The sequence below is a fragment of the Harpia harpyja genome, chromosome Z (assembly GCF_026419915.1).
Source record: "Harpia harpyja isolate bHarHar1 chromosome Z, bHarHar1 primary haplotype, whole genome shotgun sequence".
In the NCBI taxonomy this organism is placed as follows: domain Eukaryota; kingdom Metazoa; phylum Chordata; class Aves; order Accipitriformes; family Accipitridae; genus Harpia; species Harpia harpyja.
In genome coordinates, this window is record NC_068969.1 from 55,549,711 (window position 1) to 55,621,799 (window position 72,089).

At 37.9% G+C, this 72,089-nt stretch overlaps 1 protein-coding gene across 1 annotated transcript; it reads left to right on the forward strand.

The window, feature by feature from the left end:
• Positions 1-23,736: 23,736 nt before the first annotated feature.
• On the forward strand, positions 23,737-57,671 carry SLCO4C1 (solute carrier organic anion transporter family member 4C1). Its single transcript, XM_052778529.1, has 13 exons — positions 23,737-24,043; positions 29,188-29,451; positions 35,922-36,116; positions 38,887-38,983; positions 39,909-40,030; positions 40,935-41,050; positions 41,351-41,495; positions 43,414-43,609; positions 48,401-48,554; positions 51,760-51,947; positions 54,046-54,110; positions 55,980-56,117; positions 57,265-57,671. The coding sequence occupies exons 1-13, from the start codon at positions 23,830-23,832 to the stop codon at positions 57,387-57,389; spliced, it is 2,019 nt and encodes a 672-aa protein (XP_052634489.1). The 5' UTR covers positions 23,737-23,829; the 3' UTR covers positions 57,390-57,671.
• The last annotated feature ends 14,418 nt before the right edge of the window (positions 57,672-72,089 follow it).

The window sequence follows — 72,089 nt, forward strand, 5'->3', positions numbered from 1 at the left end:
GCTAGGTAGAGAATAGCAGATGGCCTGTGGAAAAATCTACTTACCTTGCAGTATGAATCATCACTCCAAGGTTTTCTGCATAGTTGCCTCTTTCAGTAATCAAAACAATGTATGTTCAATGATAGAACTTGCAAAGAAAGAAAGTGAAAAGCATGCCCTTGTGTAGTGGGTTGACCCTGGCTGGATGCCAGGTGCCCACCAAAGCCGCTCTATCACTCCCCCTTCTCAGCTGGACAGGGGGGACAAAATGTAACAAAAGGCTTGTGGGTCAAGATAAGGACAGTTTAATAAAGTGAAAGCCAAGGTCGCGCGCGAAAGCAAAGAAAAACAAATGATGTTATTCTCTACTTCCCATCAGCAGGCGATGTCTAGCCACTTTCTGGGAAGCAGGGCTTCAGTACGCGTAGTGGTTGCTCCGGAAGACAAAAATGCCCCCCTTCCGTCTCCCTTTACTTAGCTTTTATATCTGAGCTGACGTCATATGGTATGGAATATCTGTTTGGTTAGTTTAGGTCAGCTGTCCTGGCTATGTCCCCTCCCGAGATCTTGCCCTGCCCCAGCCTGCCATTGAGGGGGGGCAAAAATGTTGGAGAGACAGCCTTGATGCTGTGCCAGCACTGCTCAGCAGTAGCCAAAACACTGGTTGTTATCAACACCTTTCTAGCTACTGATGCAGAGCACAGTGCTATGAGGGCTGCTATGGGGAGTATTAACTCCATCTCAGCCAGACCCAATACACCTTGTAAAGAAATGTTTCATGTCATACTAAACTATTGCAGAATGATTTTCACAATATACACAATATACAATGTTACATTGTATACAGAACCAGTTAAAGCTTGAATCTCTTTTTTATCTTGTAACACAGGATAAAAAGAGGGATATCTGACAAGAAAAGTAATTGGAAAATGGAATTATCTACCTGAAAGGCTATTTTCTTTTGTGGGTCCCATTTGTATTTTTAAATGAAAAGAGATCTGTGTATTGTTTTCCAAAATACAGATGAAACAGTTCAAGAAATAACGTACCTCACTGAAGTACTGCCAAAAGAGTTCATAAGCCTAAAAACGATTAGTGGTTTCAGAGCTCACTCTGTCAAATAGGGATATTTTCTTCTAAAAATTTTTTTTTTTTAAGAAAAAGACAATGACAAGAGATTCAAAACCACAGACCAGAAACAAAAAAGTTCTTACACTATTCAAACATTATGGCTGACAGAATTATGTACCACATACCATTGTTTTATGGGTAGCATTCATTTATACTTACATACGAAAATGCAATGTAAACTTCTCTGCATGATATTTGTTCATCATCTGGAAGGAATTCTCACAGAGGAGAAGCAGCAAACAACTTCTGATAAAATTCTCCTATCCTGTAAGTGTGGGGTGCACCTTTAAACTTTACCAAAGGAAACTGATGTGTCAGTCTTCTTTCAGTGAAGCTGTTGTTTAGAGGAGGTTAGAGTAAAAACAAGATTAAAAATAGCAAATATCCTCTATGAACAAAAGCAATCTGAGGACACCCTGAGAAAATCTTAGAGGTTTTTAGATAATAACTGAAACCTCCTCCTAAGTGTGGTATACTTAAAAATTAAGCATTAAGTTACACACATCTAAAGGCATTATATTAAACAAAACCCAAACCAAATAAGAATGCTGAATAATGCAGTGGCTTGCTGACATAATTCAGGAAACAATGAATTTTGGACAATGCCAAAACAATGGCATTGTCTCCTGTGAGACAAAAGATATCCCTCAGCAGAAAAGACGATCACATTTGTTCTGCTACTGCAGACAATGAGACTTTATATAGAAGAGCATCATTGTCCTGGTAGTGGTAATCTGTGATAGTACTTCAATAGGAAATCATCCTAGAAATTTTACAACCATGTTCCTCTTTGTCATTCTAACTTTGGAAACGTAGTCTATACTCAATAAACACAGTAGGTAAAATTTGTCACTGAGATCCCTTTCATGTCTTGGTCCACACAGTACCTTGTGTGAAAAGATCAGGCAGTTGGAAGGTCGGAGAGTGGCTGACACAAACTTTTTTACTAGTTTATGAAGAATGTGATTGTTATCAAATGCTAAGATAGTGTTTTTGTAAGTATTATAGTCTATAGCATAAAATAAACAATAAGACACATGAAATTGACAAGGATTATGCACTATAATTGATCATTTCAGTACAAAAAGAAATAGTTAAATGAAAAGCTTTTGCTATTTACATTACCATTTTATGTCATGTTTTCATTTTTACATTTTGAAGCATACGGACAGACTCCACATTAATAGTATCAAAAGGAAAAATAAACAATTCTGAAGAGAAAAAATTTCCCATTAAAGTCAGTAATGAATTGAGGACTACTTAAGTTTTTCTACCAAAACTCTTCTAACAGAAACATGAAGCTGCGATTAAATAATTTTTTGTTGTCATAAATACTCATTTTTGCTAAGGTATTGTTAAATAAATTTTGGCCTAAAAAACAAATTGCCATTGGGGATTTTTCTTTTTTCTTCAGTAAAATCTGAAAAAAAGATTTGCCTAAGTATTTTACATGCATAGAAGTCTAGGTTTAAAAGTTAATTTCACCCCAGCTAAAGCAAAGAGGAAGGATTAACTGCTAAAATCAGTTCCAGAAATGTAATGTGACCTGTTCCTTTTTAAGTCACAAAAAAAAAGTCTTGAAGATATTTGCTTCTTGACAGATTTATCTCTGTTCTTTAAACAGAATCAAGTAATTACTCCAGCTTATTGCAAACATTTTGTCTGGGAAAAATACACAACTTCATGAATTATCTCAGAAATGTACCATTTTGCCCAAAAGATTGCCTCTCTTGTTAAAAAAAAAGACTTTTTTTTTTTCTCTTCACACTTCTGGTTTTGCTACAGAGTCACCATAATCAAAGTAAGTTTCATATCTGGATAATAAGAAAGTATCTTCACAGAGATAGTTTTACAGTGGCTGTAAAAATCGTGGCAAAGATCTGATGAAACTTTTCACAAGAGATGACTAACAGCCAGTTCTCTTTCTCAATGTGCAGGCCGTTACCTTGGTCACTTGTATTAGTTACGGCTTTGCAAGAACTGTGTAGTGAGCTTCTGCCTAAAGTAGTAAGATTCAAACAGCTGGGTGCTATCTGGATCAATACATTCAGCATAAATTTCATCCAAGACCCAATTGGAGTCATGGAGTCTATGGAGAACTTTTATATTTTTCCTTGATGTGGTGTGTTAACCTCATTCAGAAGACAAGAACCCACACAACTACTTGCTCACTCCTCCTTTTGCCCAGTGGGACGGGGTAGGGACTGGGAAGAACAAAAGCAAGAAAACTCATGGATCAAGGTAAAGACAATTTAATAGGTGAAGAAAAGAGAAAGGAAAAAAAAAGAAGTGATGGAAAGGCAATCACTCACCACGTCCCAGAAGCAGACCGATGCTCAGCCAGTCTCTAAGCGATGGACACCTTGGAAGCCAAAACCACCCCTCTCCTTCTTCTGCCTCCAGCTTTCATTGCTGAGCCTGACATAATAGGGTATAGAATACCCCTTTGGCCAGCTGGCATAAGCTCTCCTGGCTGTGTCCCCTCCCAACCTCTTGCCCAGCCCCAGTCTGCTCACTGAGGGTGGCGGGGGCCAGGGGCCGCAGTGTGGGAAAAAGAGAAATCCTTGGCAAGCACTGTTCAGAAACAGCCAAAGCACTGCTGTGTTACCAACTCTGTTTTAACATCAAATCCAAAACACTTGATGTGAATAATCACACAATAAAAGGAGAAGCAAATTCTTCATAATAACATATTTCAAAATGTTGCATGTATCATACAGGTCTGTAATTTATACCTTAGATAATGATGACTCTAACAGCCGCAACAATCTTTTTTTTTTTTTTTAAGAGAAAGGCATCTTTTTCACCATGTATTCCTGTCTGTAGCAGCTACCTGCAAATAATTTTTGTATGCAACAAGACTCATATAAAAATATGAAAAACAACTTGTAGGTATTCTTCCTCAGTAAAGAGGGTGTTGTTTCTACTAATGATTCAGGTAGCTTACCACTGCTTGTCTGGACTGATGTCTCCAAGCACTAGTCTTTGCTAGACAATGCTGAGGAGAAATAGCTGATATATAGAGATGTAGAGTTGAACAACATTAACCCAAGAGTATCAAAATAACCATCCAAGTGTCCTTATTAGGCCTTTAACAAATTTAATAAGAATGTATTTAATAAGAATTACAAGAGGGAGCCTTGTAAAATCCTGAAGGTGTAACTGCCTACTAATACTCTGTCAGTGTTCTCAGAAAAGGAGCATATTCTCTCAGGATTAGCTAATGGACTAAAATATCATGATCACTACTAAATAGCTGGTAGATAGGTATACAAGAATGTGATACAAGACTTTAATTCCTTACACAGAGCAAGGCACCCAGGCAGGAAACAAGTCTAGTAGAGTAAATGTGAGACTTGAGATCTCTAGCCTGACTTCATCACATTTTCCTCATATGAATAAAGTGGAAGAATTAAAGTAGATAGGCAGCTGGGAAAGGTGTTTAGAAAATGAGGTAGTTTCTCTGCTTGTGATACCACTGCTGCTGTATACTGACTTTTACAAGGCAGAAGGTCAGTTCCCTAACTTTAAGGAAGCTCAAACCACAATGTACACAGACTTTGCCAATATTAGAATATTTGCATTGTCTAAACACACAGCTTAGAATTTATTTCAAGCATTAATGGCTGTGTCTTTATAATGCAACCAAGTTCTGAAGGAATGAGTAATTCCTAGTGCTCGCAGTTATTGAGTTACTCTCTCAAAGAATTGATTTCTTACAACAGAGTATCCTCAGCAGCCTGTTCAGTAGCATGCCCATCATTTTGTACTTGGTGATTCACTGCTCTCTCTAATAGTATCTTAAAGTTTGAAAAATTGTTGTTCAAATGTAAAACTAAAAATATTTATTTCTTTGTGAGTCATCAAGATTAGGTTTTCTTCCTTTACAAGAAGATTGCAAGGCATATACTCTGAAATGTTCACCTTAGTATTCTTCTAAAAATGACCCTGGTTTGGGGTCAGACTTTCAGATAGAAAATGGTAAATCAGTGGTATCTGTGTGACACTCCTTTCTTTCTGCTTCTATTTGCAGGAGTTAATTCATATAAAAGGAAGAGCAGAGTTAATCTGAGTGTACATATAAATATAATGGATTCTGTATTTCTCACTTCAGTTCTAAAATTATGAAAGCCATGGTAACAACAGATATTCCTTTATTCATCCAACAATTAGTATTCATAGCAATTCAACTTTCATTGTTCTCTAAGAATCAGATATAATGTCTTAAATATAAAGCTAGTATTTACAATGTGTTTTTCTTGGTACATTTTTAATTGGCTCACCAATATTTAAACTATGATATTTGCTAACTTCCGAGATCCCAAATACAGAGGTATGGGACACAAGCAGAATTCTTGTTATCTCTTTAACCAAACTATTCCAGCATTTTGTTTTTAGCATGTTACCAAATTGTATATACACTTAGTCATGTGAGGACTGAGAAAAATGCACAGGGATTGTCTTACAATCTTCACATACTAATTACAAAATTTACTCATGTCCTACTTTTTTAAAGTTAGAAGCAATATATCCAATTTATCTACTTAAATAATATAAATTTTATTAAAAAAAAAGTTAATTACATGTTGCAGCAGCTGGGTTTCCAGAGGAACAGCCAAGGCCTGGAATGTGACTTCATCATTAATGTAGTCATTTGTTCAAATCAACATGCAAAAAATTTGAGGATACACTAAGCAACCCATTTTTTGTAGAATAGTGCAATGTATTCTTAATTAAATTTATGTCTTGCTTGAAGTATAAGGACATAAAGACTAAGGACGGGGGTATAATATAGATCAGAACAAATAAACAGAAAAGAAAAACATAAAAGCAGACCTCCAGTTTGGTGGGGAAGAGAAGAATCAAGTAGAGCTATTCAGATAAAGGTGACAGGCTAACTGGTAGGTCAGAAAATGATCTTGTCAACAACATTTCCTAAGGACTACAGTCAATGGACCCATGAATGTGAGAAAGGACAGGAGATGAATTAACAATACTTTCCTCGCAGTTTTGGATGAAAGTGAGAATAACCAGAGAACTTGTAATGGGAGCAGAGAGGAGTTTAGAGAAAAGATGGGGAATATGCTTTTGTCCACACTATGTGGACATAGAGGAGGAGGTGTTAGAGAGGCAAAATGAAGTGCAGGAATATAGTTTCTTAGTTTTGGAGTGAAAACCTGTTTTAAGTGCAACCAATTTAGCAATACATCTTTTATAGTTTCTTTTTATCTGAAAAGTAACTTGTCCTACAGTAAACTAAATGGCTTCAGTTCTAACCCTGCTAGGAACAAGGAGCAGTTTATGATGTCAATAAAGCTTACTTAATGAATCATTGCTTAACAAAACATTAATATCTTATTTTGCTAAAAGATTTGTAAGAAAAAGTAACAGTAGTTGGGTGGAAGACTTCAGATTGTGAAATTTGGGAAACTTTTATAACATCTAGTATTTAGTTTCTCCATTTTCATCTTTTTCCTCACTTGCTACTGAAATCACTGAGGATAGAAATTCTGTTTGTGAATGGAAACTCCATTATACTCACAAAATGAGTTTCCATCCATGCAAATGCCAACATAAAAAAGTAAGGTTTCCCTTGCTACTAGGCCATTTGAAATCAGCTGTCTGGTCTCACTGCTATTTTAATGTTCTAGTTCTTGTGCAATTACTAAATTTCTGAAAACAGAAAATAGAGAGGCCCACATACAAACCTGAATTTAACTCCAGTTCAGTTCAGTGGAGGAGCTCATGCTTCCACAAATCAGTAAAAATCCAAGACAGGCACAACAAAGATGGAGCAGACACAAAACTTGGATTTTTACTTTCCCGTAACAATGGTCTTCAAAAAGCCTTAAGTAATCATAAGTGACTTACTTCTCTTGAAAAGAGCTATGTATTATTACTCTTTATACCAGCTGCCAATGTCCTGAGGGCACTGCCAGCCCTGACTGTCCCTGCTTGGTTTCCCTGGGACTCCCCTCACCTGCCCACAGCCCAGGACCCCATCTCAGCCCCCTGGGGCCATCAGCCCCTGCTCCCGTGATGCCACAGCAAGGACCTTCTCCAGCTCCCCACAGCCCTGCCCTGCCCGTCTGTGGCCCTTGCCAAGCTGGGCTCTACTGCAGCTGTCCGTATCCCCAGTGAGATGCCTGATGCCCAGGGCTGGGGCTGCCCAGGGCTGGGGCTGCCCATGGTGGCCCCTGCTCCTGACTGGGGTGGTGGGATGGGCCCTGGCTGCCAGGCCCTGCCTGGTATTATCCTCAACTCCTGTCCCATGGGAACCACTGGCCCTTGCTAGGCCCTGGCATGGAGGAAGAATTATAGGAGGAGGAAGGAGGAAGAGGCTGCAGGTGAGCCCAGACGCTGTGGATGAGTTACCCTCTGCTGCTGGCAGAGACTTGGCAGATCTTTTCTTCCCACGGCCATTGCACCTGTCCCATGTTGCCCCATTCTCTCCCTGGAACCGTTTCCATCAATAAATTAATTTCAAAATCCAAGCAGCAGCAAAAAAGGAAAAAAAAGCAGAAGAAAGCAGTAGTAGAAGAGAAAATGGTTTTGTCAAGTGCTGTGCTTTGTTTTAATAAACAAATTTGGGAACATGCCCAAAGTTCTCATGCCCTTTTTTTTACTTTTAATTATGGCATTATTATGTGTTGCACAGTTGTTCTTTGTGGTTTTTAAAAAACACCCTTATTAGAAACTGCCAGTTAATTAATCACTTTTTGTGTACCCTTGCAAAATATACAATAGTAGCAAAGTAGCCCCTGTCAATTGAAACAATAACAATAATAAATGCGAAATGTCAAATGAAACAAATTGTCAAATGAAACAGTGGCAATAATAAATGTAAAATATTTCTTACAGCTGTACAGTTTGTATCAAACTCCTGAACAAAACCTTCTAGAAGCTTCATTTGCATACGGTGACAGAAAGGCATGTATTTTAATAAATCTGTTGCCTAGGGACTGAGGAGAAAATTATTGCTGGTCTCACTATAACACCCGTCCTGGGAACTTCCAGACTGAACAGGAACCTTCCCCAAAGATGGTATTTCTATTAGTTAGATTCTGTTAAGTAAACATAATGCCTAAAGCACACTGGGAAACGAGCACATGAGCTCTAATTACTGTGCTTTAGCATCCAGGAAGAAATTATTTCAGAAACTTAGTCAAACTCAGACTTCCACATGTTTCTCCAGAACCTTATCTTTGCTAATGATGAATTCTTGGTGATACAGTCTGCGTGTGTTTTTTGATCTCAGATTATTAGTAACTTAAACTCACTAACAAATGACTAGCATCGAGTCCAGCAACAACATTTCATTCTAAAGTAATACATTAAATATGTAAATTATACACCTATACTGTTTCTTGTGTCAAATTTGAGTCAGCTTATTGTCTTGACAATGCCATCGGCCAGAGGATACAAATGAAGACAGTGCTATTGAGATACTCTGTTTACCCTAGCTTTACTATGGCTTACTGCCTTTAAATCTTCAGGTAATTGTTTTAACTGGGCACCAACGTAATAACTTATTTCTAAAACAGTTTTCCAAGTAGTGGTATTGATCTTTTGCTATTTACATTCTCCACTTCTGGCTGCTACCCAAGTAGCTCTTGTGAAATTGCACTGGCTAAGTTGGAACAAAACTACTCAGACTTACCTCCAGTTTTAAGCCAACTGAAACCCAAAGAGATTTCTGAGAACAGGCATGGAATATCGAAACAGGAGAAAATTACTTCCTTGTGGCTAAAAATTTGGCTAAGCCAAGTCTGGTATAAAGGAAGAAATTAAGTTAAATGCAGCACTATTCGTAATTTGGGAAATTCAAAGACACTCGCAGGAATAGCATTTAAAAACCACTGTTGAAGATTTCATAGAATGTGTAATGACTGTTTTTTAGTATTGGTGTAAAACCCCTAATTTTTATTCAAGTAATAACAGCATGTATATTTTCCAATGTTTTACTGACTTTAGTGCTTGTACACACTTAAAAAGAGAATCCAATAAAAATAATACAATCAATGTTTCTGTCAGTGTTCGCAAGTGTTAACAAGATCCAGCTCAAAACTTTTCTGCAGCAAAACTCCAAAGAGTACAGAGCCAGGAAACTGGCAGACCAGCGATGGGAAGCCTTGAAAAGTCAGGCCACTAGGAAGGTGAGGGACATGATGGCATGTCTGCTGATGATGGGAAAATATGGTGCTCCTGCAACAGTTGCCACCCCTGACACTTCAGCTGCTCTCTTGGCAGAAAGAACTGCAGCCAGCCTGCCTTTTGAGAGCTTTTCATTAATAAAGGAGTCATCAGAAATTTGCTGATTAACTCTTCTTTTCCTGTGTCTACAATTGTATCAGTTAATGTAAAAAGCTTTCCAGGTTTATTGTATTTTCAGAGATAAAGAGAAAAATTCTGCCAAAGTCTGGAAGAAGAAGTGGGAGGTAGGAGAGGCTAGAGAGAGATGGAAGAGGTATAAGGAACTTCCCCAACAGCCTACCTCCCCAGCTGTCCCTGGCTGATTTATCACTGGTCTAAGCTCCTCTTAGAGGGGCATGCAATGACAGCTAAAGAACTGGTCTCTGCTTTTCCATATCTGCTAGCACAAACACAGCTTTTGAAATATTCATGCAATAGTCAGTGCAATAGATTATTGCTGGTAATGGCCCATGCCTGGGCAAACAAATGGGCTAGTTTGGTGTGTATAAATGATTGTAAAATAAACGGCAGCAGGGGTGACTCAGAGTCTCATAGCTTCTTCTCTGTGTTTCCAGTAACAAGTCAGGAAAATCACCCTCTTCTAGAACTATCACTGGGACTGGACGCCTCCTTTTAGCTTCAGCATGCATTCTGTCATAGAAGCACAGTTAGCCCTAAGAATGAAATGTTACCAGAAAGAGACAATGCTAGAAAGTCATAGTTAGAAGAAAAACATTCTTTCTTGCCAGTGAATTCCTTTGTGTTTCTTGCTAATGAGTTACTCTGTGTTCTCCCAAAATGCAGCTGAGGACCTGGTAGTTTCTGTTGAACAATATGAATATAGGAATTTCACAGGTATTCTGTTATGCAAGAGGTTTCAGTCACACTATTGATTTCACAGTGCAACATAATTCCAGAAATAATCTCTTTAAAAGTGGCATTCTTCCAGTTAGTTGAAATATACCCCCCCCCCCCCCCCAAATAAAACTACACCAAAACAACCCTCAAACTTTTAGCATTAAGGTAAGACACCATTAGGACAGCAAAATATATGACTGATTTTATTGTAGGCACCAAGTGTAAAACATAATAATAAAGAAATTGCCATAATACAGACTATCACAGTGTCCAGCAGACCCTGATGTTCCAAAGAGGAGCTGCAATACTTGCTGAAGCTGGTGGCACAAACATTATTGGAACTTCTAGCCATCATGCAGATAGCTTTAAATTATCGGCATTTTGGCATTTCATTCATTTCTCAACAATATTTACTTAGTCTAAAAACATAAACGTCAAAGCTGAGAAAGAATAAATTTCATTCCTTTATGTCCAAACAAAATTCATTTGTTACATGGATGAGAATACAATATGCAGTTCTCTCTTTACTTATATGACTCCAGATACATAAAATTGCTCACGTCCATTGCTTGTTACATTCCTTTTCTTTATTGAAGACTAAAGGTATGTTCTAATACCATTAACAGCAATTTTTTGAGTTTTTTTAACCTGAGTTCCAATACCAAACTCCTGACTGACCAATAAGCAAAGAACGACACTCTTTGTCCTCCCCCAGTGACTTGATAGAGCAACATGCTCAAGCTTCTCTTTGGCCTGTGCCTTAGAACTGAACCTCCCAAACTGCTCTGTCACTGGCAGGTGATAGACAACCTACCCTTGCTTGCTGTCCCTTCTTGTTGTCACAGGTTTTACGAAGTGGTGGTGAAGTTGCCTTCTCTAGAGACATGCACTGAAAAGGCCAGTTTCTCCTGTCGGTCACGTCACTCATATTTCTGGGGCACAGGCAAGTTCTTAACACACTGCTGCAAGTTTAACAGGGCAATTGCTTTACAGCTGGCTGAAGCACATATAATGATCTAAGCCCTACTGACTCATAGCAAAGCCTAGAGCTGATGCCTGTGCTTTCAATTTATGTTGAAATCACCAGGTAATGACCACAGCTATAATTGAGTGGATTATTCACCTTTAGCCATAAGGCGTTCTTAGGCCTTTAAAAGCTAGAAATTAGATTCAAATAATAGGCAGTTGAAAGATATTTTATGCATTGAACTCCTCCTTTTTGTAAGAAATTTTTGTAAGACAAACTTGCACTTTCAATTTTGCTATTGAAAACAAATATTGTTAAATAAACAAGATGGGAAAAAGAGAAACATAGATTCTAAAGTATTTGTTTTATGAAATAAGTAAACATTTTCCTAAATATATTATTAAGAAAAATTTTGTGGTCTAAGTCAACTAAACTGGCTAATCAAGTGCTAGCTTGCAAGCAGATGAAAACCAAAGCAGTAGGAGCAAGCTAGGTATTTCCAGAGTGTACCAATGTCTGTGAATACAAAGCTAAACAAAATAGCAGAGAAATAAAACAATTATTTCAAAATCTGATTCATCCTATCACACAGAATGTGGAAAGTATAATAAACCCCTGCAAAAGATTGTGTTGGGTTTTTTTGTTTGTTTGTTTGTTTTTTTCCGATGTTAGCAGTCCAATTTAGAGCCCTCTCCCTGAACTTTGAAGCATCAGGAAGGCAAAGTGAAATTCCAGTTAACTTTGTACACTTGAGACCTCACGCGGCCACTGTTGTCTCAGAATCAGTGTGTTTCTTTAGTTCTTTCACTTTATGTGAGTCACATTTTTATACCAGCCCTTCTATCTCAAATAGCCAGACATACAACAGTTGTATAAGTTGAAATAGGAACTTAGAAAATTCTCCAGCTATTATCTATTTTAGACAGGTAGAAAACTGGCACCTTGAGACATGCCACTAATTTATATTTCCTAAAATGTTATATGCTTAATATTAACATGAATCTAATTTTAATTTTATTTTTTGAACAAAAATGGGATTAACAAAAAATAGCAGACTGCTTTTTCACACTTCCAAGTGATTTTTAAATATCAGAATTGTGAAGTGATAGCCAGGTATTTAATTAATTAAAGATAAAAGCTTGTTGCTTCAACATTTGAATTGAACTTAGTACTTACAACATGGAGTCCAAACTTACTGTTACAGAAATTCTTGGAAAAGTTCTCATTTGGATATGTAGATTTGAAATAAAGCTGCTTTTATAATTTTTCTTTTCTCAAAGGAGAAATTAAATAAAAATGAATTAAAGTGAGTTTGAAACATTACACAGGAAAAAGTTACGTGAATTATGTCAATATCATACATTTATAAAAAAAGTAAAGTATTTAACAGGTAAAGGTGGCTGGACCTGTCTTCACATTCATCTCAACATGAAGGATGAATTGAGAAAGTTAACAGTAGTACAAGCATGGGATGGGATATGAATAACCCATTCCTTTTTTTCTCTCCCCTTCTCCTTCCTCATCCCCTCCACATATTTGCAGCAGACATGTGTCCTACAGATTTGACTGATCAGATAGTTTCTGAAGGTCAAAGCCAGAATTTTGGAATGCTTAATCTGGTTTTGAAAGACAGCCTGAGTCTCTGTGGAGTAACATTGCCATACAGGGTGATGCATGGGTTAACACTGCCTTCCACTTTTATTCAGACTAGATGCTAGTAGTAAACCCATCGGGTGGCTGGTTGGGTAGAAGTTTATTTTTCATAACTACTGCTGTATTTAGTTCTTACTTTCTCGTGAACATTTTAAACATTCACTGCATTGCTGGTTTTAGTGCTGTGGATTTAGCTTAGTGTTCATGGCTAAATCAATTAAATGTGATGTAAGACTACAATTTTCATATTGCCATGTAACTTATGAACTGGGCGGACTGTATTTATAAACTGAATTTTAAAAGACCTCCTATGTAACACAGCTTACAGTAATGCTGCCCCTGAAAAATAAATGCCATAATGAGTTTCATAAAAATATCCAGCACCTTTTTTTTTTTTATCCCATGAAAATATTTAGATAATGAACCTGTTCTAAGGTAAATAATTTATATTAATTTTAATATTTTCATATTCTTTTATATTTTGTAATGTTTTATACTTTTTTTTTTTTTATTAAATTTTTACGTATTTTACCTGGCTTAAACTAATAAATCCTGAAAATTACCAAATTTTTAGGACTATCTTACTTTCCTGTTTCCAGATAAGGAATTTATTCCTCACATTATCTGCTACTAGAGGCACACAGGTATTTTATTAATATCAATGGATATTGTCCCTTTACATCCTCTGAAAAGTATTTCCTAAGCAGTTTCACCTACATTTAGGGAAGAATATTGCAGTCATTGAGAGTTTGTACATTCTTGATGGTGAATACACATTGTAGTGTTCCTGCTCACAGAGGTGTCCCATTGATGCCAAGGTGATTATCAGAGTGGATAAAGTGTATGAAATGGGTATAGTCAAAGGAAAAAAACCCTTGCTCAATGATGTAAATGTCAGGATAACCTTCAATAGTGTCAGGCTTTCATTCTGATTAGATTCTTATATCAGGCTTTTAAAATAACTCCAGTCAGTGGGATACCTGCTTCTGGCATACTTGAACTGAAATTCAGCATTTGTAATTCTACCCTAAAAGCCCTCTTGAAAACTTCCTTCTCTCCTCTTCTGGACTTAAACTTCTCTTTTGGGTTTTACACATTTAAAGATGTATTTCAAATGCACAGTTATATCATAGTTATGCTCTGGTTTTCCTATGCTTTTAAATACTTTTCCCAGAAACACGTGCATTAAGGTATATACATAGTTCCCCAAGGGAACACATCTCTCAGCAGGATTTGATTTAAAATTATTTGCTTGTGAAGAGTTAGATAATTGTTTAGTGAAAAATGTACGGTGTCATACCAGTTCCAAATGTCAGCTGGGGCATGTGTTAGTGTAACTTGTTGTAATTGTGACAGCTAACATCGGTAGCAAAAATAATGGAATCATACCAAGAACAAGTTAAGATGGCACCAGATTTGCCAGAAAATTCCTGATATGTTGTCTCTATAAAGTAGTTTGACCTGCTATATTTAAACAAGATCAGTTTGTTTTCTTCCCCTTCCGCCCAGGTTGTGACATCTATCTCTTGGATTACTTGCCAGTCTTCATTTATTTAGAATGCTTTCCATTCTGTTTAATTCCTCCTTAAAGTTTCCCTCAGATGACTAGCACTCTTCCAAAGAGAATACTCTAAGTGGAATCAGTCTGTCACTTTCTCCTTGCTAGTAATCTAGTATTCTGAAGTATTTTTAAAGTCAGAATGAATTTTAACAACTACTTAAACATTCTGCATCTGCATGGGTGTGAGCTGCATGCTTGGAACAACTGAAAGACTATCTAAGGTTCAATTAAGACTGCTAATAGCTTATAGTTAGAGGTAAAATAATAGGACATTGAAACAGACACAGTTAAAAAATTGTGTCCCCCCAGCTGTTTGTCATTTCCATTTATGCAATGGTGTGAAACAAAAGAAGAAAACCACATTATAGGAACTAAAGAAATAACAGGTGGGAGAGATGCACATCTGGTGCTATTTAATATGATGTAGTCCAAGAAAATTTGAACAAATACTCATGAGTTATTTCTTAATCAGATCACTCAGGGTCTCCAGTGCACCAACCTCTTTCCTCCCTTCTGTCTCTCCTTCGGGTTTCCCTGCCTGTGCTCATGCCAGCTCAGACATGGTGCAGACATGCTGCCGTGGATCAGGCCTCTGGAAGCAGAGCTGCATGAGCAGGAGCTGGGGGAAGCCTCGTGGGGGGCTGCCCCTGCTGCCCCTGGGAGCTGCATTAAGCCCAGGTCCCCATGCCTGCTTTGCTGTTGCCCTCAGTGCCCGGCTCCCCAGCCCTTGCACAGCAGCAAGTGCTGCTGCTCCCTGACAAGACCAATCATGAACGTACTTCCATCGTGTTCACGAGTCTAACAGTGACGTATCTATATTGTCTCCAAGCCTCGGCCACTGCTCGCTGTCTTGCCCTCTGTAGCAGCTTCTATTATCTTCCCTACTCTTTTTCTTACAACAGTCCCTCAGCCAGGTTACAAAAGTCCATCCTGTGTTTCTGATGCCAAACAGAAAGCACTAGGGATGTTCTCTCAGTTTTAAGACACCCACAGTTACCCCTGAGAGTTTGTCTTTCTTCTGGTGATTCACCCTAAGGCATCTCAGGTCTGAGGGCTGGCAGGTCACTAACAGGCCCTGACCAGCCTCATGGGGGATCTCCACCCACACCCCTCCCTGTCCATGGGGCTGGGGCTCCAGGGGAGGGTGCAGCAGGAGGCTGCCGGGGCTGATGAGGCCCCTGCCCTGCTGCTGGCCATGTTGTCACCCTTCACTCCTGCCTCCCTGTCCATTATGCAGCCACTGGCCCTTGCTGCTCCCTGACCTTAGGTTAAGAGTTATGCTATCTGGTCTTTCAAACAACTGTTACCCTTTAACAGTCCTATCATCTAGTGCCACTGATTCCTTCAAGAGTTTCTGCTGGTCTGAACACAATTTCAGCTCCCTGAGGCCTCCTGAGGTTTCACAACCTCAATATGTCAGTGCTGATGTCTCTACCTGGAGAATTCAGACTTTTTATGAGTGCACCAGAAACAGACTGCTAGCTCATTCCTCAGCTGATCCTCACCTGTTGAGAGGTACTGACTAGTAGTAGTTAGGTTAATAGCCTGTCTTGTTCTCCTCGATGTCCCTTTACAATACCCTTTTCTGAGTTGCATAGGTGAAAAGAGCACAGCAGCCTTCTAGCCCAGTAACATGGCTGCCATTGCTTGTAACAAGCCACAGGCTTTGTGTCTAGCTGATGAGACAGGCCTTGGGACTTGTCAGGGACTATGTCACTTCACTTGGCCTGCCTGGAGACTCAGGATGCTAATGGCTTGCTACACTCTCCCCCACAACCCAAACTGAAGCCATCAACCTTGAGACCCAGAGGGGTTATGGAAGTGTGAATGTAACACCAAAGAAAGGCGTGGACACTAGAAGTTTGTGCATGTCATTTTAACTGCATACAACTTGAACTATAAACGTTAAAACCACAGTAATTGGAATAACAATAATTCCTTGATTAGACTGATAATATAGTGTGGGGTTTTTTGCCCAGAACAAGATTGAACTTAACAAACTGTTGGAAATTCAAGCAAGCTACTCTAACTTGGATCCCATAAACTGGTGAAAGCATGCAGTGTCCCTAGATTTGTCAAAATCTTCCCATGCATTGCTGTTGGTGGTATCTCTGCAGCCACTTCTGATGGGTATGCTATACCCTCTCCTGTTGTATTTAGTGATTTACTAATGGCTGGAAATCCTCTGATCCTTTTTCACCCTGTTGCTCTTCTGTCACTGTGGTTTGGCTGTTAAATAGATTTAGTGTAAGGGTTTTTTGTTTTTTTTTTAATTTTATGCTGAATGCAGCCCTTTCTTTCTGCAAGGCTTCTTTAACATTATTTACTTTAATAACTCAGTGTATGATGTAAAAATATGAATGTGATTTAGCTGATGAAAAGCCATCAGTTTGGCTTACTTCTGTTTTCTCAAGAGCTTCAGCTTCCCTACCAGGAAGGTCTTCTTCAGTAAAATAGGGAATGATGACCAGGATATTTTATTTACGTGCCCCAAAACAGAAATCTTCTTGTTCCATTACATTACTCACTACAAAAGTCCCAACAAAAATCTAGTGCAAAACTAAACTGTACATGAAGCAACTTTTAAAAATGGGTAGATACAATCCCTCAATCAGAAATTAAGAAATGGAAATGTATTATTAAGGTTTCTCCTGAACAGCTCCTATTTCATCATTCTATGTATAAACTAAAATGTAATTTCAATTATTGTGCTATGGACTTCTAAAATGATCATTTTCTCTATAACTTCTCCTTAAAAATAAGCCATTTGATGAAGATCAACATTTCTTTTCAGTTCATCAACTTAAAAGGACATCAAAGGAGTTCATCAACTTAACAATTTTCATAAACAAATTCTCTAGTTTGTAATACATTTTACTACTTTCCAGCTTTTATATTCACATATATAATTACAATGACTAAGCACATCAGCTGAAAAAGAACCTGTCCAAGAATCACTCACAGAAACATTATTTTTGGCCAGGAGGATAATAGTTAGTGAATGAAATCAGACTTAAATCTTCTAAACAAATAGAAGCTTTATATATTTAGAAAGAGGGAAAATCCTTGAAAAACCCTGGGCAAGTTTATGCTGCATCAATAAAAACATGGAGCAGAATTGTGTAACTTCAGCTTTATTACACTTACTGGTAAAAATTTCGTGGAAAAGACTAGAACAGTTTGAAATATTTGACATTAAGATACTTCCAAAAATCAAAGCAAGACATTCAGGATTTATATATTTATCTGAATATATACCCAAAATCTAGACAGAAATATCTAGCTGATAAGAAGCCTTGTTCATGCACTGTGTGGCTATAATTTGCAAAACTGCTACAAAACAAATATAATCTTGATTCCTTGAATTGCAAAGAATGTCATATCAATTGATCCATCCCTTAAAACACAAGGGATTTTCCAAAACTGGAAACATCCTTTTCTCAGAAAAATCTGAGTTTCCTGAGAAAATTCAGGTACCTCTTCTGTCACTTTTTAGGACAGGAGACATCAAGTATTGCAATAAAACTACCCAAATCTAAAAATCATATGATTTTGTCACCCATTTTTTAAACTTTAACTACACAGACTGTATAGCTTTAATATTGATTGGACTTCTTTTGCAGTAGCATCTCTAACATACTAGCAAGTTTCTTTCTGTGCACATTTCTTTTGGGGATTTTTTTAAAAGCCCAAATGGAGAGACTTGATATACTCTCTTTCTAGATGCACATTCAGAGCAGTGTTCTCTGTTAGTAAAAAGGCAAAGTCAACAGTAATTAAAACTGTGACACAAGAGAATTATATCATCCCACCCCCAAAATGGCACTTTTTTTCTGCTGCTGAAATCTTTTTTGTGACAGATCACAGAATCACAGAGCGGTAGAGGTTGGCAGGGACCTCTGGAAGTCACCTGGTCTAACTGCCTGCCCAAGCACTGCCTACAGCCAGGTGCCCAAGACTATATCCAGGCGGCTTTTGAATATGTCCAAGGATGGAGACTCCACAACCTCTCTGGGCAACCTGTCCCAGTGCTCAGTCATCCTCACAGTGAAAAAGTGTTTCCTGATGTTCTGATGGCACCTCCTGTGTTTCAAGTTTTTGTCCATTGCTTCTGGTCCTGTCACTGGGCACCACTGAAAAGAGCCTGGCTCTGTCTTCTCTGCATCCTCCCTTCAGGTATTTATAGACATTGATGAGATCCCCCTCCCCAGAGCCTGCTCTTCTTGTGGGCTGAACAGTCCCAACTCTCTCAGCCTTTCCTCATAGGAGAGACGCTTAGTCCCTTGACCATTGTAGTGGTCCTTTGCTGAACTCTCCATTAGCTCCATTTATCTCTTGTTCTGGGTAGAACTGGACACACTACTCCAGGTGTGGCCTCACTAGTGCTGAGCAGAAGCATTTAAGAGAGAAATTTTGTAGATTTACCTGTTCCTGCTCTGTATATGCAGAATTTACTTTACATCATAAATCATTACTAACTGCCTGTCACTAGAGGTCAGGTCAGCTAACGAAACAAACTACGAGGCAGATAAAATTTCATTTGTTTTTGTTCAAACTGGGAACCAGGCAGAAAGAAAACAGAGGAGACTACCCAGTTCTAGAAAACACTGAAACCAGTGTTTCTGAAAAGAAATGAATTAATTAGTTCTCCTCTATTCATCTACTCATTAGATTCCAAGGGTAGAAAACAATCAGTGGAACTTACTATATGAAAAATCAATGACTGTGGTAAGGGATTTGGTTCGGTTAGAAGTAAACGATTATGGCATTGAGATAAAAACAGGAGGTGCCTTGAGTTTTCACATTGAGGGATATTCATTAGACAGCTTAACAAATGATGGGAATAACTGTAGGAATTAATTGTAGGGTACCAGTTGAACCCCTTTACTATCACTAACCAAGTAAACAAACCTGCATACACTTAAATATATTTCACTGCAGGATAAGTTGGTTGGACTTCCCATGGATGAAAATAGCACAAAAGTAAGAATAGAAGATCCATTACTAATGTCTTAATAAAGATAATAACTCAAGAAAATGTGTCCTTTGTCATATACTCAAACCAGGGACAAGGTTGATGTTGCTTCTTTGGGCCTATACTGGTAGCAGATTAAGAGCTACATTACCTTAATTAACATACATACAAGAATCTAAACAAGCAGAGAGGTTAATGCTGTGTTGGCAGAAGTACATGACTGCCCTGAGGCACAATGTAATTTAGAGATACCTTAAGCTAGTTCACATCCTACAGCAGAAGACTACACAGCTGTAGGTTTGCTTTGTTCACTTTCAAAAGAATAAATGTGTTCTAAACCAAACAAAACCAGATCATTTTTGCATAAATAAATAGAAAACTACCCACAATCAAAATGCTGATTTTACATTGTTTCCAGAACAAACACATCATCAGGACTTAAATGGAATTAAGATTTTACTAGAAATATGAAATAATGAAGATAGTAAAGAGAAAAGATAACTAACGTATTGAATTCCTGGTTCTGTAAGCCAAACAAGGAAGCTAACTGCTACTCTATTATGACTCTCTCTGGGTCCTAATATTTCCCAATCCACATGCCTCTTCAAAACAGGAAATATACTTGGTAGAGGTGTTAATTGCATCTTTAAATACCATAAAGTAGATAAGAATTCAAGACCCAAGGCTTTTTTTCACTGGAAAAAAAAAGCAGACACAAAGGAAGATTCTTCACTAAAAAAGGTAGCACAGTTTTTTCACAACTTCCTTTGAGAGAATTCTGACCTAGGCCAAATAACAGAGAATGATGTGGAGAGAGCTACCGTAGTAGAGATAAAATACTGAAAAGCTGCCCAGAAAATGTGTTGTAAGGATCCCAGGTAATCTATGTTGCATCTTATTTTATAGCTGGTAGAGTCAAAGCGAGTATTTTACTGACAAAATGTTGTGCCATGTTTCTGGGAGATAATCTTAGAAGGTGAAAGTGGGTCTGTGCACGAGCTGGTCTTTTAAATGAGAGGGGATGGCTTCAAGATGCTTGAAAAAAAATGTTTTAAGAATGCATTTTTTGCCTTATCTGCCTTCTCTGATGGCAAAAACTCACTTTCACAATTCAGAGAATGGCAGTTCTCAGACTTTTTAAAAGGCAACTCTATTTCTTAAATCCACAGGTCTTACCTAGCATTCCTATGGTAGGTTTATGTCTGATCAAAAATGTGACACGCCACGATACCACGCAACTACAACTTGTGAGAGTGCAGAAGCTGTAGCTGATCAAACAGAACACTGTGAAGTTAGAAGGCAGTGACATTTTATAAACCTTGCACAAATTTAGCAATTTTTTTCTTTAAAATACTTGTTTATCTCTCTGCAAGGCATTCCAATATGAATTTTATGATATTCTTTTGAGTTACCCATCAGTTTTTTCCTAGAATGTAGTTTCCCATTCCCACTTCACAGGAACTTTGGATCAGAAAAAGACCTCCTAGTTAATCAGTTCTCGTGTCCTTATCCTAATTATAATTTGATCAAGCTCCATCTAAAGATTTAGAATTCACTAAATCCATTACAAGTTTGTTCCAAAACTCTCCTCTACTGAAGATTAAAAGCCTTCTAACTTTTAAGAGAAAATTAGTTATGGTCATTTTGCTCATTTGTTCTAAAATTTTCTGTTGCGTTTTGTCTTTCTCTGTACAGTTGCTTATTATTTCATGGAGCACTTCACTTTGCTAGACTGAACAAGCCTGTTCAGCAATACACACATAAATTGTAAGTCGTATTTGCCTTTTCCATGAGCAAACTCCATCTAGTCCAACAGATTATTCACCTCACAATCTCTTACCATTTTTATCTGAGCACTTTATATAGATACTTTCCTAGAAATCAGTTGTATTTTGCCATTTTCACGTGGGTTGTATACCCAGTCTTGAATGTCAGGAATTGAAACTTCTTTAATAGCTTTCGGTAATGTCTCATATTAAAGCAGTTTATAAAAGCTGGTTGGATCTACTGCATTTCTCTGTAAATTGCTTGTTGAGGAACAACAGTATCACTCAGGCAACATAACCAGTGCAAAAATACATCATATTTTATTCCCTCTCTCTCTCCCTGTCCCTGTGGCTTTCTCCTAAAATCTGTACTCTACTAGCATGGTATAAACTCTTGAGAGTTCAATCCTATTTAATTCCCTGAATTATTTGATTCCCTATTTAATTCCCAGACTAGGCCTAGACTGGATGCTACAATGCTACCCTCCCCAATTTTCTTAGAAATATTGTTGGTTTCAGCTGAACACACTGTTTTTCATAGCAAGCTCCACTCACTTCTCTTTTTCCCTTCCCTTTTGTCACCTTCCTGTGATGATAAAACCAAAACCATCAGTTGGGAGGGTGACAACTAGATGAAGATAACAACAAACTTAGCTGACCTGGCAGATCAAGGGAGGTTTTTATGTCTCATTAGCGATATAAGAATTTAGCAATTTCATGGATTATTCTTACTACTCTAGCATGTAGGCACTCTAGCGAAGATCAGGATATTATTTCAAATGATGTCCTACTTTATTTTAATTAGGGGGAAGAAAAGAAAAATCAATAAAATGCAAACAAATACAAGCAAAAGAATTTACTAATATGCTATTCCTGAAACAAGTTAGTGCGCCAGCTGCTTTAGGGACATCCTTAGACCTCTCAGGAGGCTGTTAACTGGGATATATCTTGATAACCAGCTGAGGAAAAACCATTCCAGACTACAGCCTGAAATGATAATAACCTAATTTCAGTGTTTGGGGGTCATCAGCGTCCAGCAGAGGAACGCTTCACTGGGTAGCAGCTATCTGAGCTCCTGCAGGCTCAGGAAGGTCACTGCTGGATGTGGGGCTGGGGCAGCACCTGGGAGGGACCCCAAGGTGGCTGAGGGGGAGGGGGGGGAAGGCCCAACTGCCAGGGAAGCCCGTGGCCCTCCAGCTCCAGCCACCACCCACTGCCTCTGCAAGCTGTAGCAGCAGCAGGGGCAGCTGATTTCTCATTTGCAATTTATCTATACAAATATATAGACACATTTTCTCTTTTAACCTACAGGTTTTCTTTTTGCAGAAGGTCATCTCCATGTAGTTTCTGTGCTGCTAATGAATACTTGAAAACGTGTGCTTCTCTCTGAAGAGCTGTGACACCAGGGGAAGAGAGAATGGTTGGGAAATTCAGGAGGATGCCCTAGCTTTCAGTGTGAAACCAAAGCCACTGGTGACGTCTCCAGTTTCAGCCTTATTTCACTTGTCTCTAAAATGTGTTGAACTCTTGAAAGGAGAAGGACTCTTCAGGACAAACCTGTACTGCCCAAAGATTAACACCAGTGGTGACAGTTGATTGATCCCTGGACTCCTTCCCAGTTGTTCTTGTGCAGATGAGTAAAATAATTCCCACTACATGCAAACAAACTTGCTACTTCCTCGTACACTTGACAAATTCTCATGGTTGATGCCTGCAACTGAATTAACTTGTTCAATGACTGGAAGCTCCTGCAGGTGGAAACTTTCTGTGGTACAGTAGGGGAATAATATTTCCAAAGGGTGACATTTGCAAATGTCCAGGTTTCTTTTTTATTTTTTTTTTTTTTTGTTGGAGATGGGTTTCCACATCCCAGCAGGTCATGTGCCAACTCACTTGCCTAAAGTGGGAAAGTACCGTATCTGGAAAAACATTGCTTTCACTTTTTCCAACACTTAAAAGAACATTTTCACTTTTTCTGGTTTCTTGGAAGAAACTTCCTGAGGACTTTTTTCAGGTGCTTGATTTTTTCATCTCTTTTTTTTGGGGGGCGAAAGCTGCTGCTAGATAAAACTGATGTGCCGCGCTCGCTGCCGCTGCTGGGTAAGCTGCCACTCGCAGCCGCTGACCTCCGCCGCCTCACCGCCCCACGCCGGCGGCGTGCCGTCCTGCCTCGCGGGCGGAGGCCGCCACGGCACGCTCCCACCAGACCCTCCGCGGACGGTCAAAGCAGGACTCGGTGTGGGCGCCTGAACTTGAAACGAAACGCAACCCAGCCCACTCCGCACCCCGGGCCGATCTGCCGACGTTCACCTTAATCGCGTTATAACGTTAGGTGGCTCCCGGTGCGTGGATCTTCCTGCAGGGGCTGCCCCGGCTGGCAGAGAGACGCGGGCCAGGGCCCGGCGGGGCTGGAGGCCGTGTCACCGAGCGGCCCTAGCGGCGGGTGCGGGGCGAGGGGGAGCGGCGAGGCACCGGCAGCGGGCACTGCAGCCCCCTCCCCGGCGCGGGCTCAGCGGTGACCCCACCGACGCAGGGGTCTCGCCGGGCGGCGGGAACCGCGGGACACGGTCCCCAGCAGCCCGGGCAGGGCGGGGTCGGGTCGGGTCGGGGCGGGCCGCCCTCCTCAGAAGGAGGGGGAAAGGGCCGCCACCTGCCCCCGTCGGGGCCGGCCCGTTCTCGGGTATTTAGAGGAGCGTTGCGCCTGCTGTCGCTTGCAGCCGGTCGTGGGCAGCGGCTTCGTAGCGCTATGAAGGGTGACGGTATCGAGAACCCGGTGTTTGAGCCACCCAGCCCCGACCTCCGCCGCCAGCGCCAGGCGAGCCCCGCCGGGGCAGATGCCGGCGTCCCTGAGGCTGAGGAGGGGCCCTGCGGGTGGGGCCGCTGCGCACCTAAGGCTCTGCAGCTCTGCAACAATCCTGAGGGCTACCTGGCTGCCTACAGCCTCCTGGCTATCTTCCAAGGTAACCTGTCCCCGCCACCTTGTCCGGAGCCGCAGGCCTGCTGCACCCCTCTCCACCTTCCCTGTGGGACCTGGCCCCTGCAGGCCTTCTGCTGCCCTGGGCACATCTTGCTTTCCATCCTGGAGCTGCAGGGGAGGCCAAGTGGGAGCCTAGGCTTGGGAAGGCAGGGGAAGTAGCGGTGGTGATTTGGGTGGTGGGGAAGGGGAGGCAGGGTTCCTCCAGCTGCCTGAGTCTGGTGCTGGTGCTGAAAAGTGACAGTAGTGGCTTCGCTAGGGGAAGAAAGTACCGTAGTGCCCTGGATAGGGAAGCTGCTCATACAGTATTACTCTCTGTACTTCACTCTGTTCCTCCTTTTCTTCTTTTCCTACCTACCTTTTTGACCACTGCTGAGTCCACGGTCCCATCTGCTCTGTGCTTCATGCTCTTGTCCAGACTGCGTCCCCATTGCTCACAGGGAAATTAGTGCTCCATATGTGCCTCACAGGTTGAGACATATAACCCAGGGAATAAAACACATGATATAAACCAATAGAAAAACTTTAGTGCCCTAGCATGTACTTTGTCACCTGCCCGACAATTAAGAAAGTACCTTGGTGTGGTTGGGTGGGACTTTGGGTAATTAAGATGGCTTTAAAAAAAATCTGGTTTTGTTCTGTGGATCCCAGTGCAGTCATCTTTCTAACACTTACCTAACGGCTTAACTTAACCTTGGGGGAAACCTGAAGTTTAGCTTGCTCTTAATTTCTGTTGTTCAGCTTCACATATTCTTGTCCATATTTTTGGTTTTCTGTAACAAGATGTGTTAGGATCTTGGCAAGCCTTAGGCTTAGAAAGTGGTAATAATGGCTGAGGGGGAGAGGAAGCATTAGTGTATCAAATGTACAAACTTGAGGTTTGTAAAGCTTAGATATTCTTCCGTCAAATGGAGGTATTGGATTAATGTTCAGAACCCTTCAACTTTATTGGACTAGCTAGAAAAGAAAACTTGTTTCCTGAAAAATTGAGACTTTAAAGCTCATCCTTTTTGCTCATAAAGAATGAGACTGCTGTAGAGGTGTGGGGGGACATGGAGAAGAGATTCAGTGCTAGAAGAGCAGGCAGACTATGCCAAAGACAGGTGGAATATGGATGGCTGTGTTCATGCCTGGAACCACACTGAGGTAACTGAGGTGGTCTGAGCAGAACTGAGTAGGAGGTTCTGCTTAAAACCTAGAAGGATCTGACTGCTACTTGTGTTGCTTGGAAAATCCTTAGAAGAACCAGTGTCTTTCAATATGTGTTTCCATGAACTCTTTCTGATTTCAAGGTGTTTAGAATCTGATCTTTTCTTAACATACACATGTTGTGTTAGAAAAGTATCTAGAGAGTTTTGGGCAGAGCCTGTTGTTCCTTGTATTTGAAAGGCTGTGCTACAGCTGGTAGGACCAGGAGGTGATTACTGTTGCAGTTGTCCTGCTGTTAGCTCAGATTTCTTTTCTCTAACATAGTAAAAGAAAGGGAGGAGTGGAAGAACTTCTTACATGGTAGATTTCAGTGGCAGCTGACTACTAGAAGACTTTTAGATCATGCAAACTAGACAGAATGTCTTGAATATTTCCAGCACTTCTACATTTGCTGTAGCAATATTTCTTAAAATCCAGTTTGCTGTGCTGATCTGATTGTCTGCTCAGCTGAACAATGAATTCAGTATCATTTAAATTTTATCTCTTATTAGTAGTGTCGATACATTCCCAGTCATAAAAAGGTCTTGTATTTTCTCTGTCCCCTCAGGGTGCTATGGGTGTTGGTTATGCCACTTATTCAGGTCGTAGTCCTGTGGTACCTATCTAATCTAGTTCAGATTTAGGACCTTAATGTACAGAAACTTCTGATGCTCATTTTGGAAGCTGATGTAGGCATGACTATTATAGACCTTGTGGCATTCTTAATGATGTGTTATCTGGATTTTCTGAACAAGTATCTTTCCTTTGGCTAGATTGTAGAAAGGAAATCTGGCACTGTAGACTCAAGTTGCAACTCTTTTTGAGAAGCAGAAAAAACACAAATCACTTTCAGGCAAGAAATTCAGTGCTGCATGTGAAACTTTGGGAAAATATTTAGGTCTTGCAGCTTCAGAGTTTAGATAAAAGCACACAAAACAACACTGGGATTTTGAAGTTACATGAGCTACTACTCTACTCTAGCTTTGGGTTCAATTACTTAATTCACCCTCCAAATTACAGGAAACCATCACTGAGGAAGATAAAATATATCTATAAAACCTGATAATGCTAATGTACATCTAGAAAAGGTTATTTTCTAATATGCCAAAGAACAATGCAATAGTACTTAACACACTTTTAATGTATGTAAGTTGTTATACTAGACTTTTTACACAATGAGTGAACATAGTAGGTAGTTATCTGCAGTGACCTGGTACATGCGTGTAGATTTTTGTGTGTGTGTGTGTAACTGAAGTCATGTATTTATTAGATTATTTTCTAGCTGCCCTAGGAAAGAGGTTATTGTTACCATTAGCACCTGATGTGCTGTAATTCAGCTCCTCAGAAGATTCCAGGTGAAACTTAACTCTTCATTTCTGGCTGTTTCTGTTTCAAGTACATGTGAAACCTGTACTTCCAGAGTAGAAAACACTTCTTTGTGTAGAACATAGTTACATGACTAATACCTGCTTTCTGTATGGCACTTAGAGTTGCATAAATGTATGATTGCATCTTGTAATACAAACCCGAGATATGCTGCAGCTCATAGCTGTAGTAGCAAACAAGGTAGAAGTTATCTCACTATTTTGAGTGCAGGAAGGGCTGTTTCTAACTCATGTCTAATAATTTTATTAAACAAACCAACAGAACCACTGTTTGAGACTGGTCCAGACTAATTTGTCTGAAAAATTTGGATAGCGCTAATATTTTATACCCTGATCAGATTTGTTACAGGAAAGATTTTTAAATTATTTTTGTAGTGTTTTTTTTTCTTTTTTGATTGGGTGTCTGCAAACCACTGCTTTAAAGCCACCATACTTATAACAACTGTAAAGCATGTTTTTTCTGTTAAAGGGATGAAGAAAAAATACTCTTGTTTTTTCTTAGAGCAAATGAAGTTGGTTTATGATTAATCTGGATTTTGTGGGTCAGTACACACTGTACCTAAACTCCTAACAGATGTGGCAGGACAATAAGGTTTTGGATGAGAATAGTTAAAAAATAATTTCTATACTACTATTGTAGTGTTGTGATGTCCTTGTAGAATTTGTTTTTCACATTAAGTTAGTACCAGCCAGGTTCCATGTTTCCTGAAGAGATTTTAGTGATTAATCGCTAGATGATGGCATTGAGAAGTTATACTGCCATTCATCACGTTTACATTTTTACAGATGAAATCTAATTAGCCAATAAAATTAACTGCAAGGTTTTATGTCTTTTAGGATGTAAATTAAGGGTGGCAGCTTAAACTACAGGTAAAAGACAATGTCTTCTAGTTCTGTAACCAACTTACTATGTAGCACACCTACTTCATGTGAATGTTTTAAGGGCTTAGTAAATGTTTGAAGTGCTGGCAAATGGGAAGAACTTGTTTGTTCATTCCTTCACGCTAGTATTGTTCTTTGGTCAATGCTCCTTAAGAAGAAAAGAAAGCTGCCAAATGTATAAACAATGGCAGTGGAGGAACACCTGAATACTTCTGTTAATCCCATATGAATTTAAGTGTGGTGGTCAGACTGACAGGTGAAATTGTCATCCTTGATAAAGAGGCTGTAGCGGAGTATTAGAAAATTAAGACTGTGCAAAGAGCTGCCTCCTTATAGAAAGCTGAAGTGTTTAGTTATGGTGGGAATTGCACTGGTAAGAAAACAGCTGGTTGATCACACCTTAGAGTAATTTTTTTTAGTATGTAGAGCACTTAAGCAGACCTGTTGAAGTTCAGCCTGTGTAGTTGCACTTCTGGGTGGTGCAGTGCCTGTTGAAAACTAACTTAAATCTGTTGCTGTTCCCAGTCATCTGTCCTTCTGTTCTGGTCTTGGAATGACAGTAGAGAATCAAAGAGGAAGGATAACTGTAGGGCCTGTGTTACGGGAGATGCTCATCTGTCATCTGTGAGGTTACAGAACTTTTATTTGCAACTGTGACTCCAAGACTTCCTAACTTTTTTCCAGGGTATGTATTTTATTACAGGCCCAGTTTAATTAGACTACCATGAAGTTTTCTGACACTGTGGTGAAGTACAGCTATTCATCTCACTTGTAACAGAATCCTGTTTTGGGACTGTTAAAAGTAAACTCCTCTAAGTTTTAACTACTTGGTGTTTCACGTACAAACAGAATGTGAGGCAGGGTGGGAGATTCAAGTTAGTATCTACAAACAACACTTTTGTAAAAATGGACAGTGTGCATAAGCATGCACTGGCAGTTGCAGCTTACTTGCTTCTACTTTTGGATCAGTTTTTTGGAATTTACCTGTGCTGAAGTAGAGCAGCTTGTGCAAGGCCTTTTTTCGAGGTTGCCTGATAGTTCTGCTTCAAGGAACCTCAAGATTCAGAGGGCAAACTTTTTCCTCAGTTAATCACCTCAGTTGCTCTGAAAGAGCTGCAAAGTATTTTTAAGTAACTTTACACTTTTTTGTATTACAGGGGAAGGATGTCTGTTCAAAAGCCTTCTTGTATCTTCCCTTCGTGATGGCAGGGAGGAAATTATGTTTGTTTGAAAGCTATATCCTGAACTTGCTTCAGTTGTAGCTTGTATTCTAATGCAAGTCAGTCTTGACTAATTTCCTTTTAATTTGTACAGTATCTTATGACACTGTAATGTATTCTGTTTTAAGTCTGTCTGTGCTTTGAACTGAATCTGGAACATTAATATGTGAACAGAGTTTGAGGCATGGTATTTTGCTGGCTTAATACTTAAGTGTTGAATCTTTAATGCCCACAGGAGAGAAAAAAATTGAATAGGTCCTGTGCAGTTTGGCTGGCTTAAGTTGGCAATGTATCAATCCACTATACACCTTGATTTTAAAGCTAATAAATACCTTAAAATGTAACTTTGTAAATATATTAATTTTAACCCTTCCATCACACAATGGTGGGTTTACCCTTGGAACTCTATCAAATTAATGTATCTTTGACTAATTATCTCCTTTTTTTTTTTGTAGGTATTGTGGTAAATGGCCTGATTAACATTAGTATTTCAACAATTGAGAAGCGTTACGAATTGAACAGTTCCCTCACTGGCTTAATCTCTGCAAGCTATGACATTGCTTTTTGTGTATTGTCACTGTTTGTATCTTTCTTTGGAGAAAGAGGGCACAAACCACAATGGCTTGCTTTCTCAGCATTTATGCTAGGATTGGGCTCACTTATATTTTCCTTACCGCACTTCAGTAGTGGAAAATACCACTATGGAGCTAAACTTGAAGGTAAGCTTATCCTTACATTTTGAAAATTATTTAAAAAAAAAAAAATCTCTGTAGCAGCTTGGTGCAACTCTTAATTTGGTACAACATAGTTAATCTCTGTCAAAGTCCTAAAAATAGAGTATTATCTCTAACGCTGAAAACAGAATGTTTCTGTGAAATCTGTAACTTCAAGAGCTGTCTCTTCACAGCAAACTTTCTTTTTCAGAAGAGATCTGAGTGTCAATGTCAGTTCTTGCTTATAAGCAACAATTGAATAAAATGCTTTTTTGACTTGCATTGATGAATGCAATTAAAATTCACTTTGAGTAAAAAATGATCTGGCGTTTCTTTGTGAATAGGAATCCAAGTTAGGTCAGTGATGTAGAATAAATGTTAAAGGAAAGCTGTTAGATTTACCATCTTCTTGTTGAAAGGTGACTACATGTTGTAGTTCTTCTGGGTTTTGAACTATTAAAGGCATCTTGAGTAATTCATTAACAAGTTTCACTAAGTTCTAAAATATTGATTAAAACTTGTGGGTTTCAAAACAAAGAGGGAACAAGCAGTACTGACCTATAGTGAACAAAGCAGTATTGAAATAGTGGGAGCAGCCAGTTCTCAGATCTTGCATATCTTTTCTCATAAAACAAGACTTTTAAGTGCAATGTGCTTAGTACCAACTATTTGCATCTCAACTTAGTGGCACACCTGTAACTAATAAAGAAACATTCAGGTATGTTTAAAGCAGGATGACTTAATCTTTTAGGATTGTCTTAATTGTTATTGCAGTGTTTAATCAGATTTATACGTTCACTGACTAAGCATATTAGAGTGCTCACTAAAAAAATCAGTAGGTATTAAGCAATCTGATGGAAAGTTCTCAGTCTTCAGGTTGTTGATTCTCAAATTAGGTTTTTAAGTGTTAATCATCTCACACACTTTGAGCTGTCCTGACATCGACCATTAGTTAGATAACTTTGGTAAGCTATTGTTCCCCATCTAATAAATGAGGATCTGAGGCAGAAGTTAATTGAACTTTTAACTGAACAAGGCCTAAAGGAAAAACTCTTCAGGGCTGGAGGCTGTGAGCAGATGATTGCTTGTTACCCCTTAGTAGAGGGGCAACAGCTTACTTGCTCCTGGCTCTATGTACAGTCCCATTTCTCTACAATTTCAGTTTCAGTATTACCCTCTCTACTTCACTAGTATGGAAGGGAAGCTGAATTTAACACAAAAAAGTTCCAATCTGATCGGAGGTTTGGTTTTGGGTTTTTTTGTGTGTGGTTGTTTTTTTTTTATTGAAACAAGATACTGACAGGGTGGGAATGTGAAGGGAGATGGCCAACTATTGCAACTGATCTCTCCCTCTGCTACCAATTTTGGTTGAAATCTCAAAGAATCTGTTTCATCAAACATCTGCCACTTCATCTGCCATTAAAGATACTGTAGGTGTTGATATCTTATTAGGGGTCATGGAACATGCACTTGCTTCTCTATGGCACTGTAAGCTGACTGCATTCATACTGTTTTTACTGCTGTAATGTAGGTAGCTATGCCACAGCTGTGGTGAGCAGAGTTAAGGACTTAAGCTGACTTAAACAAAATACTATCTAAGATAAATGATTACAGAGTGCAGGGAATGTCTGCACCATGACAGACTTGATGTAAATGTGCAGGTGCTGTGCAACGGCATCCTTTAACAGTTAAATAAACCACAGTATGTGATTTTATAGACTATCTGGTTTAGCTAGTTCTGATGTTGATGAAGAATCTTAGCAATACATTTAGTTGCAGAATTTAATAGCATCACACCCCCAAAACCTTCCTTGTTGCTTATTTGTTTGGATGAGTAGTTTACAGAGATTTTAATGTATTGGGAGTAAACTCTTTTATTTGATGCTTTATATTAAAATCTACCACCTAATTTATTTTTGAACAGTTCTAACTTGAAACTGGTTACTTGATTATTTATGTTCATCTGTTATATGTAAGTACGGTGAGTTTCACCTGCATGATAACTTCAAAGTATAGTTCCGTGCAATATTCAATATGGCTGCTGGGTTGGTTAATTAATAGATCTAGTCTGGAATACAAAATACATCTAGCCTCCAGTATAAGGCTTAGAGACTTCCTGGAACTTACTGTTTTACCTTGAGATATTAATTTACTTTTATTCTGAGTATATATATAGTCTACTCTACAAAACTATTCAACTGGAAATATTTATCATAATAACACTCTTTAGAAATAGTTTAATCCATTTCATATTCGAAGAGTAGATAACCAATGGTCTACCTACTTACAAAAATTTTTAGCCACAGCAGACATGTCTTGTCTAATCTCCAGAAAGACTTCAGACTCAAATTTGTAACCCAGATGTAACCCGCTATTTGTTCTGATAACTTTTTTAGGTTACGTGGGGTCGCCGGTGTCTCAGTTGTCTCTTATATTTGTAGTCAGGAGCTCCATCTAGTGGTTTGTCTGTAATGAAACCATTCTGTATTTGATTACCCGTAGGCAGTGCAGAGGACTGTAAAAACTGCAGATGCTATAAGCAATGTACTTTTAAACTTTGTCTCGGATCTTATTGAAACATGTCTACATTTGTAAAAGACGTCTGTCACAGCAAATGTGAAATGTAGATCTTCACCTGACACAGGGAAGATAACTTTATTGTGAAGACAGTCAAGTATCGGAACAGGTTACTCGGAAAGACTGTGCAGTCTGTATCTTTGGGGGGTTTCAAGACCCTGCTGAGTAAAGTCCTGAGCAATTTGGACTGCATTCAGTTTTGACACCATTTGGTTTAGGAGGTTGGACTACATGACTCCCTGATGCCTCTACCAACCTGAATTATTCCATGAGTCTCTTCAGTAACAGGATGTGAATGATATCTTTGGAAAAAAGAAGTATCTTTGTTTAATAACAAGTCTTAGCCATTTGAGTTGAAATGTATGTGGTGTGATTTGAGAAGAGGGAGAATGACTTGAACACCTTTCTTAAGTTCTCTGTTCTACTGGAAACTCAGGTGGTGGATAAGTCATTTAGGGTCTGAGAGTTAGTGAGTCCTCTCAGAAGGGCGTTAGTTGATCTTCCTTCCCAGAACATGCCAAGGACAATTAAAGAGTGAAGAAGACTGGGACATTTGAGTACTAATGGCAACAGAATATGTGTGATGCCAGCTTCTAATCTGACTGTTTTGTCTTGCACAATCAGTATGTCTGTGGTTTTTCTGTTGCTTCTGCTCTCTGATTAGCCAAATAATGGATAGTGCTGCTGTTCTCTACACTGCTTGGTCTATTTCTCTATATCACTTAGATGTTACATAATACTGTAACATCTGCCTTTAGAAACTAAGAAGTTAGTCTTCATTCAGCATGTTCATTGAAGCTTTGAGTGACTTTCCCATTCAAGACTTAAAGGGGAGACAGATTTTTAAGTTTAAAAAGAAGTAGAAACCAAGCTGTTCTTTATTTCTCACTCCTTACAATTATCTTTAAAGTATTCCCCGCCCCCCTCAAAAGACAAAACCTGCCCACACCTACTAGCTGCAGTTTAAGATGTGAGTAAAACTAGTCTTGACCTGTCTTTCTTCTAATTAATGTAATTGCTAAAGCATCTCACAGTTGGTTCCACCTTCTTGGCTAGTATGTTGCATTAAATATTTGGGAATATTTTGGCCTTTACCTAACTTGGATTCAGGTAGATGTGTTAGATTAAAGTATGCAAGAAAGTTTTTAATAACCAACTCTGTTGGATGGTGTTGCCTTTAATGCAGTTTTGCTTTTTAAAATGCAAGTCTAATCCACTGACTTTTAGAAGGGAAAACAAGTTTAATGAGAAAAGGTAGTTAAAAAATGGTCAGTCACCCATCTTAAACTCTCCCAGAGCTTGTCTTATCTCAGGTTAGACTTTCTTGATAATTTAAAAGCCAGTGCCTTCTCTTTCCACCGTTCTTACAGCAGCAGCAAACAGGCGTGTGGATCTAATCCAGGTTAGATTTAACCTGTTTCACTTTACCCATCTGCTTAAACCTTGGACTGACACAAGAAGGGGATGACATAAATTGCTAAGGAAGAGAAAGTAAACTGTTGTTTAGCAGTTCTGACTCATGCTGGTTTAAACTAATCTCATAGTTTTGTGGTAAACTGTCTGCTTTTAAAAATGTTTCTTGGAAACATTAAATATGGTCCATGACTCCACTCAGCAAGTGCATGTGTATTTGCTGACTTCAAAAAAAACAAAACCAAAAAGGTCATATCTCGTGCAAATAAAAGGATTATAATTGTATTAAAGTTCATATTGATGGTTCTCTTAATTTTGTAGTTAGACCTGATTATGTGGTTCTGAAAACAAACTGGTGTGATAAACTTCTCTCATCTCAACATCAGGATAAATTTCCTAGGGCATATAAATTGAAGAGCTAGAAAACTGAAGGAGAGAGGCTATAATCAATTAGTTACACAATGGCATAGGCTTTTAGATTGACAGGAAGTGAGACATTGGGGGAGGGGATGTGGATTCATGAAGAACCACAGTCTGTTAGAGTTTGATTGCCATTACTATATGTAATCTGCTTATTTCATGAAGCTATTTCTAGATATCAAATTAGGCTACACTTTTGTCATTTAACATCTTTCATGGCATTTTCTTGCTCTGCATTACTTGTTTTCTGATGTGTATATTTTAACAAGGTACTATTATTTGTGTACTACAATAAAATAACTAGTTAATGCTGTTTTAGACTTGCTCAAAGGTAGTAGAGGCTAACATAACTGCAGGTATATTGTATATACGTGCTGTACATGAATATGTGTATGCTAACAAGACACTGTAAGATACGGTGTCCTTCTGTAGTTGGTTTTAGATGCTGTGCATGTAAATAGTACAAAGTTAACCTGATTCAAGACTTAATCTCCTGCAGAAAAGAGAAGTATTGCTAAAGAAAGCAGATTGAAAAGAAATAGAATATATACTCTAAAAACTTTTATTATGAATCAATACCCTGAAAATTAGTGTTCCCCATGTGGCTTCAGTATAGCATTAAAATGAGGATTGTTCCTAAGTGGAAAGGAAGGAAAATTTTAATGGCTCCTCCTGAAGTGAGGTTTTCCCGTCACTCTACACTGGCCAGTTTCTGTGCAACACCACTGAATCACCTGTTGTGTGCTACATGATTGCATCATGACTATGGTGCTGTTCCTTCTGGAGGCAGGCATGATAAAGCCCATGGATGACTTTATAACATCAGTGTAGACAGTTCTCTTTAAATATCTGCTGTGTGGCAAGCACTTCCTTGTATTTTATGTCCTGTGAGCCCAAAGTGTGGACAAGCTTGCCCTTTGTTTGCTTAAGTAAAAAGTGTTCTCAAATATAAAAGGACCTGAGAAAAATGATGTAATAATGTTGTAGCAAAGTATTGAGAACTAGTCAGTCTACTCATCTGATCTGAAGGGTGTTTTCATATATTTGCTCAGTATAGCTTGTTTCCACCAAACTGATGGGTTTATCCTCTTTCTTAGGGTTGTACGCTCTCTGTGGAAAAACCTGGAAAGAACCATGCTCTTCTTTTTGATCTTGTAACTTGCTACTGTGTGCTACTAAAAGTGCAATGATAGCAAGAGGAAGGAGAAGAGAAAACATACTCCCTGTCTTCACTTCCTCTTTTCTCTTCCCTCCTCATGGTGCCAAACATTACAGGAGCAGATGCAACCTTAGGCTGTTCTACCTCTGCTTCCCTCTTTGTGTGTGTGTGTGTACAAGTACAGAGGCTTTACATTAACTTCTCATTCTGGAGATATGGCTGTTTGTGCTCTATGAGAGATAGTGGTGTGGGGTTTTAAGTTGTGGCGTTTTTTTTTTTTTTTTTTTTAGGGAAACCCTTCTCAAAACAGTGTGTGAGAAGGGAGGATTACCTTTGCTTGCCACTGATGACTGCACTTTCCTCTCCAGCAGTCCAGCTTTCCTCAGGTTGTTCAGGCTGCTCTTCCACTTAAGAGTGGAAGTTGTTGTTAGTGCTCCTCAGAATCATTATAAGGTACAAGAATAAAATGAAATGTCTGTTACCTAAGAGTACTCATTAACCTGTTGAATGACCATTTGGCAGTTTTGTGGTTGGTTTTTTTTTGTTGTTGTTTTGTGGGGTTTTTTTGTGGTTGTGGTTTTGTTTTGTTTTGGTTTGGTTTTTTTTCATACATCTTGTTAATAAGGCTTTCAGCAAGCCAAAATGTTTTAATAAGGCTATTTCATCCACCTTTCCTCCCTGGTAATGAAACAAAAACCAAGCCATGATAGTATTTCTTTTGAGGGGTATGATACAGAAGGTTAGGGCACTGTCATATAGGGTATTTAGGAGGCCTGAAAATTAAAATGGGAGCCTGGTACTAACAACACTTCATATGCAGTTTAGCTTTCAGTACAGGTTTTTCTTCAGTTGGACTGTGATGAACTTGGTAACAGAATTTTAAAGTCTTTCTGTCTCTGTCTTTCAGACACATGTCAAATTCCAGGAACAAGCTCTGCTAACTTCACTTGCAGTGCCAGCGCAAAGTCTTCACTTCCCAACTATCTGTATGTCTTTATCCTGGGGCAGCTGCTGCTGGGAGTTGGAGGAACTCCACTATATACTTTGGGGACAGCTTTTATTGATGACAGTGTCCCAAAACACAAGTCTTCCCTTTATATAGGTAACTTTTAAAACTGTTTATAACACATTGTCTGGATAGATTAGACTGCAATGCCTTCCAAATGCTTTTATGAATTCCTCTTATTAAATCAGTCTTGTCATTGTTTACTTATGTGCATAAAGTGTTTCTGTATCAGTTACTGTGCAAGTTAGGTATTAGTCTGCTCTAAGTGTCAAGTCTTTTCAATAGTTATTTTGCAGAGCATGGTAAGGCTACTTTGTGCACCTCTCCTGCTGTTTTTTCATGTCAGTAACTGAAAGTGATTAAATGGTTAATGTAGTCTGCCTGTTATCAACAGAATAAGTTGTAGCAAAAATTTGCTTTGTAGTGTCACAGGTGTTGAAGACTACCCTATATCAGGTCAGTAGCCAGACCTTACTGTATCCTTCAACAGTTTTATTTACTTACATTCTAACAGTATGCAATCCCCTCAGTGCAGGGACACTCCTATGCATTATGTGATCAGTGCAGTTCTTCAGCCACATTCAAATTTGGCACTTCAGAAGGAAATACTGGAAGTATCTTTTCTTAATTGAAAGCAAAAGGATTGCCTAGAATCATGGAGAATGTGTTTGTTTTACTGTGGAGCTGTTTAAAAGCTAAGGAATACTAATTCTTAACAGTGGTTTTTAATCTTTCCAGTCAGCAGTCTCTGGGTTATGTGCATTTTTACTGCCAAGGTCGTTGCAGTCTAAGTGTGTTTTCTATGGGCATGAAGATGTTTTGCTATTTTCCCCATTTTAGGTGTAAGCTGATAAAAGTATGTTAGCTATGCTGGTAACTCTCAGGGGGAATTCAAAGCATCTTAGATTCATTGACTGTTTTCCAGACTAATTCAATATTTTAGGGGGCAAAATTGAAATCATCATCTATTTGCATACAATTCTTGCTTAATTGTTTCAGGCAAGCCATTCTGCTTGATGCCAACAAATAGAATAGTTGCATATGTTAAATCTTAAATAACAAAGACAGCTTTTATTTTTGCTGTTTCTTTATATTGAGAGAGGAGATTGTTACACTTTTCTGAGGCCAGTGAAATAAATAGAGCAGAATTAGGGCTGTCTGCATTATTAGAGGGTCAAGAAGTGGCCTGAAAACTCAGGAGAATTGTGTCAGTGTTCATACTTAAAACATAACAGACCAATACAATAAATTAATGCTTATGCAATCTTCAGAAAAGTGCTGAGTTCAGAAGAACAGTGTATACTGCCTAATGTAACAAAACTAGAACAAAAGTGAGTGGACAGGTAGCTACATTAAGCCTTAATTCTTTTCCTTGCTTTTATGCAATGTATTGAGGATTTTAAATATATTGTGTTGCTTTGCCTAATGTAAGAAGGCTTGTGCAGGGCAGCAAAAAACCCCTCAAACCCTAAAACTTTCTCTTAGTGTCTGTAAATAGCTGCTAGCATCTTGGACTATAAGATTGCAACTCATAAGTTGGTAGTTTCTTTCTCTTCTGATACTGGGTACATTTTCATGAGGACTGTGCTCTTGTTGAACTGAGGCACCTACATCTAAAGCCAGTGAAAATTTAAGTAATTCCAAATAGTAATTTAAACTGAATGGTCTGTTGGAGGAAATACGCACCTTCTAAGCTAGGTTTGAAGTTCTGTAGGATGAATGTGGACTTAACTCAGAAAGATCTTATGAGCATGTCATTATTTCCAATATGCAGGAAAACCTGCAATATGTCAACTCAGTATTTGTTTTGACTTACTGATACTTCAGTGTCCCCTTCTGTGTCCCTTGCCCGTCCTGCACCACTCCCAATGACCCCCTCATTCTTTCTTGCTGTTTAAACAGAGCAAAATAATACTAAATACTCAGGATCCAGGCACTTTGGAAACAAATGAGAAATCCAAATTCTTCAACCTGGGCAAAAGCATAGAATATCAGCAGTAAAGATGCATGTCTTACCAATTAGACAGATCTAGTTACTATCAGTTGCAAGCCTTAATCTGCAGAGAGTGTTCCTGCCAGCAGTGCTAAAGTGCCACAGAAATCTGGATGGTAGGCCAGGGAGACTATTGTGACGTCGAGAAAATCTTGTCCTAAGGCCAAAAAAATGGATAGACCTAAGAGTGCTCTTTAGTAGGATATGATTACACCTATAACTTTTTGTTTGGGGTTGTGTGTTTCTTTGTGTGTGGGTTTTTTGTTTTTTTTTTTGTTTTTTTTTTGTTGTTGTGTCTTTTTTTTTTTTTTTTTAAGAACTGTCAGGAGCTGTTAAAAGCCCTGGCTTTATATTTTAAGGATCATATCAATAAACTGAAGCACATATGATTGAGTTCTAAATGAACTCAAGTGGCAGATATTACTCCAGTCAAAAGTTTTAATGGAACCCTGGCTTCTGGTCTTGGCAGATCTGAAAACCATCTTAAGACTCAAAATAAAAATATAAATAAGTAGGTTCTTAAAGGTTGTGGGCATGTACTGTTAAAAACTGATGCTCATAACAACCTCACATAAGAAATTTTCATAAGCTAGCTTGTGATTGTAGGCACAAGATACACAAAATAATAATGCATAAAGATGCTGTCAGTGAAGTGTCTTTTGCTGAACTGAGTTGCAGCTTTTAATGAGAACTTCAAATTTTCCTGTTGAGGGACAAGTATGAATTTTGTCTTCTACATGTAGTTGAAGTAATGACAGTGAAAGAACAGGCTGAATTACAGAAAGCATTTGGTCTGTAGTTGATTTAGGAATTTTTTTTTTCCAAAGAAAGCTTTAAAAATGTATGGTGAACTTGATGTATTTTCTCTTCTAGGAATTGGCTATGCCATGTCACTGCTGGGTCCTGCTATTGGCTATGTCTTAGGAGGGCAGCTACTTAATGTTTATATTGATATCCAGATCCCAGAAAGGCAAGATATAACTTAGTCTCTTGCTTTCTATTTTCTTTTCCTAATAATTCTTATTAAAAATGATCAGCTTTCCTCCATATGAGGAGGAGAAAGAGTTTTTGTCTGGAAAATACTGTATTTTCTACAGCTTCTTTAACTTGGTAACAAATTGTATTCACAAGGGCTTCTAGCAAATGAGTTACTTCTCACAGTGAATAGTCACTCCATTGTGTGTGAAAGTTTCTCTGTAGTGCAAATACTTAGTTCTAGCTTTTTGAGATATTAGCTATTTTAAAGCTGATTAACATAAAATGCTTTGTCTTTTGATTAGTCGCCCATTTAGGGTTAGATTGCAACTATTGATTTCTTGTGCAACAAATTTCCCTAAGGTGGGATATGAGGGGTAGGATACTGCTGCTTACCTCCTGTGGAAGAGCTTGCTAGAAAATCTACCGGTTGAATAATAGTCCACTATTCAAAAAATAATGCTATAAATTGTACTACTGTCCAAGCCAACAACTTAATTTACACTTTTATTTCCTGTGTTTTAGGGACTTCGGATCAATGCAATGGCATTCTGAACTTCTGTATTGGCTTTCATATAACTCATTGATTATGAAGATTTTTTTCTAAAAACAGCTTTTTCAGTATCTTTATAATGCTACAGGATCTTGAAATCAGGGCCAAATAGTGGCCTTTAAATCAGAATGAATTTCACTAATGAGTTGAAAGCTATGTTTGGTAGAATGCAATATTATTACAATAGAGCTGATGAATGTGCTTTAAACAAGCAAATGATAAATTCAGTACATGTAGAAAACAAGAAAATGACAATATTCAAAGGCTTTCTGTTAAATCAGCATTAAAAAAAAACCAACCTGACATCTGAAACTGCTGATTTGAATTTATGAATGGTAAATCTGCTTTTTCCAAATTATTCTTCCAGTACAAAGATAGATCAAGATGACCCACGTTGGCTTGGCGCATGGTGGATAGCATTTCTTGCATGCTTTTTTGCAGTTTGGCTCCTTATAATACCATTTACATGCTTTCCGAAACAACTACCAGGTAAATGTTTAAAGATAATGGGCTACTTTGGAAGAGACATTTGTTTATACTTAAGGGGGTTGTAGACTGCTGGACGGAGTGAGTGATTTGTCTTTGATACTGTTTCTCAGTTAACTGTCTTTGGCTAAAACCTGATGACAAATACTTTGTTTCCAATATGCAGCCTTTAAAACAAGGTGAATGGGCTAGAGGATTGATCTTGAGTACATAATGGTGTACAGTAGGACTGGAAACAAGTAGGCATGGAAACTGATCCTCAAAGTTTGGAAGATGCTTGCAGCTAAGCACCCAGGAGTGTATTTAAAGCTGCTATGTTACCCTCCAAGAATCATAAGGAAATTCCATTAACTCATGCATTGTTGTCTTTGACTGTATTGCTTTATTGTTCTGAGTGGAATAATAAAGCATGAATCAAAGTATCCCAGAGCAGTCTTCTGAAAAGAATAGTTTTAATAGTATCTGCCTGAACAGAAATTATATCTAGGAGTCCCTTGGAAGAGCATCTAAAGGAATTTACTATGCTTATGTGGAAAGAGAAATGATGGAGGAAAAGGAACAATGAAGTAGGGAACTGGGGAGAATGTGAGGATGATTTAAAAAAACCCCAGGAAATGGAATGGGCTTCAGGATAGTCTGAAATTCTTAGGATATCCTTGATAATATCTTCTTACAGCCAAGGCCTTCCAATGGAAGCATGATGCTTTCAGCCAAATTCTTCTTTTCACAGCAATACCTTATTGATCTTTTTATGGATCTGTACCAATAAAATATTCAAGACAACTTACAATGTCTGAGCTCGTTTTCCCAAGGAAAGGAAACACTTACTTTGATGCTTTTTCTGACTTTAAGTCTAAGAGCACAGGTATTCAGTATTTCCATTGTCAATAAATATGCCCATTTATAGGAACAGCAAAAATACAGGCTGAAAAAATCTCTGAAACTCATAATGATGGAAGTGAGGTGCTTGTTGAGACCAAGAATATTGGAAAAAGTTTTAAAGACTTTCCCGTGGCTCTTCTGGTAAGAAAATCTTGAATTTGCTAAAACTGATGTATTCTGAGAAATTGAATTCTTTTTCAGGTAATACATAAGTGTTTAGAAAGGCAATTGCTTCTTTATCATGTTGCGATAGGGAAGTCTCCAGTGCTACTGATAATTTAATATATGTTCATTTTGTTGATGCTTAAGATTGTAAAAGGAAGAAAAGCTTATTAGTGAAGTTCCGTATGAGAGTATCTGCTTACAAATACAGTGACTTCTAGTTTATATGGTACTACAATGAAATAATTTCCTGAGTGTTATGCTAATTTCCCCCCGTAGATACTGTTGAAGAATCCAGTGCTTATGAGTCTAATCATAGCCAGTTCTTCAGAAGCTTTAGTTGCCACTGGCTTTGCCACATTTCTACCAAAGTTTATAGAAAATCAGTTTGGAAAGACATCAAGTTTTTCAGCAACTCTTGGAGGTAATGTGGCTTTTCATTTTTAAATCTTAAATATATTGTGCTGGACATGTCAACATTATAGGTGGAAGCTTATATAGGCATCTTGTGTTTGAGATATTTGTGAATATACTTACATGAAATGCAGTTTTCACAGCAGAAACAGTCTTTTTATATTATTCTTGCCTGCCCTATGAAAACCTTAGTACTTAAATCATTATGGGTGCAAATCTACTCATAGTCTGTAGGTTCAGAAGACTTGATACTCATATTCAAAGTAGAATGAGAATTCTGTGTGCTGCTGAAATTGTAATTTATTCCTTTCTTGTTCTTGGTGAAAAACATTTAATTTTTCTTCATTTAAAATTGGCTGAAGGAGCATTAAGCCTTAGGACCTCCTAAAGGAAGAACATGAACGGCAGCTGGAAAAAAAAGCAGTGCTTACTACAAGGGGTTGACTTGGCCTTTCCCTTCTTCAATTCCACCATAACGTTATAGTGAGCTTGCAATAAAATGACTAATAAGGATATATTATGAAACTGTTGTGTAACTGCTTCTCTAGTTGGCTTACTGCTATTGTGTAACTGCTTCTATAGTTGGCTTACTGTCACTGATACACAGAAGTAATAGGTAGAACAGGGGAAGGCTAAGAAAAGCTGAGTATTGGAGCAATAAATAGAAAAATCTGATGGAAGAGCTGCACTAGGTAGGGTCATGTGATTAACAGGTAGGCCAACAGATGCTTGCAATATGGCAGACTTTGTATTTCTGGAACATGTCTTGCTAAATTACTTCAGCTGTATAGTGCTGCAATATAAGCATATGCTAGTTGAAGTGCTCTTTCTCCAGCAGAAATACCTTTGGGAGAGACTTTCTGAATGACTTACTCCTCTGGGTAATACTAGATAGTACTATCACTATTCAGACATTGTTGCTTCAAAACAAAGCATTTGCAAGTTTTATGCAGAAATACATTGGAATACATGCTCAATTGTTGAACAGTAATCAGCAGTGAAGTAGAAAACTGAATGTTCCTTTTTTGTCTGTAGACTTTGTCTGAATTTCTTTTAATTTGAGTTGGAAAATATTGAAACTGTTAATTAAATCTACAGCTTTAAAGAAATGCCTACACTAACGTTGAAAGTTGGCTGTACTTGAACTAATGTTGAGCTAGCTAATCTAAGTGTTGCCAATGTCCATGTTAACTATTTAAACTACCTTTGACTGTGGCCGTCTGTGGCCTGTGCAGTTCTGCCACTGTACATGAACTGTCTTTAAAATTAGCTGTCTTGGGTCAGTGCAAGTTACACTGATTTCTGTGTTGTATTGTAGATTAGCAATATAAAAATGCTCAGTTATGTTTCTGGAGTCCTAATAGTGCAAAGACGATACAACATTATGGACTCTATGGACCATGACAGCAAAAGTGACCCACTGATATAGACTTTTAAAAATCTTTCTGTAAATACCTTACTGTATCTTGTGCTGTCTCTTTATAATAGTGCTTATGTTCTGTTATTAAAAAGTTCATAACACAAATGTATAACAAAGAACATGGACATGTGGAAAAAACATGGAAGCAATGAAAGAGCATTTTCTATTTTCATGAAGTGGCCTACTGGTGTTCAGAGATTCCTGCCTAGTACGTAGTACTCTTAAGTAATCTGGCTTTGCTGTGTTGAACTTGGGTTTTGGACAACTATAAATTACCTTGCCAAATTTAAATTCTGCAAAGGCTAAAGAGATTGTAAGGGTAGAATAAATTACTCATGCCAACAGATTCTGGTAGGATGTTTTGAAAATGACATCCCATGGACTGCATCTTAAGATACAGGTAACTGTTGTGATTTTTTTTTTTCTTAACATTAAATTGCACTCTAAATTGCTTCACTAATTATATCTTGCATTTTTGTGTAATTGCTGGTGTCTTGTTTTCCTCTAGGGCTTGTATTAATTCCAGCAGCAGCACTAGGCCAAATCATAAGTGGCATCTTGGTTTCCAAGTGCAAAATGGATTGCAAAAGCATAATCAAGTTCATGATAGGCACTTGTTCAGTGGCCCTAATATTAAACACAGTGTTTTTATTTGCTAAATGTGGGAACGAACCTTTCGCAGGTGTCTCTGAAACATATAATGGGTAAATATATTTTAATGCACTCTTGGGTTTGGTGTTAATGTTTAAAATAAGTAAGCTACATCACAGAATACAAAGCCTTTAAAAATGTCATATTTTGCCTTGATGTGTGAAACTGAAATGTTTTATGGAACTCTAAAACCCTGTTCTTGGAATCTTTATGTAATAGACGATTAAGAAAATGTAATGATACATTGCCTGCAAAATGTTCTGAGCAGCCTGGTCCTGTTCAACAAAAAATTCCTAGCTGTAGGTGTAGTAGCCATAGTATTGACTACACCTAATTTTGTATCTCTGTAGAAGTAGTGTGTCTTTTGAATCTTGTTTTATTAACCAACTCTTGACAATCTGGGCAGTTTGTTCCCGGAGGGAGTCTGCTCTGTGCAACAATTTTATGAGACACCACTGAGGTGAACTGCAACTTAAACTGCAAACTTTTTCTCTAGAAAAATGAAGCCATTATTGTAGCATCAGGTTCTAGCACATCTAGCCTCCATTTACAAAGGAGGCTTTAATTTTTTTCCTGGTAAATTGGCTGATAGAAGTAGGAGTTTAATGCAAAGAGAGCGTAGCTCAGTGACCCAAGTTGAATAATAAAATGGGTGGAGTTACATGGTTAACCAAAACATAATTCAAATTATATTTGTCTAACATGTATAAGAAAGGCTTCTCTAAACAATATGTACTTTTCTTTCCCTTAAACAACACAATTCCCATTCCTAATGAGAATGCAGTCTATCACTCGTTTTTAGATATTTGTAGTACTTGTATTAGAAATTCTGTGATGAATGTTCTTCCTGTTGCTGTAAAAAAAGCTTACTCTGGAAACCAATATGGCAGCAGGAAGAAAGACAGAAAAGTGAAAATAAAAATGAGGCAAGATTAAATATGTGCAAGGATAAGCATTCTTTAGAGAATGGATTTCTAGGTCCACTTTTAAAACTTCAGCATTGAATGTATGTGATCAAATCACCACCATAGGCACTATGTTGTATAAAATGCCCAGTCACACCTTATTAAGGAATTAACTTTAAGATTATAATGTTTCAATTCTCATAGTTTTAAATAGTACACATCTTTGTAGCATGAGCATTGTTTAAAAGCAGGAGGAAGGCAGCTAGCTGTGCCAAAACAGTGCTTTCAAGTGGTTGGTTACTCTAGCATGAATTGACAGAGCCAGAGGCAACTCCAGCTGTTTGAGGGTCTGCCAAAGAGGCAGATGCTGCTGTGCGAAATAACTGTAGGAGGCTGGTAGCTAGGGACTGCTAGCTGCCATTTGAAAAAATCATAAGCATGAGCAGCGTGCTGTGCAACTGGGTGAATAACTTGCCAATAATTTTTTGTTGTGTTCCCAAGTCCCCCGTTTTAGAAAAGAGTTAGGTGCTACTATCTTGTACAAAAGCAGAGTCTGTAAGTTATGCTCCAATGCATAAAAAGACATTTGAATCTAAATAGTTTGGGGAAGACGATCTTTGCACTTCACTGACACAATAGCATGAAGTGCACCATGAAAATGCAGAAGATAGGTTGGGGAAGAAATTGGTTTTGTAGCCTCTAATGCACGTGCAAGTTGGTAATACTTCTAGGAAAAAATGATAAACATCTAATCAACAGTTAGGCTTATATGGTTTCTTCACTTGGTATTTGCCATGCTTTTTGACTGTCTTAGAATGAGCATACAACAAATAGAAGAACGCAGGAAAATCACATCTTACTCATGGAGGCAACTAAGTGCACAAATATTAGAATGTGAAAGCTACTAATTTTCCTAGGTCCTTTAAGGGTATCATTGACGTAAACATAACTGACAAATATTAGAAAATTTTCCCCCAAATGCAAAAGAGTGACATGAAAGACTACACAGATATTTTTTCAGGCCTCATTTAGGTAAATGTGAAAACAGTAAAATAGATAACCCCAGGTGAACGGAACAGAAATTCAGAGGGCTTGGAGGCAGTACTGACTGAAGGCAGTCAGGCTTCCAGTTCTCTAACAGAGTAGAAATTTAATGCCATGATACCTTAACCATTCATTTGTATTTCCTTTTCCAGAAGGCATACAAAATGAATAAACCAAATTTCATACACTTGGTGACTGGGAAAGAAAAAAATAAATTCTTAAAGCCCAAGTTACGACTCATTCTGCTTCTATCCTTACAACTTGCTTTATCAATTGACAGTATATTCAAAGGCCAATGTTGACATTTAACACTTAAAACATGGCTTTGCTTCAGTGTCTGAAAAAATGCTAGCTGTAAGATTACTGTGGACACCTCAGAACTGTGGAAACTAGAATGCAGAATTTGGTTGTGAAAAGTTTCTGGTTACATATTGAGCAAAAGGATCTATATGTAGCAGTTGAATACTGAAGAGGTTGTATAGAAAATAGTATATGCAGCTACCCATATTTCTATACCAGGTCCTATGATAATGAGCAGCTGACAAAAGGTACAGCTGAATTGATTTTCATCCTAAGTTAAATACAGTTAACTTGTATTTAATAGTTTTATGTAACTTCAGCAGTTATGTAGTTCAACTGTTGCTGAAGACCTCTTATCTACAGTAATTTGGAGTTAACCAATCCTGAAATAACTCTCTCCACTCAGTATCCATTATAAAAAAATGGTTCAGTTTTATGTAATTCACTGTTACATGTTGGACTGTAGTTTGTTGGACATGTGACCTGCATCAGAATAATTAGTGGCACTAATATAGTGCCAGTTCTGAAACTACTTTCCATGAAGGAATAAGCAACTAAAATATGTAGTAGTAGCTTTAACAAATTTATAAGTTTGTGGAAGAATAGCCAAGTGTCTGAATCCTGCTTGTGCTGCTGAGCAAATGCTTCTGAAAGAATAAATTATGAGAATGCTATGACAGTTGACTTGGAAATTGATGCAGATTCATTTTTTGTGGAGATTTTTAAGAAATCCTTCATGGCAAGCATTCTCTTTCTGTTGAAAAATACCCTGGAGGTGGTGGGGTGGGGAAAGCTTTTGGAAGCTTAGTACCAGAACCACATGAGTACAGGATCACTTCTGAGATCATATATTAATGAACAAATTATACTGTCTATAGTAACAGTTTATTACTAAATCAGCCTATAAGCAGAACTAAAGTGGTTTACTTTGTCTAGTAAACACTTCAAAGAATTGTTTTTGCCAAATTCTTTTGTCCAGTATTTTCTTGAAATCTTGAAGTTACAAAAATGCAGTGACTATTTCTCTAGTTATGTTCATTCCCACATGGCTCTGGGTCTCCTTGTTTTGCTTTGCTGTGAAAGAATACCCAACCTATAGAGCTTTTAAAGACCATTTAATGGCCTCGTCTGCTAGACTTCTTTAGAAAAGTGATGTTAGAAAAGAAGTTCCATGTCATGAGAACCTATGTACACTAAAGTGTATTCTTCTGTATTTTAGTATTTTTCTCTGACCATGCATAACTAAAGGTTCAGTCCCTCTTTGTGGGTCAGGGAAAAGAGACATTATCTGCACATATAAACAGGACAAATGTTGCCACTGAATTGATTAAATACTTCTAGGCTTGACATGCCTCATAGGCTAACAAGGCACTGTATGAACAAACCTGTCATTAGTGAATTTGCTTATGGTGCACTGTAGTGCTTTAAGCCAGAGAAAACTAACTTTGATTCCTCTATGTATGAACAATGAACTAATGTAACCTAGTAGGGTTCAACTGTATTACAACCAAATGAGGTATATAGGTAGTTATGATGTCCCTAATATTCCATGTGCAGTTTGAATTCTATGTAAGTAATGAGCTTAATTCCTAGATAAATGATTTCTCCTCTTAGTGTTTGTGACCATCTTAAATTTTCTTGAAGAAACCTTCCTTTTAGGTAATGAATCTGGAACTTTCAGTTTACAGTACAATATTTAATCTACTGGCAGTGTCAGTATCCTGGTTTCAGCTGGCTGAACTCTTAACCAGTGAAGCTTCTTTACTTATTAATGCACTACTAGTCGAAAATCAAATGGTGTTTTTATTCTTTGCATGTATATCTTAAGAAGGTCCCCCCAGATCCCAAACTGATTTTTCATACTAATAATATAGTGGGATTACTTCAAATACAACCATACTATGGCCTATACTGGAAGTAAATGCCTAAATTGAGAGTAGTTGTAGTAAGCAAGTGTTAAATTAAACTCCGCTCTTCATTAGTTATTCCCTAAGCAGCCAGACAAAATCTTCAAGGTCCTTTTCGGTGTGATAAGACTTTGTTTGTATGTCATGGCACTCTGCATTTAGCACATGCAGTCATCTTGGTGCTGGAACAATCTAGATGTCTGCATAGCAGTGTTAAAAATAGTAAAAATGCACTGGGTTTGCAACTGGACTTGAATCCAAAAGAGGGAAAAAAGCTTGAAATATGATCAGTAGAATAAACAATGCCAAATACTGTTTTTAATTTTGTTGCATTTTTTCTTAAAACTGTAAATTGAACAAATTCAAATGTGTGTGTGGGAGGAAGGAGATGGTATAAGATAAGAATTGGGTTGAGACACAGAATTTTGTCATCTGTTTTGTGAATGGAAATTGGAGGAATAATCTATGGAAGAAATAATAGCAGAAAAATAACTATGTACAGAATAAATGGGAATTCCCTCTAGAGTTTTAACTGCTAGGAACATGGCTTATTTTTAAACAATTAAGTGAATAACTCACCTGAATTGAATATTTTGAGATTTATCATCTTATAAATACTGCATTACTTATTTACATATCTGCTGTTTTTAAATTACTTTATTAAAAGCCTATTAACTTTACCTTTCAGAACAGGCACGCTGTATAACTTAACAGCACCGTGCAATGCTAACTGCAGATGTTTGCGCTCTATATACTACCCAGTTTGTGGCAGAGATGAAGTCCAGTACTTTTCTCCCTGTTTTGCAGGATGTGCATCACATCTTTTTAACAACAAGAAAAAGGTACTTTATGCTGCAAAGATAGCTGTCATGGTCTGTTCTGGTTTCCTGCAAAATGCATTCTATATTGAAAACATTCTTCCCTTAGTATGGCTGGAAATCACAGTATTTCTGAGTCTAAGTGGTAGTTACTACAAGAAAAATTGGTGTGGATTGTAAACATGTGTCTAAGTAGCATGAATGTTGGTATGTGTCAGAGTCCAATACTCTGACCAGGTGCTTTTAGATATTCCACTTGTGGAGGGTGTAATGTTTAATATCAAATTTACTTACTTCATGACAGTTGATGTTACACAGGATTTCTGATTTAGCAGAGTGATAGAAACTATACTGAAAACACAAATTTAAGTTACACTTAGCAAAATATAGCAACTGCAATACACAGTTCAGTCACAATACCAGTGTGATTCCCATTACTGGTCTCTATAATGTGCTCACCATTACAACGCTGGGCCTCCCCAGTTGTTGGGAAGGTGTACGTGGGTTTAAGACAGCTCAAGTCCATTGCTGTCTTTGAAATTCTTCTGCTAGTTATCTGGCTTTTTATACTCAGTTGGGCTGAGCCACACTCCCCCCACGCTGGTCTGGCTAACTTAGGGAGAATTTCACACTCCATTAATGAACTGAGGGAGAAACATTTACATCACCAGTTGATCCACTCAACTGACATAGCTGCTGCTTTTCTGCATGGTTTTCTTTGCAACAGCTGTGGTCACTCACAGCCTGCATTGTTCTGTGAGCTTCATGGGCACATCACCCTTTTCCATATCTTCTGAGCCTTCTTCAATTGTAAGTGTTTATTGGTCAGTCACAGTGTGTTTCTCACTTGTGCAGTGTCATGTTGCAAATGTTACTTCTACTAAATGTTTTAATGCTGAAAATACATTAAACCTGAATGTGCTTTAAATAGAATTGGTAATCAGAAAACTAGAAATCGGCAACTGACTTGACATTAAACTGCAGTTCTTATCTAGAACTTTAAGCACAATGTAATGTTTATTGTATGCATGGCAATCTGCTTCTGTGAGTTTCCAAACCTGGAATGTCAGTTGCTCCTGATGTAGGAATGGTAAGCCATGAAAGTGGCTGTGACGTGCGGAAACAGACTCCACAATCAGTGCGATTGTAAAGTAGGTATGTTTATTCAGCGCTGGGCAGCATGGGGGGTAGTCCCACCAAAGTTGTGCGCGCCTGACGCGGCAACTTACTTCAAATTTAAACAGTCAAGTGTTACATATACATAAGATTTCCCAATACACCTATACATATGCATGACCTATCCCCGCTTCATATTAAAATTAGTCCCAAGAAGTCATTTCCCTAAGTCCCTCCTAACTGAGCCTGCGCAATGCCTCCCTGTGGTGGTCGTAAACGTGAAGGCTGTATGTCTTCCTCGCGATGAACTCTTTACCTCTTGCTTCTGCACAGGCACAGTCGTCCTCTGGCTTCTGTTCAAACTGTGTGGCCGATCTTGGCTAGTTCTTGGGGTCGACTCCTGCTTCTCATCAGGAACTATCTCTTGCTTCAGTTGGTTACAACAACATATACATTAATCATTGTCCCTCATCCCTTTGAACTATGTCTATTGCCATTGAAACTTTATTATAAGTTAGATAATCATTAAACAGCTCCTACCCAAATCCATTCTTTACCATAATCATTAAAACCCTTACCTATATCTAAAATAAGTAACCATGCTGATATATTTCTCCTAAAATTTCTAGCCCCCCATCTCAGCTGGTTTATTATCAAGCCTTACCAGTACTGAGACTTTCTGTGCTTGTCTCTACTAGTGCAAGAAACTCTTGAGCAGGGATATAGGAGGAGTGTAGCAAGATCCTAAAGGTAGGCAAGCTGAACCAGGGGGTGCCTCTGGGGACTTTTTATATCAGAATAAGACAATGGTAAATGAGAGGAGTTATTATCTAGAAGAAAATGTAGGGGACTGACTACTTCTTGCTGTGAAAACCTCACACTTCACTGACTTTTTTTTTTCTTTGAAAATGAACTTGGGTGGATTTAAATAAAGAGCATAAAACTATTCCATTTGTTCAGCTGCTTACAAAAGCAGTCCAACATTGCTTCTGTTCTTTCCTACTTAAGTCTCACCTCTCTTCCTTTAAGTACAGCCCAGTGTAAAAACCAGCCTGTTTATAGCCAAGGCTTTCAAGCTAGGTGATCTGGGACTTGCCAGCATCTCTGAAGAACGTAAACTGTTGTGGTTTCCAGTTTGTTCTGCTACTGTTGTAACTGGATATGTATTACCTAAGCTTGAAGAATAAGGCTTGAGGAAATAATGGCACAAGTAGATGTGAATCTAAAGAATGAACCCAGTTCAAATAAGTTTCTAGTAGCGAAGACAAAGTTCTTTGGAGTGTAGCTTTTGAATTGTACAGACATAATCAGAAGTTTTTGATTAATAAACTAGGTAACAGTTAACATTAGCTTATTTCACTATTGGAAAAATTACTTTTGAGAACTATGTAAGATATCTTCTGTTGTAAGGGAACTGCAGCTTTTGGTGACCTATTGTTCAGGAGTTACACTTTGCAGATGAAACCAGTCTCATATGGGTAAAGAGAAAAGGGACAATACCACCCTTCGTCCAACCTTTGACACCCTCCATGGTGTTTATAATGTTTTCAAAGAGGTGATTTGTTTGAAAATTATATATAGATATAGATATAAAAAATTTTGAAAATATATCAATATAAAAAAATCTTGGTTTGAACACTGTAACTTGCCTGTTCTTAATTTTATACAGTAACTGGTGTTATCTTCATTGATTTGTAGTAAGATTTGAGTGCAAAAGTTAGCATTTCAAGGCTTACTCTGTCAATGTTTTTGTATAATATTATGTACTGCATGTGGTCATGCCTCTAACTCTAAAATCTACTTTAGTTTTAAGTTTTTTATGCTTGTACCTAACTTGCTCCACATGAAATGGAGATTATCACTGTCTTTTTAGATCACAAAACCAAAAATAACTTTTGCTCACATGAGTTGGATCCGTCAAGTTCTGCTGAACCAATTTTAAAAATGAGGGTTACAGTGTCATATGATCATCAGGAAATGGACTGTTTCCCGTACTGTAAAGTCAGGGTTTATTCTTGTATTCAGTGTGATGCAGAACCAATGAACATCCACCATATTAGTATCACTTAGTGTAATTCTTGGAGCTAAATTTTGTTTTATAAATTATTCGTAGACGTACCACAACTGTTCCTGTATTGGGAAACCAGAAAGAGAAAATGGTTCAGAAGACTTTCTCTATGAAGCTGTCCCTGGGAAATGTCCAACACAATGCAAATTTTTACCTTTATTCCTGACCTTCTTCTTTTTTGCTGTTGTTTTTACATTTATGGCTGTTACTCCAACAACTGTGGCCATTCTCAGGTATGTTTTTTGGGCTGAGGAGTAGGTAGCATTCCTGTGAAAACTCAGATCAGTGAAGTAATCTAATTTGTTTTGCTTTCAAATGTGGACTTAAACCAATGTGCAAAGGATTTCCTGTTGTAGTACTTTGTGTAGTAAACAGGCAGTACTTGACTGCCTTCTGCTTCATACCACTGTTCACTACCTCTGTAATTACAGTTGGTTAGTAGATACTGTTTGAATCTATTAAAAAAAAAGAAAAAAGAAAGAAAATCTTTCCTACTTGTAGCAAAATCCCTCTTTTATGGGAGCACTTCTGACTGTTTTAGTCAAAGCAAAAAGGAATAAATGTGCCAGATGATTGGATGAAGAAAATATTCAACTAGCCTGTGTATCAGTAATGTCAGGATTTCAAGTTGTACCAATAAAAGAACAAAATAGCAATCAGTCTCGTATTCTTAGCCTTTGATTCCTGTCTCAGTTCAGAATTCTGACTTGCAAAATTGTAGACTGCCAAGAGCTGTAGACCACTTTTCATATGATATTGGTGTTGTATGTATAGTAGTCATTAATATACAATGTGACAGCACGTATGTGGCTGTTAACCAGTGGTTTGACTGTCTTTCAAATTGCTGAAACTCGTATGCATGAAAGCTAGATACATTTTTTTTTTTTAATATGTTGTCCTCATTCTGAAAGTAGACCTGTTTCACTGTATGTTGAAATCTGACTTGTACCTCTAATACTTCTAGAGGAAAAATGTTCATGATGCACAGGCATACATACACTATACACACGATGCTTTGGGATGATGTGGTTAGATGCTCTTTTTCCAACTTTCTGGGCAGGGGTTTGGGGAGCAGAGTGATACACTGCAGCAGTGCTTTGTAGTAGCCTCCTGTTCAGGGTTTGTGTAAACCTGGAATTAACAGCTTGTCATATTAGTGTGAGGGCAGAATAATGTGAAGTGCTGCATTATCCTCAAAACTGAGCTGACGTAGTTTTGTTTAGATAAATCTAAGCAATAGCATTAGGAATTTTGAATCATTGTACACTTCAACTGAAATGGTGAAACAGTTTTTATGGAAGAGAGGACCGTAGAGCAGTTTAAATGTGTAAAAACCTAATTTAAATAGCTAAATGTGCGGTAAGTTACTACAGTATATTCTGATATCTTTTCAGTGGGCCTATTCTTTGCAACTTCAAGTGTAAACCCACATGTTTGTGATAGTGTTCTAGTGCTAGAAATAACCACCCATGCTATGCAAAAGTCATTCTCCTTCTTCTACTTGCCTTTATGGGTCGGGGGATCCTAACAGTGACTGCTGATAACTGCTCATCTTGGATGTTTTTCTATGGCTAATCCTCATACATACTCCAGAATGAGGGAATAACTCCTGAATATTTAAATACTGTCTTTTCTAGCACTGACAGTGCTTCAAAGATACAGTTTATTAAAGAAAACAATGCTGAAACTAAATTGTATAAATTTAAGTAAGTTAGGTTGTGTTTAATCTTTATGGTAGTATCTTTAAGATGCTGTCAGGATAACTTTTTTTTTTTCTGGAGAAATAGGTGAAAGAAATGGGTAGGAGGTAAGGAAGTAAATTCTGCTAGTTATGAAATCAATATATTGATTTGTATAGCATGGACCAGAACTGATTAATTGTAAGGTCAGGTGACTATATGTAAAGGTTATGGGAAATACAACATGTGCTGTGCTGAAGCCTAGTCTCAAATCATGTACTGCTGCTTTAGGAAGAGTAGCTCAGGATTGCATCCTAGCACTGTCCTTAAATCCTTTGTTGTTCTGTGGAAAAAATGTTCAACAGTATATCAGGGTGCTGCTGGTGAGCTAGCTTTTTATTTATACTGTTTTGTTAAACTAGTTCAATCTAAAATTCCTTGATGAGCTATTGGAGTTGCTTCTATCATTTGTCAAAACACCTCTTGAAGTTGTTTGGTTAGTTGTTTTGGACACTGGATTTCTAAAACCCTCTGCAATTAACAGGTTAAAAGAGTATGTTAAGACAAAGCATATTCACTGAGGGGCAAAGCAGAGAAATGGAACAGTTAAAACTTGTTCACCAAATCTTAAAACTGCAAATCTTGTTTACAGGTGTGTCCCAGATAAACAGCGCTCATTTGCTCTTGGAGTACAGTCAGTGTTTCTACGACTACTGGGTATGACTTTCTTATTGAAACACTTGCCTCTGAATAATCTACTTATTTGGTGTTTTTCTAGACTTAAAAATAATGCATTAAGAAGCTTTCAGAAGAGCTTGAAGCAGCCTGTCATTGGCTTATAGAGTATACTTGTTACAAGGCAGATGCGATCTGGATTCAAATTCCTCTTCAAATAGAGCATGCATGCTCATTTTAGCCTTTCTTGTTCTTATTGGCATGAACAAAATACAGGTAACTCATTCTTTCAGCAAAAGGCACCTGCTGTCACTTCCCCCAGGAGGAGGCCTGTTCTGAAAGTTGAGATAAGAAAAAGTGATGTAATAGAAAACAGCTTCATGTAGTTGACGTCTCAAGTTCCAGAAGTTAAAAGAAAGTGACAGTGTCTCATACAGTTGTATCCTTATTGGCCATGCCAGTATATTTTAGAATGGATAGGTGGAGTCTTCCCTCTTCTCCCTTCCCTTTCAATTCCTTTGACTAACTTTAGCCTTTATTGAAATTGTACACACGTGTACATATATAATTACTGAGTTTTATGTGGGAAATGTATTAGTTAAATTCTAAATCTAAGCACCTCTGGGATCTCAGTGAGACAGATGAATCACCTTAAATAAAATATAAAGCTAAACATAAGTATTCTCTGCACCACTCCTTTGAATTTTCTCAGGCACATTTTAAACTCTTGTTTTTGTCTTAAACGCTTTTTAAATGGCATATATAATTCAAGACTGGGTCAAGGCAGTTACTGATTAGACTTTTATGTCAATATTTAGTACTGCAGCCATTCCCTGCCATTTGAGATAAAATATCTAGCAGTGTGAGTTCTGGTTTGCTGTACCTATTGAAACTCCAATTAATCTAAGTCATTCCACCAATAAAGCATAACAAGAGTAAACATCCTCACAGGTAGAAATTAGCTGGGAGGTAGTGTTAAGTATTGTATGAGGACTTCCCTGTTTCATTTTACTTTCAGATATCTATGGCAGAGTCTTAACTCTTGACTTCACTGTGCAGCAGAGGATAGGAGAGCTTTTTGCACTGACTGTACTGACTGTGTCTGAAGAAGGCAGCAACCAACAGCATTACTACCAGCAAGATATTTATGCTGTAGACTTGAGGAATCACACAGGGGTCCTTGACAGAAGAGCTATAGTGAGGACATAGCTGCTTGTTAGCTCAAGAACAGTTTAGGCCTTGAGTAGTTAGGTAGAAATGCAGTGATGTACCTGGAGTATTAATTACAAAATTGGCTATACCTGGATGCAAACCCCTTGTGCTTTATAAAGCACTGCTGTAACAAAAATCACACAAATCTAACATTCTACACAGCAATAATTTTAAACATTACATTAAACATTACTCATTTTTCCTAGAAGCTTAGCTACATCTGAGGGATGGAAAAAAATGTATAATTTAACTTATTAATATAATATTTTAGTTCTCTGCATTTGGAACAGGTTAGTGTATATGATCTGAGGAAAGGGACTTCTTTTTCCTTCAGTTAAAATCCTGCTTCCTTGATTAGCTGTTTTTCCCCCTATTTTTAATCACATTTTTCTTCTCCAATGAAAACCAATGAAGTTACAAGCAGCTCAAGTCTTTGAAAAAACTTCTTGCTTGATAAAGTGAGAGCTGTATAAAGAATTAACTGATACTCTATGCAGCCTACCTGTTAATTGAAAGCAATGGAAGAGGCACACTTGCTATGTAATATGAGCCCTATGACTTTGATTAAAATGTTATGTTTAGTCTGTGGCTCTCCCATTTTATCTTCCCCACCAGCCTGGCATTTCACTGTATGCATTAAGAATGGGTAAGACTATTCCAAGTAACTCAAATGTTCTGACATGTTTCTCTACTTTTTAGGTACTATTCCTGGACCAATTTTGTTTGGTGTTGCTATAGACAACAGTTGTACTCTGTGGGATATTAATGAATGTAAAACTAAAGGAGCCTGTTGGGTTTATGACAATGAAAGAATGGCTTATCTGCTGATGGGCATAAGTAAGTGGCTTCGTCATATTAAATACATGTACAAGGTAATAGATATACTGACCTTGACTGCTAGATGGGAATTATTTTAAAATAGAACCTTAAACTTCTATTTTTTAGCAGCAGTGTTTTTTTTTTAAAAAAAAAAACCACAATTTTTTTCATAAATAATAAAAATGTGGTATTACTCCTTCCATGATACTTTAAGTGGCTCTTAAAAATGACCTAGAACCTTTTTTTAATAAGAGCAAAACTATTTTGTATTATTGTTCAGTCTTTCTTCATTGTCATGCTTTATTTACTGAATTTTAAGGGATTGGCACACATTTCAGTCTTATCTAGCTTGGTCTGTTGGCAGCTTAAGGTCTGAGGAGCTTTCTTCCTCTTGTCGTATTTCAGTTCTTTTCTCTAAATTAATATCAAGATCTTGAAAATATCTCTGAACACTCGTAAAAAAATTTCCCAATTTGTTTAACAATCTGTTGCCTTCAAGTGTGTGAGGTAGGTATGTCAGGGAGAGGGAAGGCACGCTAAGCTTGCATTTGTGATAACTGCTGTCCTGTCTTCTAGCACCTGTGATATTTACAGTGCGTAAACTGAACTCCTAACATCTAATCTTAAAACTGAAAAAGCAGGAGCCACAACTTCAGGTTTCAGTATCTCTCAGGCATACTTGTGATAAAATACAATCCCTCCTCTTTTCCCCCTCTCCTTGCCTGCCCCCCCTGTTTCACAAATGCCACTATGTACCAGTGATGAGTAAGTGGAACAACCTTTTAAGTTAGCTGAGGAGAGAATACTTAACAGGTTTGTACATGGGGAGTTTTAGTTTGTGGCAAAGAGAATATTGACGCAATGAAGAACAGTACTGGAACAAGAAATAAGGAAGGCTTGCACTTCAGGCTAGGATGGGGTGAAGAAATACAGAACTGCAGTAATGGCAATAGCTGCTGCAAGCAAAAACTGGCAGGCAGGTGAGGGGTCTGAAGTCAGTTGGAAGACTGCCTTTACCTGCCCCTTGCAGTTCATTGAAATTCACAGCATCAATTTAAAACTCTTAGTGTAACTCACCATGTGAACCTTTATAAATGACTGAAAATACTCTTTGTCTGCTACTGAAGGTGACTGCAACAAGGACTTTTCTATTCTTTTCATTCAGGTGCTGCTTGCAAAATCATCACAATCATCTTTGTGGTCATAGCAGTATGGTTGTATAAGCCTCCACCAGCAAGTGCAGCCCTGTCACAAAAGGATTCAGAAATGGTGTCTGCTATACACACATAAATCATGTGCAAATCAGGGGCTTTTGAAAGAAGCCAATAAGAATAAGCACTGTTACAACACTTGTACCAAAGTTCTTGTACACCATTACCTAATATAAAAGATCATATTCAGTTCTTGAACAAATTAAAATATTTGTGAATGTGTGTAGTGTTCTCTAACTTGCTAAACATACTTTTTAGTATTTTGTGTAAATCTAAAAAAGTGACTCTTAAATTTGGAGTCTAAGTTTAAATGTTGAATTTATAGCTTAAGTGAAACAAGGTGGAATGCTCGATCAAAAAAAAAAAAAAAAACCAAAAAAACCAAAAAACAAACCAAAAACCCCAGGGAAAATGAGCTGAACTGGGCTGGCTGTGAGCCCCATTTCCCTCTGCTTATAAAGTAATACCTAAGTGAGACTGTAGTGGGAGAAAAGAAGTATCTTGGTATTTTAAAGGGAACTGTGGATGTTTAAAATGGAATTATTTTAATGTGCACATAATCTGGGCTAGTGCCTTAGCTGGGGATTTCAACTGTAGATACACTTGGGAACGTGCAAGTACGGACATGTTTTAAATGCAAACATGCATTTAAATATTTGTTAATTTAAGTCCCTTAGTTTCTATCTGGAATATATACAGAAAATTGCTATCCAGCTGCTTTCTTGTTAACATTTTTCTATAAAATTTGAAAATAAACCCTATTTTCTTACTACTTCTGTGTATGCTATGTCATTTCTAAGTGACTGAGTTCTAGGCTTCTCAACTCCAAGAAACACAGTGCTGAAAGCTAGCAAAGAATATGTATGCAAGCATCAAAAGTAGGAGAATACTGCTTTAGTTGTTCCTTTTGACTTACACACTGCATGCTCTTAAAACTGTATTTGTATAGCACAATGGATATGCTATACAAATTAGCCACTCTTAACCAGGGAATATTAAACTACATTGCCTGTTACTGAAATACCATTCAATATTGACTGGAAATTTTTAATGAGCTCTTGCTATCCTCTGCACTTGCTTTACTTTGTTAATGAAAACTTTCTTTTTGTTGCACTGGCTATGCAAGTCACTCTTACATAGCTGTGTATGCCCTTTTCATCTGGTTACATGGACTGTACTCATTGACTCTACCAAGATTTTTAAACAAGTGCTGCAGCAAAGGATTATGGCATATGGGTCATGTTTCATCTAATTCTTTAAATTCAGCTGTTAAACTAGGTAGAGGCTAAGTATATCACTCAAGAAGATGATCCTCTATAACTATTTAGAACTATTTGGGAAATAAAGCAAAATAAACTACACCACCCGAAAATACAAGACTTCATGGCTTTTGAGGCAGAGGAGGAAAGGGGCAGAATACAACAACTGAATTTATGCTTGCTCTATTTAGTTGAATGTCCTGGTAAATGGGCTCATATCAAGATGGGTAACTTCCCTTGAAAGAACTAAATACTGATCTTCCATAAAGTTTGGGAATGTGGCCTAAAACTCTGAATTCAGTTTCCAGCTCTGACATGGTTTGTGTGGGACATAGCAAATCACTTAATCACAGTAAGGACATGCAGTATAGTAGCTAAACTGGTAAACTTGCTTCTCTTGTTCTGTCTTGGGCTGTGAGATCATAGCTTACAGTTTCTACTGCATAATGTGATTGCGCAGATTACAAAACTTGTGGGGCAGAGCAACAGGAGCTTCCTCTTTTGAGGAAGTTATCAGCACTCAGTTGCGCTGGAGTGGTTATTTGGGTGGAGAAGGAAGGAAGTATTGCCATGGTGTAAAATTACAGTTAATGCTAAAGGCTGTTGCAATTTATAATCTAGCCTATGACTTGTTAAAGATTACCCTCGCTAGTTTAGGAGGAGCATCACAATGATTAGAAGAGAGATCAAATATTTAGAATTGGCTAAGTTTACCCATTTACCTTGTGTCATAGCAATGTTAAATTAATAGACGTAGCAATAGATAGCAGAGCGCAGTAGATGTCTGTGATATTTACCTTAGTAAAACCTTTGACATAACAAGCTGAACAAGTGTATGTTAGGTATTTGGACAGGGAGGGTGAATTAAAAACTGCCTAAATGACTGGGCCCAGAGGGTCAAAGCACAATGTCCGGTTTGAGTCAAGTCACTAGTGCTGTACTCCACAGGTCAATACTGGGGCCAGTCCAGTTCAACCTCTTCATTAATGACCTGAATGATGGTATAGATTGTGCTCTGGAGGAGTGGCTGATAGACCAAGACAGTTGTGCTGCCATCCAGAGGGACTCTGACAAGATGGAGAAATGAAGTTCAACAAGGGGAAGTGCAAAGGCCTGCACCCAGGGATGAATAAAACCTGCTCCTCCAGTAACGTGCAGGAGCCCACCCAGCTGGAAAGCGGCTCCTCAGAGAAGCCCCATGGGTTCATGGTGGACAAGCTGACCATAAGGCAGCAATACACCCTTCCTCCAAAAAAGGCTAATAGCATCCTGGGCTGCATTAGGCAAAGCACTGCCAGCAGGTTGAGGGAGGTGATCCTTTCCCTCTACTCAGCACTGGTGAGAACACACCTTGAGTGCTGTGTTCAGAGTGCTGGGGTCTCCAGAATGAGAGCATTACAGACTTGCTGGAGGGTCTGTGGTGCAGGGCTACAGAGATGATTAAGAGACTGGAGTATCTTTCATACTGAGAGAGCTGGGGAAGCTCTTTTCAGCCAGGAGAAGAAAAGGCTCAGGAGAATCTGAGCCTTGAAGAGGGGAAAGCCAGACTGTTCTTACTAACGCCCAACTGCCTGGACAAGAGGCAGTGGGCATAAACTGAAACACATGAAGTTCCCTCAGTACAAATTTTTTTTTTTTAGCTGTGAAGGTAGTCAAACAGTGGAACAGGTTGCCTGAGAAGTTGTGGAGTCACCATTCTTGGAGATGTTTAAAACCTGATTGGACATGATCCTGAATAATCTATTATGGCTGACTTTCCTTGAGCAGGGGAGTTGGACTAGATGATCTCAGGCGGTCCCTTCCAACCTAAATGGTTCTGTGTTTCTGTGAGATGCTCCTCAGTGTGGCCTTTGTCCCATTCACCATATGATGTGTAACTTCTACATGGATTCTTGCAAGGGAAGACCTATCTGTTGCGCAGTGTCCCTTGGTTTCTTTTAGGGGGTTTTGTTGTTGTGGGTTTTTAGTCTTTTTTTTTTTCTTTTTTTTTAATATCAGCGTGTATCTCACATGAAACAACACTTAGCAGCTAATACTGTGTGTATGTCTCACTGGGTAATATTCTTTTCATGCTAACAGTCATAAAACATTTCAGGCAGCACTTGGCAGTCTTCTGTGATTTGCGCATACTCTGTGAACAACTTTTTAGAGTGCTTGGACTGCTAAATTCATGGACTCATATCTTTGAGGTTGTATTAACTACCACAGATTTGGGACTGAAGAAGAATCTCAAGTATTGTCCAAAACAAAGATGATCTAAAACTTTTTGAAAGTTGCATCTTCTAACTGGCATGATTCTTTTTAGAAACAAATCCTAGTGCAAATGAGGCTGCCCAACTGAACATTGAGCAAAAGTTTTAATTCATCTGTGAGCTAGAAGTAAGCTTCTAAATGTAAATACATTGCCCTGCAGACTAGTGCAAATAAAGTCTCCAAAACTTTATGGGAGCCTCTGCTCGGTAAATCTGTAGGATTCCAGGATTCTTACAAGGGAGTAACAGTAATTAGCTGTTACAGTTGAGACTAAATTCGGATCTAAACTTTCTTTGCTGTTGTGTGTTCTTTTATCTCAAAATCAAGACTGCATTACTCTTTGTTCTGCAGAGGAAGGATGATGATAAGGTAATCTCAGGCTCTGTTTGGATCATGGAAGCTGTGCCCCTGTTAAAATAAGCTAGTTCTTTGTATTTGAGCACTTCTCCAAAGCTAATAGCTTAACATAAAAATTCACTGCAATGGCAAGAGAACATTCTTCCTGGCTTCATGAATACTAAGAAAGGGGAAAATCTGAATTTTATTTTGCGTGTGGCTATCATACATATCATTACTTAAAAGGGTAAAGTACTTTGTGTACATACCTTGCTTGCAGAGTCTCTTTGCACATTATTAGATGTATCTGAACAAAATGACATGATGGGTTGGTTGTAAACAGAGTAGACCCAAGTATGTCTATTGATATGTTATGGACAGAAACATGGGAACCTTAGGAATGCTGCAGCTTGCTAGCTGTTTTTACATATTTGAAAGGCAGTTGCTGACCATTACTGAGGTGGTGACAGTGGGCCTTGCATTGCTTCCTAGTCTAAAACATGTTAAATGTAGATCAGGTGTAAACAAGTGTAAGAAAATTACTGAAAAAGCATCTTTCAGGTCTGAAAGTCATCAAAAGGGTTGTGGGTTGAGTAGTATTTCAGTTTGTGAATGAATGAGTGTGAAATACTTCTGTAATCTTTTGTTACAGTAGCAGAACATGCAGTTGTGATTTAACATATGACTGGGGTGGGTTTTTTTTTTTTGTTGTGTTTGATTTTCGGGTTTTTTTCCCCCCAGCAGATGGCTCTGTTCTGCTGTTTTGTTTTTTTTTTTGGTTGGAACATTATGGGTCTTTAGAGTGCAGAGCAGAAAACATGCAGCTTTTGCAAAAATATTCTGTTAATGGAAGTGTGACTGGTATCTGTTATCTGCTCACTTTCTGTTTTTGCAGTGACAGTGACTTACTTCTTGTGGTAAATACATGAATATTCTTGTTTATGATTTCTTTTCTTTTTATGATGTCTCTGTGCAGCACTCGTTGCAACTCTATTTCTGTATGGGTTCTTGTGTTTATTTTTCCCCAAAGACAGAAGTCCCCAGGCAACAAAGGTCAGTGTCAGATTAGAGAAGCTTTACAAAAATACAGAGGGAGCAAATTAATCTTATATCTCAGTAATAAATGATGCAAAAAACCTGGAATACATTTTTTGTGTGCTGCTCCCATGGCAAATATACCCAGAAGAATGAGTCTGCTATACAGAGGAGTCTTATGAATTTGGGCTGCCTACTCCTGTGTATGCATTTCAAAATCTGTATAATGTGAGTGCTGGTAGCTGGTTGTAAAACACCCACACCTCTCCAGTCTATAGAATACCATAATAAATGCAAAAAATGGAAGTCTCAGAGGCACATATAAAGTTTTTTTCAGATCATTATTAGCATAAATTGGAGCTCTTGAGCAGATGTGAAATACAAACCAGGAAAATAAAATCCAAGCTGAGTATGGAGATCGTCATTCCCTCCAAATTATGCAGGAACTTCTAATAATGGCTAGGCTAGCTTGAGACCTCTTTTGCCTCCAGTAGTTTGCTCTGAGATTGTCTTTAAAGGAGCAAAGTGAGGAAATATTTAACTTGTTTAGAAATAAAAACATAAGTAGGGTCAGCTGGTCTGAAGACAGTGAAGGTTTTGCTATTTATTTAAAGGCAATCAGGGTGCTCAGACACTTTGCAAGAAAATTGTTTAATATTTGATGCAGTTATGATATATCCAGCTAGAGAAGGTTGGTGTCACAAAATTGATTTGGTAATCTATAAACCTTGTAAGAAATGACTGAGTTATGACAGAAATGCAAGCTGAAGAGAGAAAATTAGTGCTTTTCAGTTTTTTCCTACCTAGTCATCTTTTAAAAATGTCTCGCTTGTCATGTTTTAATTGGCTAGATGTAGAGATTGGTTTCATAGATTGGTAAAAGCCTGCGGATTAATGCAAATCCACATCTCCACCTTTGCGCTTTGCTTTTCTCAGACATCTGTTGCCATTACTTCGAATTGCAAACTGTCAGGCTACAGATAACGGAGGCTCCAAAACACTGAAATAGTTACCTGCAATAAGTGAACTGAAGCAGTTCCAGCAAGATATTGGCAAATAAACATACTAAAACAGCTATAACAGGAGACATGAAATGAGACAAAAGAAATGAGGGCTGAAAATGTGACACATGGAAGGAAATTCATACAGGAGATGAAGATGATTACATTGCTATTGTATTTCATTCTAGTCAAAGTGAACAACCTTCATTTGAAATGCTTTGTAAATCAGTTACTTGTGCCTACAGGAACACAAGGACATAGAGTGGTTGATTGCACAGGGGCATAACCTCCTGGAAACAAACCCTGGAAACAAATCTGATACTGTGTTCACATTAAAATATGTGGTAGAATAGCTAGAAGAAAAGATATATTATGTGCAATTTAAAGAAGTTTAACTTTCTGGTGCTGTAAAAATTATTTACCCTCTTGTAAGGCTATGTCTTTCATATGCATATGCTAGTCTAATTTTTGTGATTTTTGCTTACCAGATAATATGCCAGTGTTTCCTTTCCAGCTAGCTGGGTTTGATTTTTAACAACATTCTCTTGAGAGTGGCTTTGCTTTTCTTTGGATACCCCATCATTTGAAACAACACTGCAATGAGGAATCTCTTTAACTTCACCTCCTAAAAAACAAGACAAATGTCAATCCTTTTCTTACTTAAGATTTCCTTCATGTTCTCCTTGAGATTTTTTTGGCTGTGAGTGAACCTGTACCAAATATGACAGACACAGAAGACACAAATACATGAAACTTCCAGAAAAGTTCATCAAACATCATCAGAGTGGATAGTTGTGTGCCATCCACTAAAGAAAGTTATAACTCAGCCATCTGCTTATTTTTTTACAGCTAGAAGTCAGCCAGGCAATTGCATGTAGATCTGGAGGAGTAACTGCTGCTCATAGATATCCCATTAGACAGCACTGGGAAGACTGGGAGCTGTGCTGAGAATGTGGGACAAGTCCACAGGAAAACAGGCTTAGCTGATAGAAGCTCATGGATCAGCTTCCTTCTAGTTGTAAACCCCTTTGCTTTCCTTTCACTTAGATACAGTTTTTGTTTACTTTCTTGTGTGACCATATACCTCTCTGCTCTTATCTAACTCTGTTTGTTTCCCCAGAAAAAGAGAGTTTTAAGAATCCTGTAAAAAGCAACTTCATTCTTTCAAATTGGTTCCCTAAGAAGTGGATAACAAAATTAAATTTTCTGGTTTAAACCTGCAGTAACCGATACTGAGAGTAATCCAGGCAATTATTTTCATATTTAAAAATCTTCAAGATAACACAAATATCAGATACACTTAGTTTTAATTCAAACAGGGCTCTGACTTCATACAAGTACCATTTTTACCATTACTTAGTACTTACTATTGAAGAACTGTCTCTAGCACACCCTGTTACTGAAATAGGTGGAAAAGGTGTTGCCTAATGTTTTGATCTTACCACTCTGTATGCAAATATTTAACTTCAATCACGTGGGCAGTTCCCTCAAAGTATCCATAGATTTCAAGCTGAGCAGATGCATAAATGTTTGCAATGAAAGGGACACAAGCAACTCTGAGCTGCTGAGGCAGTGGCTTCTACCATGAAATGGTTCTCTCATCATGTTCTCACCTTCAGACAAACGTAAGCTCTCATTAAAAGCATGAACCCCATAGGAAAGACAAAGTTATTTAAAACAATTGCAAAAGCAATTAGATGTTTTTAATTCAGTTCCTGTATAAGTAAGTCTTTCCTACTTTATGGATCTTCTTGCATTTGTCAGTAGGACTTACTACAACCTTTTGGGGCATTTCAGTTTTCTCAAACACTTAAGCTGTTATGGAAAGTCTACCTCAGAGCCTTTTGGAGTTAGAATTTTTTTATTGGTATGTAACAAAAAGCACTCTTTTTTTTCCTTGCCTCCTTTGATAATAAGCTGAAATATATTGAACTGTTTTTTAATACTGAAGCTACAGTCCAGGGAATAGTTAAATAGATGCTTTGTTTAGCTTATTATTTATTTTTTAAAAATTTGAGGCTATGTATGTGAAGGAGACTAACAAGTGCCTCAGCTTTGCTAAGTTTAAAAATTAAATTAAAATTAAAAAAGTCTAATGAAATTTTCCTCCTGTTTTATAGTGAGAGTCAGTCATTAAGGAATTGAAGAGGACTAAAAGTCTTAGCCCAGTCAGTCTAAGAAGCTATTCAAGAATTTTTTGTATGTTGTTAATTGGTCTCCCATGCAAATGTTGAAGTGCTTTACACAGTTGCCAGTGAGCAGTACTCTAACTGGAGGGATATTGACTAATGAAAGTTTTTCTGTGCTATGTATCAGTCTGTTATTTTTTTCATTTGTGGGCATGCAAACTGAAAAAAAAGTTGAGATTATGTGCAAAAACCAAACAATACATGTTTTCTGGGGTTTCCTGCATTACACTCAAACAACTCAGTGTTAAGTGGTCTACTGGAGAAAAAAATGTTATCCAAACATGCTCTGTAAAAAAACTTCAGAGTGCAATAGTCAAGTGCCAGAAGACTAAAGAGGTCAGATGGGCAAGAATTCAGCCAGTCAGTAATAGATGATAAGTATTTTAATTTTCTTTTTTTTCCCCTTTGAACTTGTACAGTGTGCATGCTGTGCTAAAGATGTACTTGATTTAAAGTAATTTTAAAGCTTTTGTAAGTCAATTCAGAATCATGCTGTTCTAAATGAATTGCTATAATGGATGTATTTGGGATGATACAGATGTGTGGAATGCACAATGTTGTTAAATAACAGTTCCACTTACTAACCTGATTGACCTTTGCATTCCTTTGTATTCTTTGCTATGCACAGTTGTGTGGTGGTTTTTCTTCTGATTTGGTTTGGGGGGGGTGGGGCGGGGATTGTGTGATAGGGCTTGTAGCAGGTAAGATGGCTGTTGCTGGAGGCTGCATGCATTAATTGAGAAAAAAACTTTGCTTTTTCCCCCTCCTTTTAATTGAATTAAAAAACATAAAACTGCTTGGAAGAGCATGGGGACTTCTAACTAAAATTTCTGTAAAGCTCAAACCCCATAATGAGCAGCTGCTATGATGTGTGAAATATTTATGGAGATATCAGTGCTGGGCCAGAAAGTGTGTCATGTAATGGGATGGTTTGATGGGCATGTTGAAGCCCTTAAGCTACAGAGCAACAGTTTGTTGACAATAAAATATGATGGAAATCAATGTGGAATGGATAGGATTTGATCCAGTAGAACATCTGTCCTGAATGCTCTAAGTAAGACATATTTGTGTTATCTACATAGAAAAGCTATGGAAATAATGGAGAGTTGGAAACGCATAGATAAGTTTTAGCACATTATTACTTAATCAAAGTACGCAGAGGCCGTGAAGATAAAAGTTGTTCAAGAATAGAACAGGAACCAATCAAGAGATATATTCCCAGTTTAATATAATTGAATAAGCAGGGGAAAAGATCTATACACATTTCAGTTAGGTGTTTTTATATTCAACTAGCTTTGTGCTAGTGTTCCTACTCAGCTTGAATATATTATTACATGCTATTTGTTAATGAAGATTATTGTATCATGAAGTCAATTTCAGGAGAAGCCTTAGAAAAAAGAGATGAAATTGCTGCAGGCATAAATCTGGAAAAAATTTGTGCAATAGGTTGAGTGGATGTTTTTTGTAGTACCTTGCATATATATTATTGCATATTAATGTACCTTTTGGAACTTAATCTTCAGTTTCAGTGTTTGGGGGAGCTTGCATTTTGTGCATTGTCTTATGATGGCATTTGATACTGAAATATGTGCAATTCAACATGATATCCCTGTGTATATAATTGGCAGTATTAAACTTGGTATGGGTACAGTGATTAACAAGCTAAACTAGACTGAAAGCAGTGATCTAGTTAATTTTTCCATTTGTTGATTTGTGTAGTTTGTTTATATATAGACAGTCTCTGCAAATACTATGGTTTTTAAATCATCAGCAGGACCAGCTGACCTGGGCTCAGTAGGGATCAATGCTGTCACTATTTACTCTGTGGAACAAGTATGAAACCTTTTTGTACACACAATGAATGGGTTATAGTGTCTCATTTATAAGACTGTATTCTTTGAATAGATTCAGACTTACTTTGAATGGTATTTCATTTGCCTGTGAACTTCGTAGTGGTTTGCATGGATTTCTTGGTGCATTCATTATATATTTTGTTGTCCTTCACTTTCCTATTGAAATGAATAAAGTAGAAGATGATGGTTACTAGTTTTATCTTGTAACGTTTTCACATTATTTACGGCAAACAAAATATTTTCCTTTCATTTCCATTTTAAAATTTGATTTACAAAGTAGCAATATTTCACATGTTCTATATGGAATTAGAAATGGGGAGTATTAGTTACTTTTTGATGTAAAGAAGCAAACCATTAGAAAGATGTGCTGATGAGGTTTATTAGTATTTACCTGAACAATAATGTCCTTTTAGCATACTGCATAACATCAGTTGTAGGTGGTAAGAGAACATTATTAGGAGGCCAGCATATTCCATATTTTAACATGAGCATTGTTAGGTGGTGCCATGTCTTTCATTGTGGAGACTCTTCAGAGTGTCCATGGCAAGCTCTGCTGAAAGTTTAGTGTCCTCAGAAATCTGAAAAATAAGGCCACTTAATGAAATACCTGAAAGGACTATCTATATGTCCAACTGCAGTAAAATTTAGAGGTACCTGAGCTCCATTTTAAATACTGAAGTTAGAAGCTCCTGTGTGGACTAATTTATCCAACATTTCAGCTTTTACACTTGTTTAGGCAACTTAGGTGAATAGGAGTCTTCAATGTAGACATCCTCAGGGGATCGTAAACTTCAACTTGCATTAAAAAGCAAAGCCTTCTGTGCTTCTTCTGTCTGGCATTTTAAGTGTGTATTGGCTGTTGTCGCAGGGAGCCATGTCTAGTTGTTCTTAATTTCTTTTCAGAAAGGATATTAGGGGAGTAAGAGTAATTGAGATAGATAAAATGGTGCAGTGACATCCCCTTCTTCCCTTCCCCCCAATATGCTTCCAAATTATTGTATTAACTACACTGTAGTGACTACACGATCTAACAATACATGTATAAGCAGTTGCTGCTCTCTTAAAATTATGATCCTAATGGGAGTTTATTTCTTCAAGCAGCAAATTCATTTGCTGAGATCAGCATATTGGTAGCAGAAGTTTAAAATGAAAGTAAAATTGTAACTGTCAGCATCTGATGCAGAGCAATACACCAGTAACCATTAAATCTTATTGTTCTCTCTGCAGAAGGGATGATGATGATTTTTTTTAACACTTCCTGTTCAACCCTGTTGCAGAGCCTGTTTTTTAAAGAATTATGTGCCTGTACAAAATGCCCTTTCCCTTCTACAGTATTAGCCTCAGATTCTTGAGTTTAAATTTTCCTGTTCATGGTGTGTTCTAGCCCTATAAAGCTTCTTACAAGATCAGGGGTTTTTTTTTACAGACTAAAGAGGAGTCAAATCTGAAACATGCAATGTCAGCTGCAGCATGGTAGAAAAGTTTTCTGCCTTTTTTCCTTGACAAATTTAAATGCTGTTGTAATGGTTTACAATTCACCAATGACCCAGTGCCAAAAATCTTGACAGATTGTTCATGCAGTACTTGTGGCCACGCACCCAGCACAAAGGTGAGCCTCTGTTGGGCACAGTGTGCATGGGGGGTCCAAATGGCTCCTGAGAATCTGTTGAAGGTGTCACACACTGATATTGCATGCTTGGCAGGGATTCAAAGGGTTTGATTTGCTGCATTAGCAGTGGAAACTGGGAAGTTGAATTTTTCAAGGGTCCATCAGTATAGAAATTCAATGAGCAGAAGTCCTATACTATATGGTAATTTTTTACATAATATTGAAGTTAATTTTTTACATAATATTGAAGTTAATTTTAGAGAAAAAAATAAACCTTTCAGAATGCCATGTACCTAGTTAGCCTATTTCATGTCTTGGGACAACAGATAGAAAACTTGTCTTTTCTTAAATTGTAGCTCTTAAAAAATGTGACTTTGAGCACTGGCAATATATGCTGAAAGTTAAAATAAATCCACTGGTGACAGGCTACAAACACCTTTTATAGGGTACTATACCTTTTTATATTCAGAGTTGCATCCTCTTAAAATGATTGCTGAGGTAGCAATAATAGGCCTTAAGGTGACAAGAAAGTACAAATCTGTAGCTGTTCCTGCCATGCTCAAAACTGTGAGATGAGCCACTCCATCCTTTACGTGCAAAGGTAGGGGGTTTTGCACCTTCTTATATCTTTTATAATCTCCGGATTTTTTTCTTCAGGATACTGCAAGTGTAATCAAGTTAGTGAATGGCTAGAACAACCTCTGGGCACTATGGAACTATTTTTGCATGGTGTTGGGCTTTACTGTGACACAAGATGATTGCAGACCTGGGTTAGAGAAATGAGCTAGGATATGGTCTTGGTTGTAATGTGTTTTTTTCTAACCAAGTTCATTAATGGCTATCTTATTCATGGGTGATTTGAGCCATCCCAAGAGGGATAATTTTATATCTTTGAATGCAGACCAGTTCATACTATCTGCATTTTAGAGTAGATAACACTGTGCTTCCATGTCACAAGACAAAGTTAAAGAAGAGATGTGTGGGTTTTGATCAGGGATTCTTTCCTTCATTCTTCAGTGCAACTCACCCAGTCATCTCATGCTCCACTTGTGGAAGTATTATCTGGGCTTTCAACACCCCTGGATGCAGCCATGCATCTGTCTTTGTCTTGGGACACAGATGTGGATCTGTTTTAATTTTCATGCTTTCATGCCACTTGTGCATATCACATCTACAAAAGGCTCATTGATGGAAATATTCACTTCCTCTTTAGTTTAGGGAAAACAATAAAAACACAGGAGCAGTTTTTGTGTTGCCACAATGGCTTTAATTGTTGGTATAATTCAGAAAAACCTTTGCCCATTTCAGAAAGCCATTCAGCACGAAAGGGCAGCCACACGCATTCAGTCTGAGAGGAGTGCAATGTATGTGCAGGGCTGATAACACTGAGCCAGAGGTAGGGCCTGCAGGAAGAACGTTGTGTTTGGGACAGAAGTCCAAATTTTAGATTCTTGAAATCCCTGAGTGGTTGCTGTCTATCTTCCTGCTATCAGGAAATACACAAAGTCTAGAGACACGTCAGTTTCTGTTTGTAAGCTTCTCCAGATGCTTGAAGATGCGCCTTTGGGTAAGTCTCATCAATTGTATTTGAACTAATTATATTTCTGTGCTAATTGGAGCTGGAATATACATCTCCTACCTTCCAGTTAATTGTCCTAACAAAGGCTTTAATGAACGCATTGTTATCGTATGTTGAAGCAGCTGGAAACTAGTTCTGTTCCTGTTCTGATTTGACCAAAAGACATATGACTTCAATTAATGTGATCTTAAACTCAAGTTAATAAGCTCTGCTGAAAGAAAAGACATTGTCGCTCATGCTTAGCACCATGTTAACATGATTGCATGGCTCAGCACACATGGAGCATCTTATGTGTATACAGTCTTGGTACTCCCAATCTCTCTGAGCAGCAAATACTGAATGTTTCCATACATAAGGGAATATGCTTAGCAGGAAAGGCTGAATATGCTCTATCTGCTGCAAACTTTCTTTCTTTAATTTTTTCCTTCATAATCCATAAATGGGGAAACAACTTTGAGGAGAAAACACAACAATAACATAAAATAACATACAATAAAACAGACCATAAAAAGAAGGAACAACAACATGACTGTAAGACAACCATGTAAAGCATGTTTGGAAAAGTATTTCTGTGAAAATGATACCTTGGTGCTCCATATTTACTTTCTGTTGAAGTTTTCAGATCAAGTATGCTCAGTTAATAAGTCAAAGCAGACTTTTCTAACAGCCCACACAGCATACAGAGTGATTTATCTGAAATTCAAGCTCTGTTCATTCCACTTCCTACATCATCACTAATATAAACAGTCTGGAGTCAGAACTTCATTGGCAATCCTGTTGATGCATTTTGCAAATGAAACACCTTTCTTTTTCTCAGTTATTTTGGCTCTAAGACACTGGCAGTATACATTACCATAAACTTCATTTGGATACTGAAGTAAACAGTTGTACCTCAGAAGGCAGAAAAGAAGAATATATGTGCAAACGAGAAGGTTACTTTTTTTCAAAATCATTTGATCAGAACTGTAAACAAAACAAATTGGTTTGGAGATGGTGTATAAGAATCTCTTTTCACAGACACCTAAAACTTCAGTGCTTATCCTAACTTTTGGTCTGTCCCTGTTCAAAATCAAACTGAAACTTTTACTTTATGGTACAGAGAATGACCAAAATCTCAGAAATGTAGCCTATTATCTCATTCCAATTAGTGCTTGGAAGTAATGAGAATATTTCGGAGGATGGTGGTCATTGTTATACATGAAGTAAATCTACATGCTACTTTTAAAACATGATATGATATTATATTTATTTTACTGCAGTAGTACTGAGAGACAGTGAATCAGGATAGAGCACCTTTTGTGTGCAAAGAGGTTCAGTCCAGTATTGAAGGACATATAGGGCAGGGCTGCGGTTTTGCAGTTATTTCAAGCTGCAATTTCCACATTCCCCAAAAGTTTACCTGTCTCTCAGATGAATAGTTTTAAACTGGTCACTTCTCTGACTTGATTTCCTGACCAAAACTTTATGCTGGCAAAAAGAAGTGGTTGTTGCACGGACAAACAAAGGTGGTGGGGCAGAGGGGTGAGTGAGGAGGAAGATGAAGGGATGACCTTCTGATAGTACTTGATGGAGTTAGTGCAAGCTCATTAGACGTCAGTGGAACAATACCCACCCTGCCATGGAGGGTGGGAAGTCTGGTGAGCATTAGTGCTGTATCTGAGTCAA

Bases quoted from the DNA above. Each gene is read 5' to 3' on its own strand.
- SLCO4C1 (XM_052778529.1), top strand. From the start codon at position 23,830: ATGAAGGGTGACGGTATCGAGAACCCGGTGTTTGAGCCACCCAGCCCC. The intron at 51,948-54,045 runs GTATGTTTTTTG...TCTTGTTTACAG, and splicing joins ACAACTGTGGCCATTCTCAG to GTGTGTCCCAGATAAACAGC. The intron at 56,118-57,264 runs GTAAGTGGCTTC...CTTTTCATTCAG, and splicing joins TTATCTGCTGATGGGCATAA to GTGCTGCTTGCAAAATCATC.